This window comes from Eleutherodactylus coqui, chromosome 6 (assembly GCF_035609145.1).
Source record: "Eleutherodactylus coqui strain aEleCoq1 chromosome 6, aEleCoq1.hap1, whole genome shotgun sequence".
NCBI lineage: Eukaryota > Metazoa > Chordata > Amphibia > Anura > Eleutherodactylidae > Eleutherodactylus > Eleutherodactylus coqui.
This window is the reverse complement of record NC_089842.1, coordinates 80,045,988-80,118,076: the sequence shown is the minus strand read 5'-3', so window position 1 is coordinate 80,118,076 and position 72,089 is coordinate 80,045,988. Positions and strand designations below refer to the sequence as shown.

Below are 72,089 nucleotides of genomic sequence, written 5' to 3'. Positions count from 1 at the left end.
AAAATTGTCAAAATATTGCCTGCCTGCTTTGTCAGCTTGGTGCTGCTGCAGTGCTGGAGTTATAGCTTTGACCTTCATGGGATTTTGATCCTGGTACCACCACACGGCAAGGTAGCAGTGCTAACAACTGGCTCACCTACACCACCACCACTTCCACTGTTGTTCAAGGAGGACACATTAGAGAACCCGATTTTTACTCCCTTTTGATTTTAATGAAAGTTGGAATTGGGAAAATTTAGAAGGAGGGTAGACGGAAAAGAGCTAGATTGGGAAATGTGATAGGCCTCCCTCGTTTAAAGGGAACTTATCATATCCGTTATGGTGCACCTCTGCTATGGGCTGCATAAAGTAGTGACAGCAATGCTGATTTCAGCAGCCTGTAAATTATGGGATAAAGTGCAGGTTTTTTAAGAATTTACAGATTGTTTCTGCAGTATATGAGAGGAGTCACAGTGGAATACCTAGAAAATATCAATCAGGGCAGCTGGTGAGTTTAGCAGCATTTCATGAATAAGCTGGACTCATCTCTCGCTGGGAGCTGCTGAAACAAGCGGTAACTGCTTAAAAAACGCCTGCACTTTGTCCCTTAGGGGCAGACCAGTGAAATCGGGCCACAGTAAGAGCAACATAAAGTACATGACAGGTTTCCCTAACGCCCCTTGCTACAAAATGCACGTATGTGAAGCCCATGGTTTCCCATGGGTTCTTTCAGGCTACAAAACATCGCTCATGTGAAAGAACCAATTGGAAACCATGGGCTTCACAGAAGTGTTTTGTAGCGAGATTTTCTAGCCTGTGTGAAAGAGGCCTTAAAAACTTTGGTTATTCGGAATTGATACGATTGTCTGGGGTAGCACATTCCAGAGAAATGGTGCAGCTTAGAAGAAGTCATGAAAAAGGGGGTGCAAAGTTCAAATTATGGGGAGTGTTAACGGGGTTTTCTCACAACCAAAAAATTGCTTTGAAACCCCTCTGACCTTCTTGGTTACTGCTGATCTGTAACTAATGCAGCACTAGACACGGCAGTGAACTTCTATAGCCAGTGATTGGCTGCAGCAGCCACATGTCCTGGTCTGCAGCAACCAAGAAGGAAATAGTGGTTTTGAAACAATTTTAAGTTGCAGGAAAACTCCTTTAGGCTACATACTATGAACACCATCCTTTTGAATGGAGTCATACCCTTTTGCATGAAAAACGCTTCCCATCCGCAGGTAAAACACACATTGACAAGCGTGATATCGGGCCGAGTTTGAATCGTGTAAATGTAGCCTTAAGTTTACATCTTTATTCTCTCTGAACAATATGTTTAAATGGGTATTCTTGGTACGGACATCAAAAGGCATAGTTAATAGATATTTGATAGATGCTGGTCTCACCTATGAGACCGATATATAGGTGGAGGTACACCCGCCCACCCATGAGATCCCTGCCACCATATAAGATAAAAATGAGAGGTAGCCGCCTCTTTAGGGTTCGTTCAGAGAAGCGCTGTCCGCGCATTAGATACGCACATAGGACGCGCTTCTAGAGAAACCAATGGGTTCCTATAAAAGCGTTCTCGTGAACGATTGTTAGACACGCTGAATTAGCGTATCTAATAAAAATAGGATATGCGAATGCGAACTCACGTCAGCTCCATGGTGCACGCAAAAATAGGACCTGTCTACACTCCTATGGGAGCTGGAAAGCACGCAGCACACACCTTAGATCATGTGAACGGGCTACTTTCAAGTAGCTGGAATTAGCCCATTCACACGATCTTTAGAGCAGTATAGCCGTGATCCTTGCACACGGCTATACTGTGAGGCACAGCACTCATGTTAACGAGCCGTTAGGAGTTACAGAAACAGCCATACTACGTGTTCAGCATCAGGGGATCCCATTCACTACATAGTTTCCTGTCCCAGAGAGGAGAACCCCATCTATCAGACAATAATTGAATATTCTGTAGATATACCATACAGGTCCATGTTGGGAATGTCCATTTAGATGTAAAATACTGGCACCATTGCTTGCATTTATAACAGAAGCCATGACGCTGAGCCGCATCCAAACCTCAGAGCCCACTGACTTGCAATATGTTAGATCAGTATTTCATTCAGATTTCCATGATTTTGATAGAAAGAATAGTGCTGCATGCCGTGTGATTCCTGCCATCAGAAATGACAACACTACAACTGTGAGTTCTCCAGAATGACTGCATCTTCGCAAAAAAACAGCACTACAGGGGGTGCCTGCGACTACTTCTTGCTGCCCACGGACAGAGCAGTGTAGATCTGGCGATGGGTTCAGGTAAAGATAGATATGATATAGATCAGAGGTCCACAACCTTCTGTACCTGGTGAGCCACATTCAGCTTTGACTGATGATCATGAGCCGTGTTGAGTCAAATATCTTAACACATTAAGGGCACGCTGCGGAATCTGGCGCAGATCTGTACCAAAAACCGCATCAAAATCCACATGATTTGGTGTGGATTTTAACACAGTTTATGTGGATTCACAGTAATTATCACTCTTTCAATTGGAGGGGAATTCTGCTGCAGGTCTGCACTAAAATGGTGCAGATTTTATATTTTTGGGTGCAGAAATTAACATGGATTTTGGTGCATATATTTCACTGCAGCAAAATCCGCACCAATTCCGCTACGTGTGGCCATACCCAAAATGTAGAGAAACACAAAGTCATGACATTTCAATTTGCAGGTAAATATTTCAGTTTGATATATAATACACAGTTATTACACCACCAGTGTAATATTACAGCAGTGAATATATATATATATATATATATATATATATATATATAATATGGTCATAACCCAGGACTCCTATAGCGAGCCATATAGCAGGGGGTTGCGAGCTACTGGTTGGAGGCCACAGATTAGATAGATAGATAGATAGATAGATAGATAGATAGATAGGATAGATAGATAGATAGGATAGATACCCTGTTTCCCTGAAAATAAGACATACCCTGAAAATAAGACATAGCATGATTTTCCAGAATTGTTGAGGATGCAAAATGATTTTTCAAGCTTTTTGAGGATGCTTGAAATATAAGCCCTACTCCAAAATTAAGCCCTGCTAACAGTCAATTTAAATAGTGTCCAGGCAGCTATACATGTAAAAAAGTTAAACCTTTTTGAACAAAAATTAATATAAGACACTGTCTTATTTTCGGGGAAACACAGTAGATACACATAACAGAGTAATAATTCACTGTTACAAAAAAAAAAATTGTTATATTTTCTGGTCAAACTTTTTGTGTTTCCTACAGAGTTTTGTGCGCCGATTCCACATTTGTGCTCAGATTTTGACTGTCAGGAACAGATTTACAGACAATAACCTTTACAGTAGAACAGAGAAGTGTAGATATAATCCCAATTAATTATGTTTTATAGATGTACGTATAAACCATAAATCCTGAATAAGGTAACATACAGTTATAAGCAAGATGGAAGATCACCAGCTGGCAGATGGATAAGAAGAAGTTCCAGAAAATGTGTGACATTAAATGCAATGTTTGTAGAAGTTCCGTATTTCTTTTATGTATCAGCCGGCATCGCAGGCATCCACTTTCCTTCATACCGTTTTTATACAGTTTTTCATACAGTTACAGAACTGAAAGCTGAGCTGTGATTGGTGGCTACGGGTAACAAGAACAGTTTGAGGCTGGATTCACACGACAGTATATACCTGTGTATATACCCTGGGCCATGTAAATAAACACATTGGATTCAATGCATTCTATCAGACAGCCGGCATATATACGCAGGTAAATAGCTGTCGTGTGAATCCAGCCTTACTGTAAGGATCCTTCATACAAGCGTATTTGCAAGATTTGCATGTGCAACATTTAGAGAATAGAACAAATTGATTTCAATGTTTTTTTCCTCATTTCCCGACTTTGTGCGCGCAAAAAAATAGAACGTGCTCTATTGTTGAGCACATCTGTGCACCAAAAGTCCCCAAAGGAGTCTATGGGGGATGCGCAAGTCTGCATGCAATACAGCGCAAAACCTCATTAAGGTAAATAGCCTTTCAAATCAGAGCAGTAGGGTGTCACGTGTGCATATGAACAGACACCGTGTGTGCAAATAAGTACAGTACAACGTGTAGACGCCCACAAAAGCGCCTCGTTCATAGCGCAAATACGTTGCACTGAAGTATGCCCATATGAAGGAGTCCTTCGTTCTGATAAATGAGGCCGATGGTTTTAATGGTCAAAATCCTGCAAGAAAACCATACAATCCTGAATATTCTACTTTCTTATGACGTCTGGAACTTCATTATCTTGCCTGACAGACAATTTTGGTTGCCGTATTTGGATTCAGCATCCTGAATATTGCTAAGAACGCCGATTATTGCACAGGACAATATATATAGGGGCATAATTATCAAACAAGGAAAACCAAACATTGCAGATTACACCAAAGCACAATTCCCTTCTTAGGGCTTATTCACACACGGGCGTGATTCATGTCCAACGCACTTTACCTGGACCTAGAACAGTCCCATGCACACAGGCAGCTTTTCTCACAGACTGATGATCCATGTGAAAAAAACTGCATCATGCTCTATTCTGGTACCCTTTACAGATCCGTGAAAAATCAGGCCGCCCGTTAGCCGTCCAATGTTTCTTAACGTCCGATCATTGCACATCCAACACGAGCACAACCATGTGTGCTTATCAGCCTTCTAGGGAAGAAGACGTCAGCATATAGAAGCGTATTGTACAGCGCTTTGAAGTGCTTTTCTTTAAAAGAAGAATGAAATTACGAATTTTTAAGAAAAATCTGAAAAAAATGAAACGAACGGATCCTTAGCTGCTCACAATCTTCCAGCCAAGAACTTTTTGAAAACAAAAATGTGGATTCGAAGAGCTACATAGAAAAACATAAAACTAAATTAAAAGTCTCCACCAAGTTTTGTAACTTTTTTTGGCACTATCGTATCAAATAAATGAGTCTGGCCTTTATTTCCCATTTCTCCACTTGTATAGGATAAAAGATGCAGAGAACATATGAATATTTTTGCACTGCATTCCTACTTCTATTTTCCTCATCTCCCTGTTACAGAGGGAATCGCTGAGAGTTTCCTAATGCAGTAAGTCAGGTGACCACAGGAGGGTCCGTAGGAGAGAAGGCTAAGCCCCTTACCTGTTTGAGACGTCCTTAGAAGAGGTGAGCAGATAGAGGTTCTCACTCCAACGCAGAGCAACGTTGAAAGGAATCAGACTAGGCTGCAGTCCAAAAAACTCATGATGCTCCCAACCGTTGTGCATGGTTTCTGTTGACGCAGGTAAAATCTTTTTAACGAAGGATACCTCCCTCTCCGGGCCGATAGAAAGGGGTCAATAGATCACCCCCCTGCTCCCTCCACCCTGGGAGCTTGTTGGGTTCCTGTAAAAGGTATGTGCTTAGCTGGCACTTTGGCACCATGAATGGATATGATGAGGGTGACAGTTTTTTCCAGAGAACCAGGCCCCACGAAACAATGACAGCCAGGGTTAACCCCTTTATGGCTGACAGATGCTTTTTTGTGTCAGGGTGGGCACGTGACTGGTGAGCTGTACCCTGGGATTGAACTTCATGTGTCACATGTGCGGCCGGAGGGCAACGTGGGAGAATGTGCTATAGGACGGTCATAGCTGATCCTGAAGGCTACACATATAGCGGCCTGGGTCTTATCACAGCATTTCTGCCAGAACCTCTAACCTGTTTGGCCTAAGCATGTACTTATACATTCATCTACACATCCACCTACTGTATATCTAGGCAAATCCACCAATAGTTCCACATCTTCATCTAATTTATGGTCTATCCATCTCAGATCTCTATGTAACTGCAGCTCGGTCTATTGGCATACGAATCCCTAATTCATCTCAGTTACCTACCTAAGGCCAGGCTTACACAGAACCGGTTATAACTGTGAGGCCGGCCGGCGACCCTGCGTACATGAATTTTCCTGTATTGTGGATGACTGCGGCAGCTCACAGGGTCGGACAGCCTCCATTGACTTCAATGGAGTCCATCCGCGTGGAGTCGGCAGCAAAATAAAGCATGCTGCGATTTTTCCTTTGCTTGCGGAATATGCAATGCCTATCCGCGATTGTGAGCGAAAAAGCGATTTTACATGCCTTTCAATGCATGTGTTTTGCTGTGGATACTCTCCATAGATGCCGATCGCAGAATCCGCAATAGGAATCCGCCCATGTGAGACCAGCCTAAGGGCGATTGTCACGCACACGTTACGCCCAATTGTGGTATGGACGAAACTCACATGAGAAAATAACACATTATTTTAAATGTCTGAGCAATTTTTCTCTGACCGACGATCCGAGATTCTTGTTTAAGAAGCGCCCATTATTTTCTATGGGATGCAATTATCATGCGAGCACAATGCGATTTTTCTATTTTTGCTATTGAAAAAAACATGCGATTTTTACGCGCGTGAAATACGAGCATGAAAAATAAATAAATAAATCACAATTGATGTGATGTGTTTTTCTCATGAAACTCACAATTACAGGCAAAAATCACAGATGAGATTGACTGTGGATACATCCTAAATCAGAGATTCTTTCTTGAAGGGATTGTCTGGTGCGGTGTCACTGCTCGCTCTCCTGGCATTAACACACAACCTGAGTGCCATGATTTCATGAATGTGACAGTGTAGCCTTTGATTGGCTGCAGCGGTCACCTGATTTCCAGTGACGTCAGCTGCCACAGCAGACACCAGGACCATGGCAGGACTGGCGCGCTGGATCCCAGTGCCGGAGGAGGGGTAAGTACTGCTCGGTTTATTATTTTACTACAGGCAGCACTATTAAAGGGATGTTGTTCAGTAACCTGACAACCCCTTTAATCTCTAAGATGCTACCTCCATCAAATGCTTTCATGCATAGACCAAAACAGGGAAAATTAGCATATCAGCTGTGACTCCTGAGCCCCTTATGGTCACAATTGGCTACAATGATCACATAGTAAGTAGAGTTGGGACCCCACCGCCTACATCAGATGGTCGGCCGGTCCTGTTAAAATGGAAGAGCTTGGCTAACTTTCATCTAATGTGCATGGCCGCCTTAAAGAGGGTTTCCCACCAATAAAGGACAGGGGATAATGTATGATGGCTGCAGGCCCGAGATTTGTATGCCCGAAATCCTCTAAGAGAACGGAGCAGTGGTGCGTATGTATGACCACAGCTCCATTCACTTCTATGGGACAGAGGGAGATTTGGGGCATGTAGATCTTGGAATCACTGGGGTCCCACTGGCCGGACCCATAGCAATCATACATTTATTCCCTATCCTGTGGATCAATACAATTGGTGGGAAAAGAATGTTTTGTGTGTAATGAACAGTAACTCAAGATACACGAGGAGTTAACAAGTGCTGATTTATTTTTCATACAAAAACTCTGGAAGCATTAAACTTTCATACAATCCAACAGAAGTAAAATCTGTTATATAAACTAGTTGGCTTACATTATCCAATAGGGCTCCACTGAATTGTTGTAACCGTTCTTAAAGGACTTTACATATACAAGAACTTTCTTGAAATATTCAGTCATGGGAGAACAAACACATCCAGCCAATGTCAAGTTATGGCAGGTAAGACTTAAAGGAGCTCTCCAAGGAACCTTTTATCATTTCCTCACTGTCTAATGGCTATAAAGTGCAGTTAGTGCACTTACTGATTGTTTTATGCATTAAATGGTCGCTGCATTCCGGTCCTCCATTGTTCCACGTGACCCGCTGTGACTAGCCAAACCCTACAGCCGACCAAAAGTCACGTTCTCTGTTCATCCTATGAGACTCACATTGAGGTTCTCACAGGAATAAGCAGAGAAAGTGACTTCCGGTTCGCTGTATGATTAGACTAGTCACACTGGAGGTCACGAGGGGAAATGGGGAACTGCAAGTCAGCAGCCATGTCATGAATTAAACAATTGATAAGTACATGAACTGCCCCACCAGGCACTTTATAGCCATTGCACAATAAGGAACTGATACCAAAAATGTCACCAGAGTACAATCTTCCCAAAACGGGAAATAACATTAGTGAGGGTCAGTATTATCAAAAATGTTACCACATAAGGCTTTGCACGTATTATTTTCAAGGGCTAAAGCCCCTTCAGTTTGATCATAGGGCTCCAATTCCCTGTTAAATGCTATATACTCTCATAAGTCAGTTTCTCAGTAGAATTTCTGCAGATATTGCTGCAAATCATGTCATGAAGTATAAAGAAATAGAAGATTTTGTAAAAAAAAATCCCAATGTCAAAATATTTGACAAACTTGACTTGACCAGGCCTCCAACTGTTATCTACACCACGTGAGCAAGCAAGAATATGTTCATCTCCCATGTTGGCTTCAGTGTCTATTCGGAAACATTTCAGGGTATTCCGGGATTTCTATACTGATCACCTATCCCTAGGATAGTTCATTAATATCACATCAGTGGGGCTTCGACTGCAAATCTTGCCAATCATTCAAGTGAATGGGACTGAGCTTGGACTACCATATTGGGTCATGCACGATGTATGTAGCTGTGCTATTTTGGTGCACTGCAGCTCCTGCATACAGTTTATCAGCAGTAGTGCTGGAAGTTGGACCCTACTGATCTGATATTAATGATCTAGACTACAATGAGCCTTTAATAGAATACCCCTTTAGGGCCATGTTCACATCTGTGATTGGGGATTCAGTCTTCCTGCTCCGTTATGGAAGCAGAAAAGGGGAATCTGCTGCCGGACCCGTTCTGTGACAGGGCTAAACCTTGCCGAAAGGACCCCAATGACTATAATGAGGTTAGTTCTGTTTCCGTTCGGTCGTCCGGCATTTCACCAGACGAAGAAGTCCTGAATGCAAGACCTTTTTGTCTGCCATTTCATGCCGGATCCGTGATGGAAGCTTCGAGCATAGCTTAAGATGAATGGATATGGCCTCATATTACTTTCCTTCAAGCTTCCATAAGTAAAGCTCCTGTAAAAATGGTCTGACATCGTAAAATGGTTCTAAACTTAGACCAAAGCTCTGAGCCGGCATTAAACATGCAAAAATGACAGAACTGAAAACGTGAAAATATAAATGTGAACAACTTCTGTCTTTAAGGTCGGTCGGTCTTATTGTGTACAAAACACGGACCTTTATCAGGACACACATCCTTTTACACGGATCTACAAGAAGGGCAAGCAAATGAAGAAGTCAATCAGGCTTGATATAAAATATCCATTTAAGACACCATATATCCTTTAAGAATCAACCTGATTTTCTATATATTCAAATGATTTGCTGTGCATTAAGGTAGGCTTTGGCAAATTAACAAGACTGTCAGTAGTGTTAACTATACAAAACTATGGACATCCCTAGATAGGAGCCAGGAAAAATTTCCTAAACACACCGTGATCCATCATTAGTTTCACAGTGAAAATGAACTTTTATTCCAGTGCGTGCCGCGTCCGCAAGTGCTGTGAAGGAGGTCCTACACTGTGAAGTGCTGTCATATCTCTGCATTAGGCAGCTCCGCAGCCCCTGCTCTACTGTAACTGACAGCTGCAGCAGTCCTTAGGGCCGTGAAACAGCTCAGTGCAAACTGACGACAGCACTTCAGAGCACTTGTGGGAGCCGCGTACACTGGAAGAAAAGTTCATTTTCACAGTGATGCTAATTCTGACAGTATCGACACAGGTACATTAAAACCTCTCCACAGCTCCTATCTAGCGCTATCAGCAATTTTGCATGATCAAAGCTGCTGCTGACAGACTCCCTTTACTGCTATGGGCATTAAAGCTACTAAGAACATTGTAATACTTCAATCCTTCTTCACTATATTGACATCTTTAAAAGATCTTAAGGTTACATCCAGTAGACCAGACATGGATGAAACTAAATAATGTAGATCTACTTCTTTTCTTTTGGACGGTTTATAACTAGAGCCCTCAAACCTGGCGAAACGAAGAGGCTGGAATTAGAATATTTATACAAGACACCCTATAAACAATTAGAAATAAACTCGTCCCATCATCCAAGGATTAACATAAAGACAGAGAAATGTTTCCTTAAACATTGGCAATTGTGTCATGAAGGTTTGAAGACAAGGACCTTGTTTCAAGAAAGGGGTGTCAATGTCCAGTGAGGGATACCTAAGTCAACCAAGTTTAGCAAGCGGGTGTATATAACAAGCTTAGAATTTGACAAATGTCCAACTATAGTCGTCTGCTCACAAGGCTAAAGAGTATAAACATTAAGCCTTACAATACTGATACAAAAGCCAGGAAATAAAAGATCTTTTTGAGAAAAAAAAACATTATGCTGTTTACAGCAAGGCAACATCTATGGCCATTACAACTGGTAATCAGATATGTGGAATAAGCAGCTTTACTTCAAACTAAACTGCTTTGTGTTCTTTGGAAGACGACTCAACAGCAAAAGTGCACAAATCATCCATCAACCATATATTATTCCACCCGGTTACTCCTACTCTAGTGGTCTACAACTTTGGCAGTTAAACTTTGCAAAAAGATGGATGTATCAGGCCTAAGCTAAAGCGAACCGCTAGGGTGAAACCTACGATTAAGGTTCATAAGGTGTACAATAATAGTCATGAGAACTGCATGTAGACAGACTTTACACCAAGTGTAACATCTCACGATGCTGTGCGAGGCATAACTTTACTGGCATGGTGTTCTCTTCTCTTCTAGGAAACCTAAAACTTTTCAAAACCTTTTTTTTCTTTGAAATGTCTCACAATTTCTGCACTCCACCACTCAATACTTTACTTTCAGCTTGCTGAGACACTGTATGAACCTACAAATATGACAGCTGCTGACACTTGAGATTCCCGCCTTGCTCATCAGTCTCTGTTAGCAATTACATTTTTTATGAAAAATGTATTTCACAATATTGTAAAAAAAACTATTTAAAATTTTACATTTAAATATAACCAAAACTAAAACATCAAACTGGAAATTTGCCTGTTTTTTTTTTTTTTTAAAAACCCAACAACTAAAGCTCGTCAAAACAGCAGCCAGCGTACTGGCCTTCTGCGTCAACCTCCACCAACATATCCCTAGTTGTCCTCTGTTTCTACAGATACAATAAAGCTGAAGACTTCTTCGATTTCACCCTCCTCGCCAACTTCCACTGGTTTCTCTGCAGAGCTATCATCACTCGCACCCAGAGCGGGGTCTTTGTCTTTGACCTGAGGTTTGATTTCCATCGTTTTCAAGTTTCCTTTGTCAGAACTGGAATCCAATTCTCCTTCCTCCTTTTCATGAACAAGGTTTGGAGAAAACCCCTTGGCCCCTACATCCTCATTATCATTTAGAGAATTATCTGACGGTTTACGGGTTTGAGGAGAATCACATATTTTTACTGAAAGATGCGATGAAAAGTTTGAACTCTGGTTAGAAGTCTTAGCGGCTGCAGGTTCTCCTGCATAGTCCATCTCCCAATCTTCATCTTTGGCATCTGATTGATCAGCTTTAGCAATTATTTTTTCTTCTTCGTTTGACTTAAACCTGTTCTGAGAAGTTGCTGCCTTAGACCAAGGCGGAGAAAAACTTTGCCTGTTTCTTTGCTGCCAACTATCTCGGTTTTCTCCCTCTTTCCCCCTACTATCTTGCCAACGACCACGTTTAAAAGAGTTGCCTCTATCTTGGCATTTATCAGGGCTATCCTGAAATCTTCTTCGTCCACCAGAATCCATATTCCATGATCTGTCCCCAAATCGTCTTTCTTGACCAGTGGAGTTACCTTGCCAGGATCGCCCACCAAAGTCTCCTCTGCCTCTTCCGCCTCCCCTGTTAAAGCTGTTTTGTGGTCTACCAGGCCAGCTGTCTTCACTCTGCTTATCTCCAAACCTTACGAAACCACGCTGTGGTGATGAACTTGGTTTTTCAGAACCAGACGTGAATGGGTTACTTTTATTATTTCCAACCACATCGTTACTTTTCTGGGGCAAGGTGTTACTGCTTGACTGAAAACTCCCACTGTTGTTTTGCACTGAAGGTGTTGTGCTCAATACGCTACTACTGAGGAGTATGCCACCTTGGGGTTGAACACTGGAAAAGAAAGCCTGATTTTGGTTGGGTGTAGTTCCACCCATATATGGGTTAAAATTCGGCATTGGATATTGGAATGCTTGAGCACCTTGTTGGGTATCACAAGACATTAGACCCGGCTGATATGTGGGAAACTGATTCATAGGGGGCATATTGTAAGAAGGTGAATTCATGTATGTACCATATGGATAACCCATTTGCGTGTATGGGAAAGCTGGGTACATAGGTGGGTACGAAGGCATTTGTGAAGGCATTTTCTGGGCTCCCAAAACTGCATTGTTAAGCAAATAGGACAAGGCATCTAAGCGTATTGGAACTGAGATTCCACAGATGGATGAGGATGTTGATGATCCAGATCGTCCCACCAGAGACTGAAGATCCAGCGCCCCACTAGTAGAAGAGGACTGTCCGTGTCTGTCCAAGGAGAGAGAAGATCGATGGGAGGTTGGCATGATGGTGGATCTAGATTGGGAATGTTGTACTTTCTTCTCCATTGCCTTTGCACTCCCTCCTGGTGAAATCACAGAAATATCCACACTGCTTATTTCTTTCATGATGCCATCATGGGGTGAAGATAGTGATTCTCCCAGTGATGACCTGCAAGGAAAATAAAAAAATACTAAATCTGGGGAATTTTACCACCATTATACTTACTTTGTGCTACGGATTACGCTCTATTTACATCCAAATCTGTGTGTACACAGTGACTCCACCAGCAGAATAGAGAGCACAGCTCTGAAGGATAACACAGAGTGTAACGCCGGATTATTACAGAGTAAGGCCGGCTTCAGACAGGAGTATGTGCGCACGAAAAACACAGTAAGCAGAACCCATTGATTTCAACGGGTTTATTCATATTTCTGCATTTGCGTGCATATGGTTGCACAGCAGAGAAAAAACCTCAAAGCAATAGAATATGCTCTATCTTTCCAAATTTCTCCATAGAAGTCAATGGTGGGTGCGCAATACGCAAGGAGATGCGCAAAACACTGCGTAATTGCGCTGCAAAAAGAACACATTTGGAACTAATTAGCCATTTCAATTGGTGCGTTTGTTTGCTGCATGCAAATAAGCATGCCCTGCGGGCATAAAAAGTACAGTAGAATGCACCAATGCATGCGCAAAAACAGCCTCGCCAAGTGAGCAAATCGTTACACTGAGGCACGAGTTATTGCACTCACGCTTGTGTGAAGGGGCCCTATTACATAGGCCGATATCACGGTTAAAGGGAACCATCCACCTCCCAACAGCACCATGAACTAACGTATGGTGCTAATAGGAGAGGCGACAGAGAACTGTTCACTGTTGAAGTCTGTGCGGATTTTTGGACCAAGTGCGGTCTTCACCAGTGGAGAGCATTAAAAAACCAAACCCTTGGCTCCCCGTCACCTCCCCAAACAACACTATATCTTAGTTTACAGTGCTGTTTAGAGGCGGCATGTTCCCTTTAAACCAGCCAATCATTGAGATTGGCATGTAAATAGGCTTTTATACAGGGCGATAAGGGGGACAAATGATTGCACAAATGTTATTTATTTGGGGGCTGGAGGGGTTCCACATTAAGGTAGGGTAACAGCAGGCTCTCTTATTACCGGACTCTTTATTTAATGCACCCCTCCATTTTCATAGCATTTGCTGGGCAACGCAGCAGGCACTGAAATTGGAGTTCAGTGCAGCGGTGACATGCTGGCAGGCTGGATCGTTGCAGTTTTGTCATACCATAATAGGGGATGCAAGTAGGCTCCCCTCCAAGGTTTATTTTCTAGGAATAAGATACTCATGACCCTTCCTCAGGACAGATCATCCATATCAGATTGGCGTAGGATTGCCCATCAATCAGCTGTTTGGAGTAGCCACAGAGCACCACTTTACTGCCGTACATTTCATAGTGGCTGTGTCTGGTATAGCAGCTTAATCTCATTCACTTGAAAGGGACTGAGGTGGTCCAAGGCCATGCGATTCATCACCATGATGTCATAGAACTGAGAACAGGCTACAGGGCTCACTTGAGTGCCATGGCCTCTATAAGCAGCTCACTCCCACAAAACGGATACTGATGACCAATACTGAGGACAGTTCATCAACAATTTAGTTCATAGACCTTCCTCACACAGACGTTTGCGGAAACGCAAAGTTTTTCAATGCTGCCTTTTCAGCAGCGCTGGCACGCATTTTACTAGTGTTTTGTACATACACAGCTGAAAACGCAGCCAAGGAAGCTGAAAAAAAAATTAAAACATTACTGACCTAGCAGACGCCGTCGAGTCCCTGCTGCTGCTATCCAGAGATCTGTGCAGCCTTCCCAGCACTTGTTATCCCCAACAGACCATATTTTGCTGGTAATGTGGGTTGAAGACCACGCCTCCAGCAAGAGATTGCTATGATTGGCTGAGCCATTCAATAAATGGCTCTGATTGGTCAAGCGCCTCAGCCAATCAGAACAATCTCTTGCTGGAGGCGGGTGCCTTAAACCCATGTTACCAGCAAAAGATGATCTGTCGGGAATTACAAGTGGCCGACAGCCTGCACAGAGCCCCAGAGATCAGCGGCAGGGACCAGACGGTAGGTATTGGTTTTTTTTCTCAGGTAGTGTAGCTTGGACGTTTAGTGCTGCCAAAAACGCGGTCAAAGCGCAGCTTTTTTTAACGCTTGTGTGAGCAGCCACATTGAAGCGAATGGGAGTGTTGTACAGCGTTTACACCCGTGTGAGGGAGGCCTTAGGCTACACAAATGTGATTTAGTTCTACAAAACATGTGATTAGCCGATGAAAGAGTGTTTACCTGCTCACTGGCTAATCACTGCCTTTCAAGTGCTGGTGAACCTCTTAAGAATGCAACTTTTTTGATTTTTGGTTTCTGCTATCAAGGATCAAAAATCATAACTTGCTACTATTTAACTCCTTAGGGACATGGCCTATTTTGGTCCAAAGGTTGCAACGATTTTAGGGGGGATTTCCATCTCCACTTTTCAAAAGCCATACCTTTTTTATGCATTTCAAAATACCATTTTGGGGTACATAGGGAGTTTTTGGTCACTTTTATTGAGTTTTTGAGAGGCAAAATGAACAAAATAAGCATTTTGCCTGTTTTTTAGGGTTCTTTTTTTTTTTTTAAACACTAAATTATACATTTTCACGTTTACATTTTTTAAATAATTCTGTAGGGGACTTGTACCATAATGCCGGGTTCACACAGGGCATAAATCCAATTGCAATCTCGTGGAATGACCACACGGAAATACCGCGAGATTTCAGTGGCAGAAATGCAGCTTCAAAACTTGCGCCGTTCGGGTTTTGAAGTGGCTTTGCCGCCTGCATTCCGCTGCAGCCGTCTCTCCCTATAAGGAGGAGTGAGACCGCAATGGAGACCGCGGTTTCAGACGGACTTACCGCAGTGGATTGGCCGTCCCGTGTGGACGAGATTTCTGAGAAATCTCGTCCACATGGCTGGCTAATCCCGAGATTAGCGGCCGCGGGCGGATTTGCCGCGGCGAAGTTCCGCGCTGCAAAACCGCGGCAAATCCGCCCTGTGTGAACCCAGGCTAATTCTGCCCCGTGTGAACCCAGCATAAGCCTTATCCCTTACAATAGCAAAATACGCCATGGCAGCGGGAGGCCAGCTATCAGTCACAGCTGGCTCCCGCTGTGGGATTGTGCAGGCTCGCTTCTGGGTATAAGTTGTTGTCCTGTTACGTTAAGTACCCCCCAGCCAGGGTGTAAACTTACAATCTGTAGCATTAAGGAGTTAATGTAACATATATTGTACTGAAAAGCTTTAAAGAATTTTTAAGTGGAGAGAAATGGAAAAAAAAATTCAGTTTCGCCATTTTTGTGATGGCATTGTTTTGACAACTATCGCATACGACAGTCTTTCACCCCTAGTAGTGGTACAAGGGACAATGACAGCTCAGCGATATGTTCAGGACATCCTGCGACCACATGTGTTCCTCTCATGTCTGCTTCCAAAAGGCATTTAATGCTCAGCCGCACACATAAGGGGGTCACAGGAATGTCCCCACTACATTGTCACACTTCCTTGGGTGCCCGGTCACCAGATTTATCACCAATAAAAGATGTGTGGGACCATCTGGGACTGCAACTTTGGCAGTTTACGGTTTTGTGTGATCTAGAGGCTCAGTTACAGCAAACGTGGACCATATACTGTAGGATACCATACAGAACTTGTATATCTCTATTCCCACTCATACCACACCTTGTATCCAAGCTATAGGCGGCCCAACCAAGTCCTAGAGCCTCCATGCCTGCCGGTATCACATCTTGTATCCAAGCTATAGGTGGTACAACAGGGTACTAGAGCCCCCGTGCCTACCCATATCACATCTTATATCCAAGCTAGAGGCGGTACAACAGGGTACTAGAGCCTCCATGCCCGCCCGTATCACATCTTGTATCCAAGCTATAGGTAGTACAACAGGGAACCGGAGCCTCCATGCCTGCCCGTATCACATCTTGCATTCAAGCTAGAGGCGGTACAACAGGGTACAAGAGCCTCCATGCCCGCCCGTATCACATCTTGTATCCAAGCTAGAGGTGATACAACAGGGTACTAGAGCCCCCATCAAAGGGTCAGTTTTCTGTAATAAACTCTCTTTTTGCCTCTGACACATATCTGATATTACCAAACAGAATAGCACGGTATGCTGCACTATTTTCATTATTTTGGTGGGTGGTATGATGGAATCCCAACGGACCCTTGTTATCATAGGAGTTTGTTGGCCCCATTCATGGCCTGAATCTGGCACTGACATTATTTTCGTTCCTCAACTTCTAAGACAATGTCAAACACTGAAAACATACAACACGCATGTGAACGAGCCATAGGTAATGCAATGTATGTACTCAGGGACAACAGTGTATAAAAAATTAATGCTGCTGTTTAGCAATTGCTACTCCTCAAAAATCCCGAAAATTAATGCTAGGGCTTATTTTGGGGGCAGGCCTTATTTTCAGGGTACCGGGTTATTTCAGAAAATGGTATGGCTTATTTTCTGTTTTATTCTACAACTTTGCTATAAACTAAACGATAATCATTCCACGTAGGAAGGGCCCTACAAAAATATGGAATTAAAATTTGGGAAAAAATTTAAACCTAAAAAAATATTATAAATTAAACCTTTTTCCATTTTTACCGTATATACCGGCGTATAAGGCGACGGGGCGTATAAGACGACCCCCCAACTGTCACCTTATACGCCGGTATACAGTGGAGAAAAAAAAATAAATTCATTACTCACCTCCCACGGCGTTCTGTCACGCTCCGGCAGGATGTCGCTCGCTCCGGGAGGCTGTCGCTCGCTCCTCGTCCCCGGCGCAGCATAGCTTTCTGAATGCGGGGCTTGAAATCCCCGCTTCCAGAAAGCTAATACACACGCCGGCAGCCATGACATCATTGAATGGCTGTGATTGGCTAAAGCACACGTGGCTTCAGCCAATCACACTATTCAATGACATCATTGAATGGGTGTGATTGCTAACACGTGCGCCTTCAGCCAATCACAGCCATTCAATGCTGTCATGGCTGCCGGCGTGTGTATTAGCTTTCTGGAAGCGGGGATTTCAAGCCCCGCATTCGGAAAGCTATGCTGCGCCGGGGACGAGGAGCGAGCGACATCCTGCCGGAGCGAGCGACATCCTGCCGGAGCGCGACAGAACGCCGTGGGAGGTGAGTAATAAATTTTTTTTTTTACACTTTTTTTTTTTTTTGTATTACCGGCGCATAAGACGACCCCCGACTGCAGAGCAGATTTTTCGGGGTTCAAAAGTCGTCTTATACGCCGGTATATACGGTACATCAAAACAATCGAAACAATAAACATAACTGCTATGGCCTTGTCAGAAAAAGTAGCTAAATATTGCGTTATTTGGCCGGGCTCACACGAACGTAAGATTACAGCGATGTACACGCGTGTGATACAAGGTTATTTGCAGGCGAATACATTCTCCTAAGCGGTTTTGCTCACATTTGTGTGCATGCACTGCGTTCTACGCGAGCGCAAAAAAGAATGCAGCATGTTCTGTCTGGGCACGTAATTAACGCAGCTGTGAAGCCACAGAGCAGGAACTTTAACCCCTTAATGGCATGACCTATTTTGGGCATAAGGACGCAACAATTTTGGGGAGATTTACATATCCACTTTTCAAAAGCCATAACTTTTTTATTTTTCGTCGACGCGGCCGTATGAGGGCTTGTTTCTTGCGTAGCAAATGGTACTTTTTATTGGTGCCATTTTGGGTACATAGACTATATTGTAAAGCTTATTTTTTTTTTTTTTTTTTATGATAGAAGGGAGAGAAAACACATCAATTGTGCCATTATTTGGGGAGGTGGGTGTGGGGTGTCTAACAGCATTAATCATGCAGCATAAATGACATAATACGTTTTTTCTGCGGGTCAGTATGATTACGACGATACCAAAATTCTTTTTTTTTTAGGTTTTTCCATTTTTCTGCAATAAAAACCCTTTTTGGAAATTATTTATTTTTCTAAATCGCTGCATTCAAAGTCCTATACCTTATTTATTTTTCCATGAACAGAGCCCTGTGAGGGCTTGTGTTTTGCGTGACGAGATAATAGTTTTTATGGGTGACATTTTGGGGTACAAACGGCTTTTTTGATCACTTTTATTGCGTTTTTTTCGGGAGGTAAAATGAGCAAAATAAGCATTCTGTCTCAGTTTTCTAGTTTTTTTTAACGCTTTTCACCATGCAGGATTAAAAAAAATGTTCAATTTGTTGTTCACCTCGTTACGGATACAAGAATACCAAATATGATGTCTCTCTGTGAGCCCTTTAAATGCCGCGATCTACGTAGGCCGCCTGCAAACGGATGGGCCGGATTCTTGCAGTGGGCCCCGGCCCGAGCCCCTGCAGGGACCAGTGCGGCGCTCATCTCTCCCGCGGCTCCGGCTCTCTGATGTGCCGTCTGCCGGCCAGCCGTTGCATGCGCAGAGCGGAGCGAGCGGCCGGGGAGTGCGAGCCCTGCGAAGAAATAGGACATGCCGCGGTTTGTTGCGCGAGATTTCGCACGGCCGTCTGCATAGGATTGCGTTTATTAACGCAATCCTATACAGGCTTACAGGAATTTACCCCCGTGTGCAGGCGCCCTTAGAATGGTGCGCCCCAAAAAACGAGGGTAATGTGATTTTTCACGGCACTATTAACGCCACAACGGCAGAATGCTCTGGAAAAAATGGTACAACTGCATTTCTTTACCATTTCACAGACCGCTGCTTCACCGCACCGGCATTTGACAGGTGACATCACAGGGCCAGACCAGGTGACATCACAGGGCCAGACCAGGTGACATCACAGGGCCAGACCAGGTGACATTCATGTCAGCCCTTCTATTGGCTACAGCCTTCACATGGGTAAACAACCCACATGACCGCCGCCACCGAAGTAACTGGAACATCGGAGTGGCAGCGCGGTAACGGCTGTGTTTTTTAAAATATATTACGTATCCCCCACTGCCACCCCTGTGATCAGCACTCAGAACCCCCCTTAGGGTATATTCTCATGTAGTGGAAATGCTGTGGATTTTCCAGCCAGTTTTCTCCTTCTCAGCTCTGCAGAGCCATATAATATATTGCAGTGCTATATGATGTATTGCAGTGCCATATAATATATTGCAGTGCTACAGGATGTACTGCAGCGCTATATAATGTAGTTCGCTGCTATATAATGTACCGCAGTGCTATATGTATTTCAGTGCTACACGATTTACCGCAGCGCTCCACAGTGTACCGCAGCTCTATAGTTTACCGCAGCGCTCTACAGTGTACCGCAGCGCTCCACAGTGTACCGCAGCTCCATAGTGTACCGCAGCGCTCTACAGTGTACCGCAGCGCTCTACAATGTACCGCAGCGCTCTATAGTGTACCGCAGCGCTCTATAATGTACCGCAGCTCTATAGTGTACCGCAGCGCTCTATAATGTACCGCAGCGCTCCATAATGTACCGCAGCGCTCTATATTGTACCGCAGTACTCTCGCATCGGAAATTTATTTCAGATTTTCTGGGAAGGAAAATTCTGCTGCAAAATCCGCCATCCTTTGCGCTGTTAGCGCCCGCTTCACCCAGCGGCCTCTGACGACTGCAGCAGCTGCTTCTACATCACCTGACCAGCAGCGCTGCGCCCACTAGAGGCCACGATGGCACGGACAGCACAAAGAATTGCAAGGCGAGAGCTGCGGATTTAGTCTAAATCCGTAACCCTGGTGCAGATTCTTGACTTTTTCTTGTGGGAATTTTGCAAATTTTGCCACAGAATGTTTCACCATCCGCAGCAAACTGCACCGTGTGAGCGGAGAACACAGCACGCGGCTCTGAGGAGGCGGGCTGGGAGGCCGCACACCAAGATGGCGGACCCGCCCGCCCGGGGCGCGCACACACCCTCCCCCACAGGTATACAACGGAGAGGGCCTGTCTGTAACACTATACACGCGGCCCGCCGCCAGCTAATGGCCGGCACCGCTGCCCACCTTTCCCGCGCTTCTCCATGGTTCTCCATGCTGTCCGCCGCTCTCAGTACCGCGCCCGGCTCTTCACAGATCACTGCGCGGGACGCAGAGCGTAGGTGCGGCCGAGGAAGAGCACGAGTATCCCTCCGCTGCAGAGCCTGTGTATCCCTCCGCGGAGGAGCCTCTCATCCGGTATAATCATTTAGTTCCTTGTATAGAAGGGGAGAGACTGTGACATTCAGGGGGCATTGTATAAAACTGCTTACTTTAAGGTTAGCGTCACCCTGGTAGTCCGCAGAGAATGGAACCCATTCATTCCAATGGCTTCATTCACATCTCTGTGTATTGGGCGCGCGTTTTGGTTGAGCGACAAAAATAAATAAATTTAAAAAAATAGAGCCCGTTATATTTTCAATGTTTTTACACACCGAGGGTCCCCATGGAAGTCAGTTTGTGTGCAGGGAAAAACCACTTATCCCCATAGTGACGTACCTATTTTTTAGCCTAAACCACAAAGCGAATTTCATCATTACGTTGCTACATTTATTTATTTATTTATTTTTTTGGGGGGGGGGGGTGATGGAAACCTAACCACTAGAGATAAGCGAACGTACTCGTTACGAGTACTTACGCACCCGAGTACCGCCATTTTCGAGTACTGCAGTACTCGCGCGTAAAGATTCGGGGGGCGCCGGGGGGCGGGGAGAGGCGCGGCGGTGCGGGGGGGAGCAGCGGGGAACAGGGGGGAGCCCTCTCTCTCTCCCTTTCCCCCCCACTCCTCACTGCTACCCCCCGTGCCGCCACGGCGCCCCCCGAATTTTTTCGCCCGAGTACGGAAGAACTCGGAAATCGCGGTATTCGGGCGAAAAAGGGGCGTGGCCAAGCACGTTCGCTCATCTCTACTGTGGGGGGTCTGGAACGCAGACCGAAATGCGAATGTTGCCTGTATCCAAATTAAGAGGAAATATTATATAGAGTACTCATAGTTGAGAACCATAATGACCCACTATACACAGACTTAGTAAATCAGAATGAATTCTGTTTATTGTTGTACATTGCTAGTTTATATGCAAGTTGTAAAGAAGGCGTTTCCAATACCTAGTTTCATTCTACTTTTGCTGACCAAACCCTCATTCCAACAGATTACAATAGGGCTGTAAATCAAAAGCCTTTTAAACAAAAGGTATCAACAAAGCTGTTTGAACTATACATAAAACAATTACATGTGATAATAAAGGTTGTCTCCTGGCTGTCTGAGTACCTACTTAATCAGAAGATCCATCAACAATTTGCACATCAAAAGAGGGCACATTGTTTCTAGTTTTCACATAGACAAAACTGGTTCGGCCACCTACTCGGGAGTCAGCACAGAGTTGGTATTCAGTAAGATAACTGAATAACATCTAATTAATCATACATTTAGTATTTTAAAATCAATATTCAAATAAACGCTTGAATATACCTTTTTACATATGATTCTATATCCAAATTCTACTAGCAACTTCCGGAATGTTTTACATATAATACATAACATTATATAACCAAATAACTAATGTCACATTTATTACACTGTTTCCTTATCTTTCTTATGTTAGGTTATTGATTAATATTGATTGACCCCTATCACTACTAACCACCCCAGAAATTCCACCATTGTTTTTGTGTTTTGTTTTTATGGTGTTCACCATTTGGTAAAAATAAGATGACTTTTTGAAAGTCTTTTTTTTTTGGTATTTTATCCACTAACCCCCTTAAGGATGCAGCCATTATTTTTTCATTGGCGGTTTTTCCTTCTCACCTTTGAGGATAAAAAACAAAATTAAAAATAGAATTTAATGCACCCTATATTGTACTAAAAAACTTTGAAAAAAAATTCTAAATGGAGTGAAATAGAAAAAAAAAACTAAATTCCGCCATCTTTGGGGGGAGGGGGTGGGGTGCCTTGTTTCTACGGTCTACACACTGCAGAATGATAACTTTATTCTGTGGGTCGGTACGATTACTGCGATATCAAATTTATAGAGGTTTTTTTTCCTCTGCTACTTTGAAAATATAAAAATTCTTTGGAAAAAATATAAAATTATTTTCGGCGCCATCTTCTGACAACTTTATTTCCCGTGGACACAGTTGTGCGCAGGCTCATGTTTTGCGGGCCGTCCTGTAGTTTTGCGGGCTGTCCTGTAGTTTTGCGGCCGTCCTGTAGTTTTGCGGGCCGTCCTGTAGTTTTGCGGGCCGTCCTGTAGTTTTTCGGGCCGTCCTGTAGTTTTGCGGGCCGTCCTGTAGTTTTGCGGGCCGTCCTGTAGTTTTGCGAGCCTTCCTGTAGTTTTGCGGGCCGTCCTGTAGTTTTGCGGGCCGTCCTGTAGTTTTGCGGCCGTCCTGTAGTTTTGCGGCCGTCCTGTAGTTTTGCGGGCCGTCCTGTAGTTTTGCGGCCATCCTGTAGTTTTGCGGCCGTCCTGTAGTTTTGCGGGCCGTCCTGTAGTTTTGCGGGCCGTCCTGTAGTTTTGCGGACCGTCCTGTAGTTTTGCGGCCGTCCTGTAGTTTTGCGGGCCGTCCTGTAGTTTTGCGGCCGTCCTGTAGTTTTGCGGGCCGTTCTGTAGTTTTGCGGGCCTTCCTGTAGTTTTGCGGCCCTTCCTGTAGTTTTGCGGGCCTTCCTGTAGTTTTGCGGCCCTTCCTGTAGTTTTGCGGCCGTCCTGTAGTTTTGCGGCCGTCCTGTAGTTTTGCGGCCGTCCTGTAGTTTTGCGGGCCGTCCTGTAGTTTTGCGGGCCGTGCTGTAGTTTTGCGGCCGTCCTGTAGTTTTGCGGGCCGTCCTGTAGTTTTGCGGGCCGTCCTGTAGTTTTGCGGGCCGTCCTGTAGTTTTGCGGGCCGTCCTGTAGTTTTGCGGGCCGTCCTGTTGTTTTGCGGCCGTCCTGTAGTTTCTATTGGTACCATTTCGGAGTACATACAACGTTTTGATTGCTTTTTATCACATTTTGTCTTTGGGACCAGGTGACCAAAATAGCGCAATTCAGGAGTTGTCTATTTTTTCGGATAATATTCACCGTGCGCAGTAAATAATGCGTTACTGCGGTAGATCTGACTTTTATGGACGCAGCGATACCAAATATGTTTTGCGGATTTTTATTTAGATTTTTTTATTATAAATACGGCAAAAGGTTTCTTTTTAACTTTGAATACCTTTTCCAATTCTAAGTCAGTCGGTCTCCGCCTTGTGATCTTGTCTTCCAGGGACTCCTCTGGGGTGATACGGTCCCGGACGGCTTTGTTGGTGATGCTAGCTGTCCATGGGGATTCGTAGAGGTTTTCTCCAACACCACAACTCAAAAGCGTCAATGTTTCTTCTGTCTGCTGTCCTCAATTTCCACGTCAGAAACTGCAGGTTACAGTTAGGCCTCATGTCCACGGGGACAGATCCGCAGCGGGTGTCCCGCACTCGTGATCCGCACCCTATAGGGATGCATTGGACACCTGCAGGTAATTAAATACCTGCGGATGTCATTTTTCCTTGAGGCGCGGATTGCAGCAAGCTCCATTGTAGTGCAGGTCTTCCGCAGGCTTCTATTGAAACCTATGGAAGCCGTCCGCATCCGCGGCACACCCGCAGCTGAATTCCTGCTCTCCAGGGCGGGAGACCAGGAGTTAAAAAAAAAAAAAAAAAAAGTGCCGAGCACATCCGCCGGGCCGCAGAAAGAAGATCCGTCCGCGACGGAGGACAGATCTGCAGCGTCCAGACAGGTAAGTAAATTCTTCTTTTTAGGCCTCATGTCCGTGGGATTCTGCATGAAGAATCGCGGCGGTCCTGATTTTCCCCGTGGACATGAGGCCTTACAGCACCATCACAGCAAAAAGTCAATGAAATTGCGTATGTATAGCGTTTATTACACGTCCATAGAGAACAATAGGGCTCTATCGCGTTCAGTATGCGATAAAATAGGGCAGGCTGCGTTCTTTTTTCATGTGCGTATTATACGAAATGTGGAAATATGGATCAATGAAAATGGATATACTGTCATTGGATCCATTCACCGTGTATTGTGCGCGCGTACATCATGTGAGCCTGCCCTACATTTTAGTGATTGGTACTGCCATGCGGACGCTATAGCTATGACTCTTATGCCTGGCACTGTTTTGTTGGTAAGGCCGCTTTCACACGGGTGACAAAATCGCACAATTTTCTTTCGATGCGACAGCGCTACAAATCACATGTATGTGAAGCCCGTGCTTTCCAATGGCTTCCTTCACATTTGCGATGTTCTGTAGGCTACTACATTGCGAGAAAAAAAATTGTGGCATGCTGAATATTACTGCAATTTGCTATGTATTGTAGCCCAGGTTTCCCTGTGGAGCCTTGCTATGTGTTGCATCGCACGAAAATGCAATATTTATTTATTTATTATTTTTGTGCGGTGCGATGCAACTTCTACAGTAGGAAATCCTACTGTAAAAGTCCTAAAATAAAGCCTACCAGTCAGGAAGGGCTGACTGTGATTGGTTCTCGAACGCTGCGGCTTAGCTCATCAATGTGATGGCTGGGATTGGGTCATCGAGCGCTGTCTCTGATTGGCTGAGCTTCAGCACTCAAGAACCAATCAGAGCCAGTGCTTCCTGGAGGCGGGGATTTTGAACGCCTGACCAGGATGTACTGGTGGAGAACTACAAGCAAGTCTGCCGGAGCTGCTGAGGAGATGCGCGGCAGAGCCGACAGCGCCTGTTAGGTGATGTATTCCGTTTTTGCTTTTTTTACTGTAGCCAGGGCTTATTTTCAGGGTAGGCCTGAGATTTCAAGCCTCCCACCCGAAAATCCTTGCAAAAGAGGGCTGCAACGTCGCGTGACGTTATAGCGACACAAAATCGGCGCGCGAAAGCCCAGCAATATCGCACAGAACACAGATGCAATATCGCTGCGATGTTCTCATAGCGATATCGCTGTCGCCCGTGTGAAAGGTGGCTGGTCCTGAAGCGCACCATCAGAGTGGCATTGTGAGGTGTCGGTAAAGTAATCGGTAGCTGTGGCTGAGATGGCTTACAGTGTTCTGCGTTGTGCCCTCTGCCTGATGTTCCTCCTGGTGATTACACAAGCACAAGCGGAGACTCATTTCGGGTTTTATGAATACAATAATCACATATTACATGTCGCATCGTTCTGCGCCGCATTTCCTTCATTTGTACAATTTACATATATACATATTGCATATAGCTGGGCAGTCTGCCTTCCTCCAACTCTCAGGCACAACAGCACACAGTATCTTATGCCATCTGTGCACCAATAACCAGGCTGTCCCTTCGTCTTTCATTGATGATAAAGTTGGATTTCATACTGTCTGATACATTGGTTTCTCAGGAGATAAGCGGTGCACAAGTGATCTGACAGCTGCTTATCTCCCATCCCTTGTAAGATGCCGGTCTGACTGAGCTGAACAGATCCTGCTAGGTCTGATAATTCACTATTGAAACATGTTAGTATTTGTTTTCCAAGTTCTCTCTATCTGTTTTCACCGATGTGCATCATGTTGTCCTCTTGCAGCTCTTCGGCCTGCAGTTCCCATTATGACCCCGTGACGCAGAAAGGTTCCTGATGCTTTGCAACACATAGGACGGAAGATTGAAGTGCAAATGCAGTCAGATCATACAAGAAACAGAGGTGAATTGAGGGTAAAAAGAAGGAATAAAGTAACAAATATAGCAAAATAAGTTAATTTATGGGGATTTCTAAATAAGTGGAAAGAAAGCTTTTCCCCGGAGTGCTTCTTTAATTAAGTGAGGAAAGTCACCTGTGTTGCTTGTACAGCTGGCTTATCTCTTCTGCGCTGAGACAAAGTTGTCATTTTCAATGACAGAAAGCAGAGTTACTATCCTCTATACACGCTGCTCAATAAATGAAGGGAACAATTAAGCATCACATTATAACCCCAAGTCACCTAAACCTCAGGGATGCCAATCTGCCCACTCAGGGCACTATCACATGAGTGCTGGCACTTGTGTTTTCCCGACAGTTGCACAGGTGCCGCCCGGCAATTGTTGGGAAAATACGAGTGCTAGTGGCTGCCGCTATCACTATGTAATAGCATCTTTGGGAATCATAAGTGATTATGTACCTATTTCACCTGTTTTGGTGCAAATGGCAGTTACAAGAGGAGCACTGGAGAGGCAACAGCAAGGCAACCCCCAAAAGAGAATGGTTTTCCAGGTGGACACAGACAATTACTTCTTGACTGATTCTTCTCTAGTATTGCCAGTGTCCTTGTCACTGCTGGTAGCATGAGGCGGTACCTGATGCCAAGTCAGTTTGTACAGGTAGTCCTGCTCCCCCAGGATGGCACGTCCACACGTGCCATCGCAAGAAGGTTTGCTGTGTCTCCCGGCACAGTCTGAGGAGCATGGAACAGATACCAGGACATGGGCCGTTACATGAGAAGAGCTGGACTGGGCCGTAGAAGGCATCAACCCAACATGAGGGGTTGGGAGGAGGAGTGCTGCCAGAACCCTACATAATGACCTCCAGTGGGCTACTGTCTGCAGATTTCTGAAACAGACTCCATGAGGGTGGCATGAGCGCCCGACGTCCTGTAGTAGAACCTGTGCTTACAGCCCAGTACCATGCAGCTGGACACCGGAAGTGACAGGTCCACCATTGGCACCACATTCCGTTCACAGATGAGAGCCGGTTCACACTGATCATATCTTTCATTCATCGAGATCCAGTGTGTGATTTAAGTGTTCTCTTAGAAGGAACGTCTCCTTCTTGGGGATTGGTGTCCTGCATTCTAAAACTGCATGTTATCCATTTTGGCCCGTAATGCCATGAAATATAATTTATTTTATCACAAGGCAATGACAGTACTATACAAGGTATCCACCGAAATAACTAGCCTGGGGCAAGTTTATTTCACTGATTGCCTTAATTCATTTGTGGCATTTTTTAAATTCGCACCAATGAATGAATGCACTGTTAGGCTAATTTGTCTTAACCTGTTTTCCTTCGGTTATTCTGGCACTGAAGCAACCAAAACCGCATACATACCCTCGTGCAATACTGGAAAGATCCCTTTTTGCCCCTAGATAGTGTGGGAGTGCTGTACTGGAAGTGGTCACCAGGGGGCGTGGTGGGCAGTCTCTAAGGAAATATTTGGCAGGGAAAGGGCGAGTTTCACCAGCTTATCAGCAGACACGGGTGTGGGTGTGTCTGCACTACTGAAAAAACTCTGAGCTGCTGAACTCAAGCGTCCCTCAGAAGTCTACTAGGCTGGGTCCACACGGGGTGGATTTGCCGTGGCATTGCCTTGTCGATCTTCCGCATGGAAATTCTGCGGCATTTGCAGTAGCAGCAAATTGCATGAGATTTTGAAAATCTCGTCCATAAGTTACGAAAATGTCATCTCGATGACTTGGTGAATCCTGCTCAAAAATATGCAATAAAACCGGCGTCAAAATGAGTGACAGCCGTTGTGGAGTCTTAGACTAATGATGCATACTAATGCAAGCACAAGACATGGTGCAGCCAACTTGGTTTGTCCACCACCGGAGGGTCGCTTTACGTTAGCAGGCAGGTATATTACATATAATACTGTTTTCAACAAGCAGTAAGAATGGCTGGTCTATTATATACAGAGGTATATACAATGTGCATATCGCTTCACAGGGCAGCAGTTCATCAGAATGTGCATTGTTTAGGATCATCGAGAGCTTCCAGTTGCTACCTTCTGTTTACAGATGGCTGAAGGAGCAGGAGGATCTCCCTTTCCAGCTCTTCTGCTCTTTGCTTAAGGGCGGGAGGCTTTTCTTTCGGGTCTTCCCTCCTGAGCTCTGACAATACATTATGCAAAGCATCAACATTTTTAACTGACTCCATTTGCTGTGCATTTTCCTTCAGTTCCTGCACCCAGTCCAGATATGCCTGCAGGAGCCCCATGTCCCCCATGAAGCTACTGAGAATCTTCAGGCCAGGCAAATGTCGCTGGAGCTCTACCAAAACATCCTTCCCTCTGTCACTCAGCTTGTTACCTACAATCCTAAGGTGGAAACAACAGTAAATTACCTAGTCAGATCCATATTTCTGTCCATAGGGGGCAGTATTATAGTAGTTCTATTCTTGTACATAGGGAGCAGTATTATAGTAGTTATATTCTTGTACATAGGGGGCAGTATTATAGTAGTTATATTCTTGTACATAGGGGGCAGTATTCTAGTAGTTATATTCTTGTACATAGGGAGCAGTATTATAGTAGTTATATTCTTGTACATAGGAAGCAGTATTATAGTAGTTATATTCTTGTACATAGGGGGCAGTATTATAGTAGTTATACTCTTGTACATAAGAGACAGTATTATAGTAGTTATATTCTTGTACATAGGAGCAGTATTATAGTAGTTATATTCTTGTACATAGAGGACAGTATTATAGTAGTTATATTCTTGTACATAGGGGCAGTATTATAGTAGTTATATTCTTGTACATAGGGGGCACTATTATAGTAGTTATATTCTTGTACATAGGGGCAGTATTATAGTAGTTATATTCTTGTACATAGGGGGCACTATTATAGTAGTTATATTCTTGTATATTGGAGGCAGTATTATAGTAGTTATATTCTTGTACATGGGGGGCAGTATTATAGTAGTTATATTCTTGTACATAGAAGGCAGTATTATAGTAGTTATATTCTTGTACATAGGGAGCAGTATTATAGTAGTTATATTCTTGTACATAGGAGGTAGTATTATAGTAGTTATATTCTTGTACATAGAAAGCAGTATTATAGTAGTTATATTCTTGTACATAGGGAGCAGTATTATAGTAGTTATATTCTTGTACATAGGGGGCAGTAGTATAGTAGTTATATTCTTGTACATAGGGAGCAGTATTATAGTAGTTATATTCTTGTACATAGGAGGCAGTATTATAGTAGTTATATTCTTGTACATAGGAGGCAGTATTATAGTAGTTATATTCTTGTACATGGGAGGCAGTATTATAGTAGTTATATTCTGGTATATAGGAGGCAGTATTATAGTAGTTATATTCTTGGTCATAGGAGCAGTATTATAGTAATTATATTCTTGTACATAGGAGGCAGTGTTATAGCAGGTGTATTCTTGTACATAGGGGGCAGTATTATAGTAGTTATATTCTTGTACATAGGAGCAGTATTATAGTAGTTATATTCTTGTACATAGTAGACAGTACTATAGTAGTTATATTCTTGTACATAGGGGGCAGTATTATAGTAGTTATATTCTTGTACATAGGCAGTATTATCGTAGTAATATTCTTGTACATAGCAGTATTATAGTAGTTATATTATTGTACATAGGAGGCAGTATTAGAGTAATTATATTCTTGTACATAGGAGGCAGTATTACAGTAGTTATATTATTGTACATAGGGAGCAGTATTATAGTAGTTATATTCTTGTACATAGGAGGCAGTATTATAGTAGTTATATTCTTGTACATAGGAGGCAGTGTTATAGCAGGTGTATTCTTGTACATAGGGGGCAGTATTATAGTAGTTATATTCTTGTACATAGGGGTCAGTATTATAGTAGTTATATTCTTGTACATAGTAGACAGTACCATAGTAGTTATATTCTTGTACATAGGGGGCAGTATTATAGTAGTTATATTCTTGTACATAGGAGGCAGTATTACAGTAGTTATATTATTGTACATAGGGAGCAGTATTATAGTAGTTATATTCTTGTACATAGAAAGCAGTATTATAGTAGTTATTTTCTTGTACATAGGGAGCAGTATTATAGTAGTTATATTCTTGTACATAGGGGGCAGTAGTATAGTAGTTATATTCTTGTACATAGGGAGCAGTATTATAGTAGTTATATTCTTGTACATAGGAGGCAGTATTATAGTAGTTATATTCTTGTACATAGGAGGCAGTATTATAGTAGTTATATTCTTGTACATGGGAGGCAGTATTATAGTAGTTATATTCTGGTATATAGGAGGCAGTATTATAGTAGTTATATTCTTGGTCATAGGAGCAGTATTATAGTAATTATATTCTTGTACATAGGAGGCAGTGTTATAGCAGGTGTATTCTTGTACATAGGGGGCAGTATTATAGTAGTTATATTCTTGTACATAGGAGCAGTATTATAGTAGTTATATTCTTGTACATAGTAGACAGTACTATAGTAGTTATATTCTTGTACATAGGGGGCAGTATTATAGTAGTTATATTCTTGGACATAGGCAGTATTATCGTAGTAATATTCTTGTACATAGCAGGCAGTATTATAGTAGTTATATTATTGTACATAGGAGGCAGTATTAGAGTAATTATATTCTTGTACATAGGAGGCAGTATTACAGTAGTTATATTATTGTACATAGGGAGCAGTATTATAGTAGTTATATTCTTGTACATAGGAGGCAGTATTATAGTAGTTATATTCTTGTACATAGGAGGCAGTATTATAGTAGTTATATTCTTGTACATAGGAGGCAGTGTTATAGCAGGTGTATTCTTGTACATAGGGGGCAGTATTATAGTAGTTATATTCTTGTACATAGGGGTCAGTATTATAGTAGTTATATTCTTGTACATAGTAGACAGTACCATAGTAGTTATATTCTTGTACATAGGGGGCAGTATTATAGTAGTTATATTCTTGTACATAGGCAGTATTATCGTAGTAATATTCTTGTACATAGCAGGCAGTATTATAGTAGTTATATTATTGTACATAGGAGGCAGTATTACAGTAGTTATATTATTGTACATAGGGAGCAGTATTATAGTAGTTATATTCTTGTACACAGGGGCAGTATTATAGTAGTTATATTCTTGTACATAGGAGGCAGTATTACACTAGTTATATTATTGTACATAGGGGCAGTATTACAGTAGTTATATTCTTGTATATAGGGGGCAGTATTATAGTAGTTATATTCTTGTACATAGGGGTCAGTATTATAGTAGGTATATTCTTGTACACAGGGGGGCAGTATTATAGTAGTTATATTATTGTACATATGGGCAGTATTATAGTAGTTATATTCTTGTACATATGGGGGCAATATTACAGTTACATAGGGGGGCAGTATTACAGTAGTTATATTCTTGTACATAGGGGGGCAGTATTACAGTAGTTATATTCTTGTACATAGGGGGGCAGTATTACAGTAGTTATATTCTTGTACACAGTGGGCAGTATTATAGCATAGAGGATTGATTATGGTTTTTATATGATTGTCCCTAGGGGCATTCTTATGATTGTTATATTCTTGTATACAGTTTTACTTACGTTAACAGTCGTAGAGTCTTGTTGTTTTTGAGGCAGGGGATTAAATTGTTCAAACCATTGTCAGTGATCTCATTGATGTCCACATATAGTTCTTCCAGAGTCTTGTTATATCTTAATGCTTCCCAAAGACATTGAATGCCTTCTGAACCAATGCTGTTGCCACACATGCTGAAGCGAGATGTAACCATTTAACACAATGGAAGTAATCATTAATTCGCCAGTTTTTTTGGTATGAAGTAGATGCAAATTTTACTAAAACATTTTTGACTATTTTCAATGTTCTGCCATCTAGACCACATAAAAGGTGAGCAGAGCTTATCTACCATGTCCCGGCAGATTTACTATAATTTACGCTGCAAATTGAAGAAAATTATAGTGGAAATTTACTCCAGCTGTGAGCCGGCATACATTTCTGTGTGTAGCGTACAGATGGAGTATCTGCCCCCCCAGGGCGCCTGAGTAAGACTGCTGCCTGCAGCGCCGAGCTCGATAAAACTGCTCTAATGGACCAATTCAGGAAGCTGTTTTAATTTTATATGAAGCTGCTATGCAGAAGAATATTTTATAAACCCTATAACATTATACTTACTCCTGTCGCATATACAACTGTCCCCACCACCATTATCACATAAGTGAACTGGTCACTTCCTGCCATAGTAGCTGGGGTAGATCTAGGTCTACATGTTACAGTAATGAATACTCACAGGAGACTTTTCACTTGACACGTTGGAGATCTGAGCACATCCGCCTCTATTGATGCCGCCTCTTTGCCCAAAGAGTTATAGCGCAGGCTGAAAACAAAGGAAAACTTTAATGGTGTTTAATAGTAATGATATTATATGACAAAATGTAGACACAACCCCGTACTGTGGAATGAGTGCATACACACCAATTGCAGTCAGTATTACAGGAGCTACTGTATATTCTTTCATATAGTGGGCAGTAATATAGTAGTTATACTCTGGTCGATAAGGGGCAGTATTATAGTAGTTATATCGCTTACAGCAGTTGTCATTTACCTTCCCAAACTTCTCCTGTCAGCTGTTGCAAAATGCTAATGTCAGAGAGGGTAAGATACAATTTTTTAAATTATTTTGATAATTATGTAATTAAAAATTTGATAAATGTACTTTGTCCATAGTTTTATTTTGGCTGAGTGTGCTCTTAGTGTAGAGAGGGGAGAAAGGAGGCTTATTTCCCCAAGAACAAAGGGAGGGGGCAAGTTGAGATTCATCTGTCCGATCGTTATCTTCTCCAACATCTGCTATTTGGAGAGAGTTGGGAAGCCCCACTGAATTAGCAGGTGTGGCCAATATACGCCTAATGTGTATGGCCACTCTTAAAGGGGTTGTCCCGCGCCGAAACGGGTTTTTTTTTTTCCAACAGCCCCCCTGTTCGGCGCGAGACAACCCCGATGCAGGGGTTAAAAATAAAAACCGCACAGCGCTTACCTGAATCCCCGCGCTCCGGTGACTTCTTACTTACCTGCTGAAGATGGCCGCCGGGATCTTCTCCCTCGGTGGACCGCAGGGCTTCTGTGCGGTCCATTGCCGATTCCAGCCTCCTGATTGGCTGGAATCGGCACGTGACGGGGTGGAGCTACAGGGAGCCGCTCTCCGGCACGAGCGGCCCCATTCAGAAAACAAGAAGACCGGACTGCGCAAGCGCGTCTAATCTGGCGATTAGACGCTGAAAATTAGACGGCACCATGGAGACGAGGACGCTAGCAACGGAACAGGTAAGTGAATAACTTCTGATAACTTCTGTATGGCTCATAATTAATGCACAATGTACATTACAAAGTGCATTAATATGGCCATACAGAAGTGTATAGACCCACTTGCTTTCGCGGGACAACCCCTTTAAGGCCCATTTAGACACAAAGATTATTGCTCAAAATTCGCTCAAAAGCCGTCTTTTGAGCGATAATCATTGTGTCTAACTGCACTGACATCGTGCAGTTTTCATTAAGCCGTCGCTCATCGTTGTCTTTCAGCGTGCTGAATGAAAACGATGAGCCTTATCAAGAATTCACAGCGGGATACAGCTGATACTATTGTTTCGGCTGTATCCATCTCCCTGAACACAGACTGGGTATGAAGAACACAGCTGTCCAGCTGTGTTCTTCATATCCCGCTCGGAGCGCTCGGCTGTATAACAGTCGGGCGCTCCGAGCAGAGAACAGCTGGATGCAGAAGACAAGCGGACCGTTAGTCATGCGGAGGTGTCATATTTCTATCACAATACTACAGCTTCGGGAGGGGTATTGTCTCTCCTTGAGGAAAGCACCTAGAAGGTGGATGAGGAGACTTATAAGGCCATGCATGATCCTCTGGGTAATATGCAAATAATGAAGATGGAACAATGCCTCTGCAGCGCCACCTATTGGATGGTAGCATTCCTTCAAATCAACCCTTTATACAGGTCTTAACAAAGACCCAATTTCATAGAATCATAGAATGGTAGAGTTGGAAGGGACCTCCAGGGTCATTGGGTCCAACCCCCTGCTCAATGCAGGATTTACTAAATCATCCCAGACAGATGTCTGTGCAGCCTTTGTTTGAACACTTCCATTGAAGGAGAACTCACCTCCTCCCGTGGTAACCTGTTCCACTCATTGATCACCTGATAGTCAGAAAGTTTTTTCTAATATCTAATCTGTGTTTCCTCCCTTTCAGTTTCATCCCATTGCTTCTAGTCTTTCCTTGTACAAATGAGAATAGGGCTGATCCCTCTGCACTGTGACAGCCCTTCAGATATTTGTAGACAGCTACTAAGTCTCCTCTCAGCCTTATTTTTTGCAAGCTAAACATTCCCAGATCCTTTAACCGTTCCTCATAGGACATGATTTGCAGACTGCTCACCATCCTGGTAACTCTTCTCTGAACTTGCTCCAGTTTGTCTGTCTTTTTTAAAGTGGGGTGCCCAGAACTGGACCCAATATTTCAGATGAGGTCTGACTTAGGAAGAGTAGAGGGGGATAATGACCTTACGTGATCTAGACTCTGTGCTTGTCTTAATACATCCCAGAATTGTGTTTGCCTTTTTTCAATTCAAAATCTTTGTTAAGATCTGTATAAAGGGTTGTACATTGATTTGAAGGAATGCTGCCATCCAACAGGTGGCGCTGCAGAGGCATTATTCTATCTTCCCTATTTGAATACTACAGCTTTTGATGTTACCTATTGGAAAAATTAATGGATGATCCCTGAGGAAGGAAAATTTGATGTCTGAGAGACGTCGGTGGGGATTTTGTTCATTCTGCTTTCTGAATGTGTGGTAACATCATCTGCTTACTGGAATACTTTCCCATTTAGACAGGTGTAGCTACTGGATGGGGCTACATGCTGCGAAGTTACCATAGACTTCATCTGAATCTGGATCAGACTACTCACAACCTTTACAGAAAAACATAATATGTGGATATAACCTTTCTCTCCTGAGGACAACCATGGCCAGCCATCTATATGACAACGGTGAGTGTCCATGAAATATGAGTTTGTCCTTTACCTTAATTTCTCGGTATATCGCAAGCAAGTACTGTAGCTATCTGTGGTTATATACACTCCCCTATATATACTATGTTCATTTGGTTAGTCTTAAGGCAGATAGCCGCTGATATCAACAGCAAGTGTCAGTGTATTGGAATATTAGTTTTTGTGTAGCATTTTTCCTGATACTAAGTAGAGAAAAATGGACACATATTCAATACTCACTATAACGTTTGGCATCGATGGAGAAGTGGCTGCAGTTGTCGTAGTCCTTTAATTCCAATGTTTGTGTAGCCAAGGTTTAGAGTCTTCAGTCTACAAGTAGAGTGCTGTAAGATGTAGCTTAGAGTAGCACAGTCTGCAGGGTTCAGGATCACCTTGAACAGGTCAACCTCATCAATTTCATGTGCTACAACTTTCACCACCTCTTCTTGCCTCAGTTCCCTCAAACAGTGGAGAAGGTTGAGGAGCCTCTGATTCACTTCGTATGCAATTTTTCCTTTAAACCAATTGCTTACAGGAACCAGAATATCAAGGCTTAGAGAGTCCACTAAACCACATAGTTTTCCTTCTATCCTTAACGAGATAATGCCCATGACAAAGCGGGAGAACATTTGTAGATTTTCCCATTGCCCTGCATTCATAAGTTCAATAGTGGTGGATAGGAGCTCACTTTGGACTGGCTCTTTAGGAGAAATCCCAAAACACCAAAGGTCGAGGCATTGTAGTAGCTCCTCTGCAGAAGAACTTAGAGAAACAACACAATAGAGGGCTGCAAAGAATTCCTGAACAGTCATATGGAAGAAAGCAAACATCTCTGTGCTACTTTGCCCATCAACATTGACAAAGATTTGGTGTATGAAGCTGTCTGGTAGTTGAGTAGGGTCCAATCCAAATCTTCGTAGGTCATCAGAAGTGAATAGGATTTTGCTTTCCAGCAAAGAGAAGTAAGCTATTTTCCCAAGTTGACATAGACTGTCTTTCATGCTGGATAGAACAGCTGGATTGCATAGGACAATTGGTTCTTTACTAGCAATCTTTGGAGAATTGTCTCTGAGATGCATAATTGTGCACAGATAACACCTGTAGACCTCAGTCATTGTTTTTGGTGGCTTATTGAGGCATGGATCGTCTGGTTTGTCTTGGAAAAAGGGACCTAAAGCTGTACAAATGATAAAACAGTACAGTGGGATGAAGGATAAGCCTGACAAAGTATCATTGCTTATAATATAATGAAACACTTCTTCAGATATAGTCTTTTGCCTGAAGAACCTGGAACAGAATTCTTTGACTTGGCTTTCTTCAAAGCCAAGGATGATCACTTTACGGTCAAAAGTATCAAGAGGAAGCGATGGTCTGGGTCTGCTGCTCACCACAATATATGCCCCTTGTAACAAAGACCCATTCAAAAGACTGGAAACCAAATCCCTTATTGGCGCTGGATCCTTGCAGCTGTGCACCTTGGTTTGTCGATTTAAAGGGTGTTTGAATTCATCCAAACCATCTAGTAGCACCAGCAACCTCTCTGGACTGCGGTCTAAAGCTTCCGCTATATTCTGCAAGTGAGCATGCTTCTGTTTTATGAGCTCTACAAGGCTAATGGGAACATCCAATAGATTTAACTCTCGGAAAGCAAAACTAACAGCACATGAGATATTCGTGAAGGCTTTCCCAATGGCCCATTCATGCATAATTCTTTGCATTGTATAGGTCTTCCCAATTCCAGCTATTCCGGTCATCAACACAATCTTTGGTTCCTGAGAACTTGGTTCTATACGGGTGAAGATATCATTGAGTTTGATTTTCTGATGCTTGTTGTGCTCATAGATGCGGGCTCGTCGATTGGCCAGGCCAAGATACTCATGCTGTCCTTGTAACCCTGCTGGATATTCATCTGTGATAAAAAGTTCAGTATATCGGATTTCCAGCATCTCACACCAGGAATGAGAAGTATCCAGTTTTCCTTGGATCTTGACATTTTGTTTCAGTTGGGACTGCTTGTGATTTTTCAAAGTATCTGAAAAAAGTGAGAATTTGTCCAGGATTAGAAAAACATGGTTGCTTTCTTCCAAAAATAGCACTATACCAGTCCATAGGTTGTGTCTGATATTGCAGCTCATCTCCATTGAGATGAATTGCAATACCATATACAACCTGTTTACAGGTGTGGCACTGTTTTAGAAAGAAAGCAACCATGTTTCTATAACTTTGGCCAATCTATTTAAACATGACTTGACCAGTACAGAAGTAAGTGAGTCACGAGTAACAAACTAGTGGATATAAAAGTTATAAGTTAGTTCACCCAGTTATCTCCAGATTATTTTAAACATACAACAGGTTGCCATTGGAAACAGACAGCAAGTTAAAGGGGTTGTCCCGCGCCGAAACGGGTTTTTTTTTTTTTTAAACCCCCCCCCCCCCCCCCCATTCGGCGCGAGACAACCCCGATGCAGGGGTTAAAAAAACCACCCGCACAGCGCTTACCTGAATCCCGGCGGTCCGGCATCTTCATACTCACCTGCTGAAGATGGCCGCCGGGATCCTCTGTCTTCATGGACCGCAGGGCTTCTGTGCGGTCCATTGCCGATTCCAGCCTCCTGATTGGCTGGAATCGGCACGTGACGGGGCGGAGCTACACGGAGCCCCATTCAGAAAAGAAGAAGACCCGGACTGCGCAAGCGCGGCTAATTTGGCCATCGGAGGGCGAAAATTAGTCGGCACCATGGAGACGAGGACGCCAGCAACGGAGCAGGTAAGTATAAAACTTTTTATAACTTCTGCATGGCTCATAATTAATGCACAATGTACATTGCAAAGTGCATTATTATGGCCATGCAGAAGTGTATAGACCCACTTGCTGCCTCGGGACAACCCCTTTAACTCCACAAACGGTCAGATCAGATAGCTGAACTGCATAACTGTCATCTGACTTCCCACAATGCACTGGTCTCTGATAAAATAATAGTAATTCAAAATTTTGCTGGTTTCAGGACTGTCATTATAATTAAGCCTAGACATAAATAACTCAATATGTATCTAAAACATTGGTATCATTAGCAGACATTTACTTAAATCAACAAGGGAATGTACTAGAACCCATACCTAGAATGGCTGCTCCCAAGGGGGTTTACCTGGTTTAGACAAACCCTTTTCATTTGCTTACTAGGACATTAAACAAGAAGTCCACGCACAACTGTCATACTATCACAAAGACACATAATAGATAACTGGACCATGTAAGCACAGACCACCACCAAATGCCAGTACATAGTGACTGTGGCTTCTATAGAGATCCTTAAATGGGTTGTCCAATTTAAACTTTTGATAGGTTACATCATTAGTAGTAGATCAATGCAGGTTAGTCACATAGGATCCCCATCATTTAGCTGTTACCCGGGATGGTGTTCCCGTGCACTGAGCTGATTTCTGCTAGAAGCAAACAACTCAGTTCCCACTGCAGTGGCCAGGTTTGGTATTACAGGCAGAGTTCCCATTGAAGTGAATGGGTGTAATTCCAAGCCTGGCCACTGCAGTGAGAATAGAGCTGTGTGCTTCCTGCAGAAAGAGTCTCAGTGCATGAGTGCACTGGCCCACACAACAGCTCATCAGCAGTGATCTCAGGTGACCTACTTCTGCTGATCTAATATTGATGGCCTAACCCAAGGAAAGGCTATCAATGGTTTACAATTTGACAACTCCTTTAAACATTGTGGCACCATTGGAAAGCTCAGAAAATATGACAGTGATTGAAAACTCTCAATAGTACCAAAAGTGTTCCATCTAAAAAGTGGTTATGCTTCACTAAACTAGTGTCAGACTCTTGTAACCATGAAGACGCATAGGTCTGCATAGTCGCTGTATACATCCCTTTTTTAAAAGGGTTGCAGAGTTTCAGCTCAAAGATGGCAATGGCCGCTGCTTAGCAACCAGTACACCCTGAAGCCGGTGACTATATCTTGCAAAAATTGGCATACTCAAAAGCTGGCCATATACATTACCATTAGACCAACCTTAGTGAGATGTACACTACAATAATCATTAAAACATCTTTGAACATTTGCTGCCGTTCCCTATGGCTCCAGTACATCTATCATAACAATGTAATTTGCCAATTAACCCTTTGCAATCCTATTTTGGATTCAGGGTTTCCTAGGGGTTTTTCTCTTTCTGCCATTATACAATGGCGCCATCTACTGGCTAGAGCCAGTACTGTGGTATTAGACATGCTGGAAAGGCCCCCGACAACAGAGCAGCCAGTAATATACAGTAAGAATACCCTGCTGGACGTCTTCCAACATCAGAAACTGTACAGCCTTCAATCAGAATGTCTTTAGACGTCAGACAGTGGAGTGGAAAGTTAATCCTGATGAAAAGTCCTCCATCATTTTGTGTATACAGCTCTTTATGCACCTTTTTCTTGATGATCTAAAGGCGCTGAAATACCCTTGTACTGTATTTTCTAAAGACCCAGAGCTGTTCTCTATTCACTACTGGGGTCTCTAAACCAAAATTGACTCGTTTTCTAATATAATGTAGAATAATTACATAATCTGTGAAAGTAAATCTGAGGACAATCTGGTTAGGCAATCTGTGTTTAAGAAGAGTCAACATACCTTGCATCTGTTGATGATCACGCGCCGCACTGGATGATTGGTCTAAAGTAAGATGGGACAGTTACTGTTAATAGATCAACTAAAGAGCATCTCGAAAGTCATGACTTGAGCTGGCCATGGATATTACATTTTAGGCACCAGATTCCAATAGGATTAGAGATCTAATCTTAAGGCCATTTACACAGGACGAGTATCGGGCAAACGATGCCCAGCACTCGTCCCTGTGTCTCCTTGCTCCTGCACAGGAGCTAGCAGAGCAGGCTGGTTCACAGAGTGGCAGCAGGGGGCGGGGCAGTGCAGGAGATTTCTCTCCTCTTGCTTCCCCACGCTCCCTCCGTTGAGATAACACAGCGGCCGTTGGCTACTGAACAGCGGCTGTTTAAACTGCACGATAAGCTTCATTGCTGATCGTTTATGCAGCATGAAAGATGAGTGATAAAGCTCATCACTCATCGCCGATCAGTAGCGAACGGACGCTGTGTTATGTGAATGGAGGGGGCGGAGGAGCAAAAGGAGAGAAATCTCCTGCACTGCCCCAGCCCCTGCTGGCCACTCCGTGTGCAAGCCAGTCCTGTTAGCTCGGAGCGTGGAGACACAGAGACATGTGTCGGGCCTCGTTGCCCGATACTCGTCCTGTGTAAATGGGCCGTAACCCTTTACCCATGTCTGGTGGTAACATGGATTGTACGAGTTGGGTTTTACATGTCCAGTCTTCTAATTGCCCAAATGGGTAAGCGGCACCAAATATATCTAGTAGTTGATATTCCTCTTCCCCTCTCAGCTCCATAAATATAACAATCCTGGCTAAGTCATTTTATTAAGCTTAATTTGACAAATGTAGAATATTTTTTAGGCACACATCTGTTAACCCTTTCCGAACCGCATCACGTTAATATATGGTGTTTCAAGTTGGTTGCACTGAGTCTTCAATCGCTGGCAACTGCCACAGTCAGAACTAGGATCAATCCCAGCAGTTAATCATATAGATGCTGTAGTCAAAACTGACCTCGCATTTAAACAGTCAGCCAGAAGGTGGAGGACCTCCTTTTACACCCCATCACCGCCTCCTCCCTTCCCCCCATAATGCAGTTACGGGGTGCCGATGAGCTAACATGGCAGGCCAGAGCCTAGTGAGGGCTCCCAGGGCTGCTGTGCATAGATGCCTATCTATCTCTGCCTGTGAGCCTGTGGCCGGGCTTAGTGGGTAACACTGAAAATCACTGCATATTGAGTGCAGTTATGTTTCAAGGAAAAACTTTCCTCATGTGACTGAATCCATTCAAGAGAATAGATTTCATATTCGTGCAAGAATATTGCTCGCGTGAATAAACCCTTAACTGCAGATTTTGATGTGGAATTGCTGGTAGGATTCGGCTATTTTCAATTCTACACTAAAATCCGCATATTAGCAGTGCAGACTTTGGGGCTGCATATTCCGCAGGAGGGCATATGCTGCAACGCTGTTGGGGAATATTCCTTTCTGTGTGAAGGGTTCCTAAAAGGAATGGAAGTGACACCTGTTTGGGCAAAACAAAAATTGCAGTCAGAGCAGTTGCTACTTTTTGACATTACTTGTGGGGACCTGCTTTGCTGTTTCATTTAGGGTCACTCCGACGAAAACAAGTTTTTTTCATCCCTGTGCCCCTCACCAATTGCCTGTCACTCTTTGGAGGTCTCCTCTGTGTATTGCAGTTACTTAACTGCACAGCAGCCCCCTATCTTGATAGTGAGATTTTTTACTTTCAGTTTCACATCAATCACATGATGCATCAGCACAACATTAGCTGAGGCTATACCGTTTCCACCTACTGGGGGGTCGGTTAGATTATCATTACCTTCTATATTCCCATGAATAAGCTACAGACCATAAATTTACAGTCAGGATGATGAGCTGTGATCTCCTCTATTGTAACTGTGCGACAGGAGCTGTATGATCATCATCAGTAACCCTGATATGAGTGTCTTTGTCCCCCTATCAGCAGTTTCTGCGGTAGATCCATGTAACAGCATTATGCAGATTGAAAAATTGACTAGAAACTAAATGCCAAGTCAATCTGAGCTGGGTGGAATTGAGATCATAATCTGAGGAGAAATTTCAGACAGAGAAATAATTAACCAAGATAACACTAGCTCACTTATATATACTGGGGGAATACCTAGATAATATATTTAAAAAAACACGTGTGGCTCTTTATTCTATTTGTTCCACTTTTATCTAATAAGTTTTTTTTTGTATAATGAAAAGATACAGAATTTTCCAATATACTTTCTGTATCAATTCCTTATTGTTTTCAAGATCTCTGCTTGCTGTTAGTAGAAACTTTCATTATTTACTTCCAGGGCATACAAATCCATCTCCCTCATGTGATAAACCAGTCTTTCTCAAACTTCAGTCCTCGAAGCCCTTGAACAGGTCAGGATTTTAGGATTTCCATTGTATTGCTCAGGTGATGTAGTTGTCACTGCCCCAGAAGTTGCCACAGGTGTTCCTTCTATAGGATATCCTCAAATCATGATCTGCTGGGGGGTCCTGCGGACCGCAGTTTGGAAAGCACTGTGATAGACTCATAGGTGTAAGGCTAGTTAAAGATACAGCTCTGATAACTTTACTGCAATTCTAATAAGCTATACACCTGTGTGTCCCTCACATGGCTGGGACAGAATTGTATCCCTTGGGAATAAATAGCAAAGGTGCCAATTGAATGACATCAAGCAGAGATATTGAAAACTGAAGTATTTAATTAAAAGATAAATAAATAAAAAAAATATGTATATGTGCAAGGGCTTATTCAGACGACCATATATCAGCCGGGTATTTACGCCGGCCGATATATGGCATCCCTCTCTGCAGGGGGGAGGAGAATGGAAGTGCCAGGAGCAGTGCACTGAGCTTCCGCCTCCTCTCCGCCCCTCTGCACTATTTGCAATGAGAGAAGGTGGGGCGGAGCTAGGTTTCGAGACTTAGCTCTGCCCCATCCAGACTCCTCCCATTGCAAATAGTGCGAAGGGGCGGAGAGGGGGCGGGAGCTCAGTGAACTGCTCCTGGCTCTTCCAGCCTCCTCCCCCCGCAGAGAGGGACGCCGTATATCAGCCGGCGTGAATATCCAGCTGATATACAGTCGTCTCAATAAGCCCTAAGGTAAAGTCCTCTGTTACAAGCACTGAGTCATGACTGTCTCCTTTTCTAGGAAGACCGTTTTTGTGGGCTGGTTTGCCATTGCATTCCCCAGTCATCTTTTTACTCCCCCAGCAAGCTGGGTACTCATTTTACCAACCTCGGAAGGATGGAAGCTGAGTGAACCTTGAACCGGCTACCTAAACTACACGGGGATTGAACCCGCAACCTTCAGGTCGTGAGCAAGAGCTTAGGACCCCATTTCTGCTGCCTTAAGGCCAGGCCTCATGTACATGGCATAATTAGAATTTTAAAAAAACACGCGGGTCTCCTGTGTGTGCGATGCATGCCCATAGGGAATCATTGGGCACCCACAGGTAATTAAATACATGCGGATGTCCTTTTCCCCTCGACATGCGGAGCACACACGCATGAAAATAATCATAGCATGCTCCATTTTTGTGCGGTTTTCCTGCACAGATGGCTCCCGTGGCTTCCATTGAAGCCAATACAAAAGTTCTCCGGATCCGCGGTACGGACGCAGCTGTGACTACGTCCGGGCCGCGGAACCGCAGGAAAGCAAGGGTTTAAAAAAAAAAAAGTAGGCATGGCGCATGCGCGCGAGCACATCTGCCGGGCAGCAGAAACAAGATCCGTCCACGACGGAGAAGAGACCCGCAGCGTACGGACAGGTAAGTATAATCTATTTCTTGGCCTCATGTCTGCGGGCCAGGAGGGACTTGCTGCGGGATCCTGCACGAGGAATCCGTGCGGCCTGAATTTCCCCGTGGACATGAGGCCTAACACTCTCTGCCACTATATATGCTTTAAGTTACATGGGATTATAAATCATATTTCAATAAGACATGTAGAGACCGACTTTAATTAAAAATAATTTGACACAGATGCTGCCGGGGAGAAGTGAACATCTGCCTGAGTAATCAGGTTCCATTGGTCAGGAGTTTGAGCCACTCAGTTGCTGTTACCAGCTGGCCCTCCAAAACCACCCAGAGTAGGGCAAGAGGTGAAGTAAACACAAATTTGGCAGAAAAACTCTCAGCCAGGAGGGGTAAAAAGGGCAGCTCAGTACTAAGGATTAGCATCCTGTATATTTTGTATGGCGTTTCCATACTTCTGTCCACCCCATATATATTTATATGCAATATGTATCTATTGGAAAATTGTGCAATTGTTCATTATATGAAAAATACCATTTATTTGAGAAAGTAATGTATGCAATGTTAAATACTCTTGTATAAAAAGAAACCTGAAGTCTGCCATACAGCATAATAAGGGAAGTAATACTGAAGTCACCCTGAAAAATGGTAGAACTTTTTGTTATACAAAGGACGCAACTATTTGCTTAAACCGGAATACACCTTTAACTCCTGATGCAGATAGCACTCGCATCTCTCAGCACATATTTATTACCCAGCACATATTTACTTGCAGGATAACACATATGCGATAAAGAGGTCTTACGTCAGCTGAATATAGAAACGGGGCTCACTGGGTGATAGATGGGCGGCTTCTCAGAACCTTCCACAACGATGAGACCTTTGAATTATCACTTAATTACTTTCTAAGATACATCACACATATTTCTGATAATAGATCTTGTGATTTTGCCAATTTAATATCAACCACACGAAGACAAACTATACGGAAAAACTATGCAACTTTTAATCTGCTGACCGTGCCATGCTGCCAATGTAGGCAGACAATGCAACTGCTACATTGGCTATGGGACGGGGGGCGCAGGGCTTCTGTCCCACTGCTGACACACCTACCCCTTCCCTAAAAGTCTGGTCAGCAGCACAAATCCCGATGCTGCTTGGCTCAGTGCAGAGGCCAACTCCTCCCCCTGTCTCCAGCAGTGCTATACTGAGAGCAGGAGAGAGGGGGAGGAGTAAGCCTCAGTACTAAGCCCAGCTGCCCAGACTTTTGGGAAAAGTGGAGGGTGAGACACACAGCAGGCACCAAAGGTTTCAGGTGCCACAGAGGGGGCACCAAAAGTCTCAGGTGCTACAGAGGAAGCACTGTAAGGTTTACAGACCTTGACTATATGTTTAAATGTACATGAGTGCTCTTGCCACATGTTACTGCTTGTCCTGTATTGTTGAAGCCATGGTTTACGTGCATCTATGCATTTAATGTTGGGTTGGATGTGCAGACCTTGAGTTTTTTATTGCATTTGTGGAGCAATGGCTATCACCACTGTACGACACTCTTTTCACCCAACTAAAAACGCAAAGTTAAGCGCTGAAAAAAATGCCCGTGTGAAGGAGAACTTAGTGTTAAGACCCGACTGTAAGCATGGTCACCTGGACGTGGTGGATGGGCTCACGTCTTTTGATCATGTGGTAAGAAACTTGCATCTTTATTCAAATGTTCAAGGGAACCTGTCATGTCCCCACAGCAGCGTAAACTAAGTTATGGTGCTGTTCGGAAACGTGACAGGGAGCCGGGTGATGTATTTTTTATACTCACCTGCTGCCATAATCCAGCACTGTTGCCCTCCAAAGATTGCTGCGTGATCTGATTATTTTCAGAGTAACGTGTGTGCACTCCTACCATAAGCTTATATGTCTCACTCTGGAGAATTTGCAGCCAATGGCAATGTGTTTTTGGTTTTTTGGCTGCACAAAATTTTGGCACATATAGTCATATTTCAAGCCACGACTCTTCCTGAAAAGCCACACTTCTTCCCTGCTTGTCATTGGAGGTGCTCATTCGTCGGGGCACAAAAAGTAGCTAAAACACTTAGGTGTGGTGCAGGACTCGTACTCCAGTATTTGGGAAGCAGATTGACCTGGAGTTTGGGCAGATTTAGTTTAGTAAATTTCCCTAGTGTGTATATAACCTTTTAGTCATCAGTGTGCAATATACAGATAAGCAGTGACTTGCCTCCTTTCTCCAGGTTGTACTGTTTTCCACGTTTGACTTTACTTTTAAACCTAGACCAGGGTGTCTCTTTCTGCGGTTTTTCAAGATCTGTAATGACAGAGATTCAGATGAGAGACCTCATTTCTTTTGAAGATCAGATTTTTTTTTAATGCTTAGTCATTCAAAGTCACTTAGTCCCTGAAGATGACAATATTATTCTGATGCCCTATTACTCTTGAGATAGTGGGCATAGTAAACAACCTCTCAGCTGAGCACCCTGCCTAACCTAGCCTGGAAGTCTATTCCCATTCTCCGGGAGAGGGAGTTTAAGGAGTTCTTTTATGGCTATTATTCTGCTCCGAAAGGTGTTGAAGCTTTTGTTATAGACTAACTGCAAACTGACAGTAAACTGTGTGCCTTTGGTTTTACTGACATTGTTCTGGACTTGTCTGTTTATTTCTGCACCACTATGCATTCATTTAAAAGGCACTGGCGTCACACTGAACTTACACTAACTACAGATTGCCTCAACAAGGGCCCTATTGCAATCCACCAGCTGGACGAGCCACCATTTCTGGGCAGAGTAGCAACCACCGTGACAAAATCAGAATTGGCGCAGCCACTTGAGCTACCTCCCTGCCAACTTCTGCATGCTGCTGATGTGCCAATTATAAAACAAGTTTTCTAATGTCTGTCATATTCGACTATTTAAGCCCTCAAAGAATCAATGCCCCCTCGCACATGCTTCTTATATTATATCTTCATTTCCCTCCAAGATCTGTGTCCATCTCTTAGCACCCCAAATTGGTGTGCAGGGCTAAAAATAATGACAGTGCGGTCTTGCTTCTCGGGGCTAAACTGGGACCCCCAGAAGAGACATTTAGGTGGAATTCCCTTTTAGCATGAACCCGTGATGAGTGTCAGACATTGAGCCAGAAGATATGAATCCATCTTCCTGACACCTTTAAAACAGGGCAGTTTTGGCTCCTAATCCCTTTTATCTTTGTTAATCATCTGAGGGGGTTCTGTTGAAGAGAGGGGCATGTGTTGTAAGCTCTTTTCCTATCTTGGACATTTTTGCAGACCATTTAGTGGCCCAAATGGGTCCACTAGTGTAGAGTACAGGTTAAAATTTAGCAAAACTAATGACTAGTTCCCTTGTAAAAAGTTCTCCTCATTGTGTAATAAGAGATGGAGAAAAGGTTGACTGCATTGTCATATGGATATAAACTTACCAATGGCATTAGTCGGCTGCTTGTAGTAATTAGGAAATGTGTTTCTTAGCCAGACACTGAGCTCTGGACAGTAATATTCTTGGACCTGCTGGAGAACATGGAGAAACGTCCTACAGCTGCTCTCATTCTTCAGCATGACTTCCAGAAGAGAGATGACCTGGTTGCTCTCCGGTCTACTCTCCAGCAAGCTAAAATAGCTCTCCTGGGATAAGGCCCCGGCATCGTAAAGCCATCTCAGCAGTACAGTTGGATTCTTCTCCAGCCACTTTACCAATGATGGTTTACAAGGTTGGAGTTGAGAGAGACAATTTGTGTTGTTCATTGACATCTAGAACCGCAAGAGAAGATGAATAGATAAGATCAGCTGGACAAATATGGAAAAGGATATGACCATCTATAGTTTTATGACTCCCTGTAGGCTAAGACTGCACAGCAACTGCATTGAGTTTAATGGCAGTGCAGTGTCGCAGTGCTTCACTGCAATTTTTGGTCATGCAATCCCCTTTGCAGCCAGAGTCACCATGTAGCCTTAGCCATACTCCCTTATGTTCTTCCATGGTAATGTAATGTACCAAAATGCTACACATACATGTAACATCCATGTTCACTGCAGTTTTTTAAAGCTCCCATACGCTTTCACAGATGATTTTGGTCCATACCTGCTAGGTGCCAGTCGTTTCTGACAGCTAATACCTGCCTGCAACAGCTAGGTCTTTTTGCGGCTATTAACAGTATATATTCTGTTGTCGAAGTTGACAGTCTGTCTAAGCAGCCAGCTGGAGGAGGGAGACCCTTTGCACCCCATCGGCCCCTCGGGGTACCGATGGGTTCACATGGTAGCCTAGTGAAGCAATCAAGTGATTGAAAGTTCCAATCCTGTATGGGGACTTTAAAAAAAGCTAAAATAAATTTTATAACATCTTTTTTTTAAATATTAAAGTTCAAACCCCCCTTTTCCCAATTCTTATATGAATAAAAAAATAACATGATTGGTATTACGGTATGTGCTACTACAACAAGAAGGCAGCAAAGTAGCACTAACAATCTTTAAGAAAAAATAGTTGGACAGATAGACTCATTGCCATAGCGAGTAAAACTAACCGTAAACGGGTTTGCAAGACCGCTCATCTAGTCACAGCACAACTCAAATCATTTTCATATCTGCCTGAGATGTAACTGCATGCCGAGTTTTGCAGCAAAACGACAACTTCTTTTAAGGGGCTTCGCTTTACTGTCGCCGAGGGTCTTGAACGACTATTCTTGAACATGCATTTCTTGTTATTTTCCGCTTGACACGCCATTGTTATTAGTAGGAGGGGTTAGGCGCTTACTGTGTGAATGGGCGTTTACTTGATGTTTATACTTAGTCCGATCTTAAAGTTGGATTTCTACCGAGTTGAAGTTGATTATCTTGCGGTCAAAGTCTTGAAATTGAGTTTATTTTATTATTTAACTAATTATTAATAAAGACGGTCATGGCCAATTTTTATCCGCCCAAGTCCAGTATTCCCGTGTTCTATTTAATAATATAAGGTAGGTGTTTCTCATTAGTTATTTAGCCTTTATGATTTCTATCCTCATCGGTGATGCCGCAGATCATGCATGGTGGGTGGCGTGTAGACTATCATTAACACTCCTCAAGAGAAAGTAATTACAAGACATAAGGTCCAGGGAATGTGGAGGCCAAGAAAGGTCGCTATCGTCACAACCTGCACAGCCAATCCATCTGTTTGGTAGTCTATTGAGCTCACATCTGACTTCATTGTGAGAATGGGTGGGGGGTTCTCCATCCTATTGGCCAATAAAACCTGGGATTCCAGCTGCGGCCATATCTGTAGCATTGAGGAACGAAATCCCCGTGATTGTTTCCTCCTAGAAAAAGAAGGGGCCGTACGCTTTTCTACAGGTTATAGCACAAAACACATTCACCTTGGGGGAGTCGGACATATGCTCCACGTCGACAGGTGAGTTCCCCCCACCTGATTCTGACATTACGTTTGGTAACTGTGCCCGAAAGGTGGAAGGCGGCTTCATCACTAAACACTGAAGACTCCATGAGATCATCGCTTTGCATTACAGCTTGCATGCCCGCGCAGAAACAACATTGTTGCACTTTATAATCCGGTTTAAGGGTCGGTAACAATTGCAATCAGTAGGAAAAACATTGCAACGTTTGCGCAGAATCGTAAACCCAAATGTGAGTTATGAGAGTTTCACATCGGGAAGAACATTTGTAATAACCTGTATTTACAGGAGCATATAGGAGGAATATCAGCGATAGCGAGACCATAACAGGTAAGAAACCTACCGTGTCCAAGCATCAGAGGTCCATTCACTAAGCCAGAGCTGTGTCTCTGCTGATTATAATAATATAAAATAATAATGAACCCTTTACCCTGCGGATTAATAATTAACCCTCCAGAGATAAAACGCAGCCGCACCCACTCCAACTTTAACCTTCTTAATCACAGAAATACTAAGATTATTTCCATGACGGTCCGATTGCAGTGTGACTGAAGAAATGCACATATCTGTATGGATATTCTTACTTGTCTGCGCAAATGGACAAGATCCTCCCAACGCCTGACAGCCAGAAAGCCTCCTGCAAAGGTTGTGGGGAGCCACCACTAGGGGGAGCTCCATGCATGTGCACTTCTAGCTTTGGATCCCGAAAAAAGACTCCGACTCCCAGAAGTGAAGTAAAAACAATGAAACTTTTTATTGAGAATCCATAAACCATCACAGCAATATTATCACAAATTATACAGGGTATGATTAACTCCTTAGGGACCAGCGTGTCTTGGTCCTAAAGGGACAGACACCACTTTTTAGGGATTTTACCCATGTGGTGGTTTTACTGTTCTATTTTTTTCCTAAGCTACCAAAATTATTTTTGCAGCGTTTCTTGGACATATAGGGCTATTTTTTGTATCTTTTTTCACACTTTTTTGCAGTTTTTTTATTTTTATTGAGGGTAAAAAGCGAAAAAAAATAGATGTTTTTAAATTTATTGGTTGTGTTTTTTTAATTAGTATATTTACACTAAAATAAAGTATGGGAACGGGTTCCTCATTGTGTTTTGCACATTTTTAAAATATAATTAAATACACATTAATACGTATAGTTTTGGATTACAGGGTGCATACGGTGACGGCTTTGGTTGACGTCGGCTTTGGGTTATTGTCTTTATACATATATATATATATATATATATATATATATATTTATTTTATTCTGTAAATTTTGTAACTATTTTTTTTACTATCTATGTTCGCCATGATGTCATATAAGACCTCTGGGTGACATTCACATGGTCTTCTTATTTTTTATTTCACACTTTTCCACTGTAGCTGGAGCATCCGTAAGAGCCCCAGTTACAGGGGAAATATCCCCTGTAGTGACAGTAGTCACTGGCAGAGGTGATCAGGGTCTGCAAGGACCCTGCAGCTCTGTTGTAACAGGGGGCACTCAGTGGTCACATGATCGCCAGGTCATGCAGTAGAAAAAACCCTTCATTGAACACTATGTACCCGGGAAAGGAGGAGGCTGAAACGATTAAACGCTTCTCCCTTCGCCTCTGTGTCTGACAGCCAAGGACCCAACCTGCTCCTGCTTGTTTGCAGTAACAGAGGCTTTAATCCCATGCCATAGTTTTATTATTGGCGGGGATTAAAGCCCCGGACCAAGCGCAGTGTACTTACTGTACTTGTCCTTAAGGGGTTAATAACAAAAATACCTGGAAACATCATAAACATCACTTGCTCCACTATACAAAACCAAACAGTCATACCTAGAATCACAGCCCGTCAGAGGAAGTATCGCCGTGGACACAGTAAACAGAACACGCACTACGTCTCAATTGACACACTGATACATTATGTAAAGTGGAAAGGCTGTTATGATGGCAATGTGTATACACGCAGGCCCTATACCCAAACGCTACACTAATCATCCACATAGTGGTAACAATGTCATCATTCATTATGCAGAATATTCTCAATGACATGTATACTTGCATACACCATAAACCACATGTATTATACTTGCTACACTATAGAAAACATGCATGGCATGGATAAACTAGAATGAATCCATAATGCCATTTTTTTGCATTTTTTTATGTATGATGAATAGAAACAAGCAAACTTTTTGAAACGTTTGTTTGGTTTGTCGAATCTCAGTTTGAAGAAGGACTTCACCAATTCCCTTGAAGTGGTGGCGGATTGCTTTGCAGTGCTGGGGTCCTAGGTTTAAATGGAACCTGTCCTGCCTTTTGAGCCCTTTAAACTGTGTTATAGGACTCAACAATCAGGGAGCGGGGTGTCCAGGGAGCGGTGTTATATCCTCACCTGGCACCTCATACCTGCGCAGTGTCATCCGAAGTCCGCACGCATGAGCAGTGTGACTCTTCAGTCCGCTCTGTGCACACGCACTCCACATGCACACAGAGTGGAGTGAAAAACATGACGCTGCCGGTGCACACGGACTGCATTGAGTTTATATGTCCTCCCTGTGTTTCATAATATTCACATTATAGATAGCACATCCATTATTAGGTCTCATTCAGACGGCCGTGTATTACACAGGCGATGCACATCCGCATGATATGCGGTGAACAGAGTAATAAAAGTAAATAGACTTTCACTGATCCATTCGCATTCACCGCGTATCATACAGCCTATGCAGCGCTGTTTATATGTGATACATTGCATAGGGACAGCAATACATACACCACCCCGCTATGAGACAGAGCAGGGAATAAAAAAAAACAAAAAAACAGTCACATTGCAATGAAATGAGCCTGCACAAAACGTTCCGGGACCGATGCAGTGGTTTACGCATAGAGTCGTGCAAACGAGCCCCTATGTAGTGCTTGGCTAGGTTTGAACCCAAGGCCACTCTCACACAGCGTCGGTAAAACGCTGCGATTTTGATTGCGGTGTGTTACTGCGATTTGTATCAGCGTTTTTGAACTGCGTTCTACGGTGCTTTTGTAACGCACCCCATTATTGTGATGGGTGATTAGGTGCATTAAAAAGTGTGAAAATGCGCCAAAATAGAGCAAATAGCTTGAAAATTGCGACATTAGAAAACGCCACTTTCAAGCACAGGCCTGAAAGGCTTCATTGAAATCAATGGGAGTGTTTTACTGCAGCAAAAAACGCATGTATGAGAGTGGTCTAAGACCCCAATACTGTAAGGCTACAGTTGTATCCACTGAGCCACCAACAATGTAAATGTCATTATTATGAAACACAAGGGAGAACATACAAACTCCATGCAGATATTGTCAGAATGGAACCTAGCACCGCAGCACTACCAAATCCTAATCTGATATAGTTCTCAGGGGCGCCCCAAACCTTTATGCTGCCTGAGGCGAAGTGTGAAATGGCGCCCCCCACCCACCACCCCCTTCACTTGCAAAAAACTAAGCACTGATTTTTCAGACATTGAAGGCATCAATACACAAGATATCCAAAACATGTTTGAACCATTGAGATCTGTCTGATGTGGCAACCTGCCGGTGCCCCTCTGAGGTCCTGCGGCCGCTCACATCTCCTCATGGTAGGGGCGCCCCCATAATTCTTTTAAATTATTTTTTGGGGGTTTTATAATAAACAGAGAATAAAAAAAAAGTTGCCCTATTTGTTGCGTTAGAATACAATTTCTGTACGGCGACATACATATTTAATAGTATAGTAATGGGACTAATAGTTGCTAGGTTAATGCCGTGCGTCACTTGAGGACTAGATATCAGCTGTGAACCAGAAACTAGAAGCTTACAGTAATTGTACCACTTGAAGGCTTTTATCGTATGGCGAAAGGAGGGGGTTAAGACATGGAGATATTTGGAAGGTACCCATCAATTGTCTTTGTATCCTGCTATCTCTGCAGACATCAAAGGACAATATTCTCTACACATTGAGACAAAGCAGCAGGAAGCGCAATGAAGCAGCATTGGCTCCCGTTTCAAACTTAATCCATGGATGGCAGTATTATCATACCATGATTAAGAGCGGCATGTGCGCTTGAAACGCGTCGGGTTACCACTTAGTTGTTTGCTATGAAGTTTTGTTTGGCTTTCTGGATTATCAATTAAGAGTTTTATCATTTTACGTCATTGCTGGGAGCCGGATTCCTCTTTTCTGTTCATGTAGGGACTCGAGAGGCTGTCGGTGCTTTGGTGTCCGCAGCATCAGGTGAGCTGGTTTCTTGCTTTCTTTGTATTTCTACTTTTCCTATTAATTTTAATTGGGGTTTATTCATCTGTGTGCATTGAGCTCCAATTTAAAGGGGTTGCATCAAATATACATATGATAGGTGACAAAAGTCTGGGGGGCTCTCACTGCTACGACCCCCACAGAGCCTTAGAATAGCGATACTGTGACCCTCTCTCCTCCTGACTGCACCCCCACACAGCGAGGAGGAGATTGAATGGAGTGTGTCACCGATGGCGGTGTAGCAACCCAGGATTCAGGATACAATGCAGGAAGGGGATGGAGTAACCAGCATGTACAATATTTATTTAAGTGAACAATAGAATGAGAATGATTACACAATTGTGCTGTTACCTTGGAGCACCTAGGTGTAATCTACGGCTGATTGCAATGTAGGAATAACACTTTGCTAATAATGGTACAAATCACGTAGTATAATACACAGTTTCTCTTAAGGCCCAATGTTCACGGGCTGATTTGATTTGCGGAATACGTATGGGGCACCCATGCGGGAGATACGCAAATCAAACCGTCAATCCTGGTATGCAGGCAGGTAGGAACTATTAGGGGTTGATCCAGGGAACAGTCTGATTGCCATTAGGGAGTCGGGAAGGAATTTTTCCCCCAAAAGGGCTAATTGGCTTCTGGCCTTGGGGTTTTTTGCCTTCCTCTGGATCAACACAGGAGGATAGACAGGCTGGACTAGATGGACATTGTCTTCATTCGGCCTTACGAACTATGTTACTATGTTACTATGTTATAGGGATGCATGGGCGTCGGCAAATTAATTAAATAATGTGGATTTGATTTGCGGACCTTCTGGTCTGGAAAGCAAATTGCAGCATGCTCCATTTCTGTGTGGATCCCGCACTTACAGCTCCCATTGAAGTAAATGGAAACTGTCCGAACCGTGGCACACTTGCAGCTGACACTGCAGACATGCCGCAGATCTGCGAGTAAGCAGGCGTTCAAAAAAAAGTGTACTTCGCTTGCATGCGGCTTACCCGCACGCATCCGCAGTTCAGAAGAAAGAAGATCTGGACAGGTAAAAAAATGTCCTCGGTCGCGGGCAGGGTCGGCTCCCACGGGGGCGGAATCCTACCCGCCCGTGGACATGAGGCCTTAGGCTGGGTTCCCACGGGACGGAAATCCTGAGGAAATCTCGCAGTTTGGCCGCACCGAAAAACTGCAAGATTTCCGTGGGATAAGCGCTGCTTCAAAACACAGGGCAGTTTGCCACAGGTTCGGAGCGGTTCGGCCGCCGGCATCCTGTTGCGGCTTTCTCTTTCCATAGAGAGGAGGACAGCGCCGCAGCATCGGCTCAGCGCGGCTTTGCCACGACTGATTTGCCACCCCGTGTGGACAAGATTATTGCAAAATCTCATCCACATGGCTGGCTAATCCTGGAATTAGAAGCCGTGGGCAGATTTGCCGCACAAAATTTTCGCGGCAAATCTGTTTTGTGTGAACCCAGCCTTAGAGTTGAACATTAATGACTATCAACAGTCTATTAGAAAGGCAGGTTACAGAATACACTTGTGATGTCTCTTTATATAAGACTTGTTTGCTACCCCAGGCTAGCCTTACTTACGGTTCCTTGCATGGAAGTTGGTACTTCGGTACACGTGGCAATGTTTGTATGGCATACACAGTGTAGCAAAAATGACATGATGACTTTATTCTGTGGATCAGTATGAATACGACGAGCCGAGGGGAGGTTAATGAGCAACGTTGCAGGGGCCGCCACTTTCCTGCAGATGGCACTCCTGCATTCCGTTGAGGTTAATGTGTTTTGGAAGAGCGGTCAGGAATGATGGGCCCAGTTATTGCCACAAGGTTTTGGGATCTACAATAAGTGCATTTTAGGCCGGCTTCAGGTGATAAAATCGAGCGAATGTGGTCATCACATGAGCGATGTCTTCCTGCATGGCACCGCGATGCGGGAAACAAATTGCAGCATGTCGTATCGTAATTCATACTCTCACATCGCAGCGCCCATTGTTTGAAAGCAATGGGAGAAACTCGACGATCCAGTGCCGCGGCTGTGACAGCTGCCACGAAGTGATGCACATGAAAACACCTCACATCCTTTGGTATTTCACATGGTGGGGGGCGGGATTCACGGCTCCATATTGCGCCAGCTCGTGTGACGTTAGCCTTAGGCCTCCTGCAGATGGGCGGATTTCCATTGCGAAATCTGGAGCGGGATTCCGCCTCTGTATTTTGCAGCAAATCCAGCCCATAGCATGCTATGATAATACAATTGCAATTTCCCGCTCGCGGGGAAAAAAATCACAGCTTGCTGCAATTTTGTGCGGGCTACGCGCGGATGGCTTCTATTGAAGTCTATGGAAGCCATCCTTCCTTCGGCCATTCTGCAATCATCATTGCAGAATGGTCGCAGGAGCCGCGTCCTCACCATAGCGACCGTGTGGCATTCTCTGTACTGCGCATGTGCTCCGGCCGGCACTTCCGCAGCAGAGGAGAAGACAGTGGAGAGGTACGTAAGAGGCACCGGGACAAACTCCGCTGCGGGAATCCTGCATGCAGGGTCCAACCTGCCCAAAGTGCAGGCGGCCTTATAGTACATAGCTGTGTGCTGAAATCTACCCCTCAGGCCAAGGCTATAATATGCATACCCCCTATCCAGTGACCAGCAGATTTAGATTTCTCTTTTGTTCGTTCACTTCGAAATTTGTTATTTGACAAAAACCTAATAACACTTCTATTTTTGAAAGTATTCTTATTTTGCAGCATTTTTTCCACACCTTTGTTTTAGGTCTAAGGGAATATATATATATATATATATATATATATATATATATATATATATATATATATATATATATTGCATGAATAGTTATGTAATAATAGCTATTATTACATAATAGTTAATGTATGACACTATTTTTGGGATCAGTGCTGCACCCTAGTGGACACATTTTAATTCATGAGAATTATAAGAATATGAATACTCCATAGATTCTTGCAGTAAACTGGTTATTGCAGTAGAAGTTCATCATTCTCAAAGGCCCTTATTTTACATAACAGAACAGCAATGCTGTAAATAAGCTATTGTCCAACAGGCCCCCAATGCAAACTCTCAGGGGCCCCAGCAATGTGATCAGGACATCCTTATGTCATACTACTGAACTGGAGGTGTTTCGTTCCAACTAAAATCCTTTGTGGACTGATCCTATCTGCAAACATCGGGTGAGTGAACCTTTATTGACACATTTCATGGAGCCTGGATTGTTGCGTTGGCACATGATGCTTCACCGCAGCCAAAAAAGCCTTATTACAGACCTCGTCTGCAGAGAACTACTGTGCTGCACATTTCTTCATTGGACTACAACTCTCAGCATGCCCTTCTGGTGGTGGAAAGTTAGGGGGGGGGGGGCTTATAATTACATAGGGTGTTGGGAGTTTGCAATAGGAAAACAAACTGGTTCATGTGGAACTACAAATACCAGCAGAGTGGGTGGGATTACAGTGTGGTCATTGGAGAGTGCTTGTAGTGATAAGTTGGCTCTGTGCTCAAGTATTATCTGCACTTTGTTGCTAGACGGATGTAAGTTTTTATAACACGTGAGACGTTGGTCCCAGATCCACACTTATCATATATGCTCAGTATTATTCATAGCACCCCACAATTCAATACAATTCTGAACTGCAAAGTGAAGCAGTTGTGGATCAAGCCGCATATATAGCGGGGTGCAGCGTGTCACTTCAAGAGCTCCAAAAATCACCATGATGTGAGAAAACCCACACAAACATAATATAAAAAAGGTAAAGTCCCCTAGTGCAAGCACAGAGTAGTGACCAACTCCTTGGGCGATGCCTTCTAGGCAGACTGTTTTGCCATTGCCTTCCCCCATCATCTTTACCCCCCAGAAAGCTGGGTACACATTTTACCGACCTCCAAAAGGATGAGTCAACCTTCAGCTGGCTTACCTGAAGCATGCAAGGATTGAACCTGCAACCTTCAGGTCATGAGTGAGAGCTGAGGATTGCATTCTGCTGCCTTAAGACTCTGCACCACACAAGGCTACAAATAATATATACAGAATATATGAGTTCATGACATGCAGCCATGTGTATGGAAGTAGTCTGACTGTGGAGTTATGTCTACTGTCTCCCATCCTGAGTGGAGTCTTAGGCAGGTGGAGGAAGAGCTGTCCCTGCTGCCAGGTTTAGCACAAATCCTAATGTAATGACAGTAGTCAGTGAATGGATACATGACTTGCATGCAGAAGGGTTTGGGGTGTACAGTCTGGGGCTTAACTCCTTATGACTGCCCAATGCTGTAGATACTACGCCCATCAGTCACAGATTTTCTTTTAGACAGCTTTCATTAGAGTGTGGTGTTGGGATACTTTTCCGTGGCCCACCCGGTAGATGCTATGGGGATGATGAGTGAGTGCGAGGTATAGCGTGTAGTTACATAATGCTAGTACTACAGTAAGGACTGACACTCTATTCTGAGGTGTAGAGGAAGCGATGATGGTTTAGAGCAGGTGTTGCTGTTCAGATTTTGATACGACAGGCATCCACTTCTATACATTTGTGGTACAAAGTAACAGATTTATAAGAAATGTCACCTTTATTATCTGTGTAAAAATATAATGAAACCAAACAATATATACACACACATATACAGTATATAAATAGAGATTAATGTAGAGCATCAGGATCGCCTGGAGGCGCAGTATGTGAAACCGTCTTAACCCCCTACATGCCATAACAGTCTGATATTCCTTTTTAGGCATCTCTAGTTTACAAAGCATGTTGTTCTAAAGAGGTAACGGATGTAGCAGAGGTAAATATGTTATATATGTTTCATCACTTGGTGCTGCTGGGTAGCAGATAACACAATGTGATATCTGGCAAATAATAAACTTGGCTCTACTATGTCTTTACAAACAAAAAGTTGTCTTAAGGATGCCAGGATTTCTTTTCGTCTTGTCTTGAGGGTCCCAGTCACTTCTGATCTACGTCAGGCAGCAGTAGCCGCACTTTTTCTTCTGGCAGCAGCCGCAGCAGTACGTGCAGACGGACAGCACAGTGTGGCGCCTACTGCGGGTAAAAATCCCCTGAAAGTAGAAAAAAAGTTAATAAGAGGAGTGAGGGCTCCTGCACACTGGACAGAGCGATATCGAGATGTGATTGACGCCCGGATATCGCTCTCGCAATCCTTCTGGAAGCCCTGGATGCAAGGCATTTCTGCAGGGAAACAGCCTCCCATCCTGCAGGGCTGCAGGACATGATTGCGATTCTCTGCCACTGGGGACTCTCCACGACACGGATTTTAGGGAGGGAGGGTTGAAATATAAGCCCTACCCTAAAAATAGTCCATAAAAATAAGAATACATCACCTGGCAGGTCCTCGGCACTCTTCTTTTGCTCCTCTTCTGTCCGGTGATTGAAAATTTCCACCTCCTGAAGCACTGCCTCTGATTGGCTGAGCGCTGTGACCAATCAGACCCAGAGCTGAGCTGTCAATCAATGCTGAGCGCTAACTCTGATTGGTCACAGCGCCCAGCCAATCAGAGGCAGCACTTTCAATCCCCAGCCAGGATAGGAGCAGGAGAAGAGTGTCGGGGACCTACCAGAAGACGCGCCGGAGATGACAATGCTTCTAAGGTGATGTATTCTTTTTTATTTTATTTTTTATATAGTTATGGACTATTTTCGGGAGGGGGATGGGGTTATATTTCAAGCCTCTTCCCCTGAAAATCCTCATCACGGAGAATCCCCTGCAGGGGGTCGCGATCCTCAACACTGATTTCAATGGGGCGGCCCCATTGGAAACAATGGGCGAGATTGCAAAAAGAATGGACATGGAGCCATTGGAAGCCACTAGCTTCAGAATTTTGCGATTTCTCGCAGCGCTGGGAAATCATGCGATTCCCTCGCCAGTGTGAAGGCACCCTGAATGATAGAAGCAAGACACATGAAATCTTTTGGTGACTAGTAGTTACTACAGTGCTATAAGGGACTCACCTGTACTGCGGACTCCTCTGTCTGCGGCAGGGCCAGACCATCAGCGGGATTCATTATCTCATTCTGAAATAGCAGAGAGAAGAGAGAAATTTAAAAATATTTAGATGCAGCATATCTGAGTTTGTCATCAGGTGCTCGATAATATCGCAATGTGTTACCTGTGGTTTGACCGGTTTTAGAAAGGGTTGAACACACATTCCAGTACCTTAACTTATTGAAACAGCTCAATGCATAATTGGAGCAACTCCAACAAGGAAAATGAGCAGTTTTGTTCTACTACATCTGTCAAAATGCAGTATGCCAGTATATAGTACATGTATATTGACAAAAGTATTGGGACCCCCACAAATCTTGTGCTGTCAGGCGAAGGGGATATGCAAATCATATGTCTGAGAGTATTCAACGGGGTCTGGTGGTGGGATGTCACCTGAGCAACCAATCACTCCAGGACATTGCAGCACATTTGGACCTTCCAAAGTCTACTGTTGGCCATGGTATTCAGGAATGGAGAACATCTGGTGTGTGTGCAGTGCAGCCATGTTTGGGGAGACCATGAAACATAGATAATGAAGCCTTCTATGAGCTGTGAAGGCATCACACGCATCATCTATCGAAACCCTCGCTCAGCAGGTCTCACAGGCCATTAGAATATTAATTAGCACCAGAACCATCCGTAGGGAACTGCATGGGTAGGGTTAGCATGGATGATTGACTGCACAAAACATCACAGCAGTGAATGATGGTGCTTGGAGCGTTGGACTGTACATGAGTGGAAACCAGTGTTGCGGACAGCTGAATCACAGTACACCATCTTCCGATCGGATCGCCGCACTTAGGTGTGGCGATTGTCTAGAGCGCATTTCTACGTGACTACATCGTCCCAACAGTGAGGTTTGGAGGAGGTTCTGTTATGGTGTTTCTGCTGGGAAGGATGCCAGTGGGTAGAAACATTCTGGACAATGTGGCATCACCTATCCCATGGCAATACTTTGGTATAGCTCCATGTCTCTACCAACATGACCGAGCACCATGTCATGCAACATGTAGTGTTGAGGAGCACAATGTCTGCAAAGCTCATTGACTAGTCATCTCCCACATCAGTATCTGAAGGTATCTGAATGGAGGCAAATCCCTCCACATAGCTATCACACTTTGGTGGAAAGCAGCCTAGGAGGGTTACTGCATAAGGAAAAAAGGAGCTTACCAGCATCACACAATTGAATCCAAATTGGATAGGACTGTGAATATGCAGCAGCCACCAGTGAGCCTGAACCTCAGTTCCAAGCTTTGACAAGCTTGACAAAGACCCAGAAGGGTCGAAATGTAGCTGCTGTGTACTTTGGGCATGGAAGAATAAAAATGATGCACTAAATTGCACCTACTTATGCTGCCACTCGATTTTTTTCTAGGAGGGTTACTGCAGTCATTATGATCAAAGGCAACCCAAACCCATATTGAAAAATGTGAATAGACTTTAATTCCATCACCTTCTATGTGTGTTCCTATACTTTTGTCAACATTTTGTATATGTGCGCTGCTCTCTGGCACTGTTTGTGGCATACAAGGTGTACTGTGCCATTCTGGACAATGAAACAATTTATAATGGATCTTACTATAAAATATGCTAATAGATTCCATGGATGCTATGATTGTATTTAGAGACTCTGTCAGCTACTTTGGGCCCTAGAATCTAAATTTATGGGCTAATGTAGTTGACTCGCAGAGTCCGGGGATGTAAGTTTTATACTTACCTTTCCCATCATTGCCCCGCTGTCATCGCTCAAAGTGTCTTCTGCAGTGCATTGAGCGGTGTGCCATGTAGTCCTCCCGTTCAAAGTTTAGATCGGGTGGACTACTTAGCCCGCCACCCAATGCACTGCAGCGGCAGCTTTCAGGGCTGACAGTGGGGAAATGATGGAAATGGTAAGTATAAAACTTATGGTACATCCCTGGACTCAGCAGATCAGCTACTTTAGCCCATAAACTTAGCTTATAGAGCCCAAAGTAGCTGACAGTCTCTTTAAAGGACAGCTCCACTTTAAAACTGCTATGTAAAAGTATAGAGACTGTCTTAGAACAATTTACTGGCATATTGATTTTTTGAGTAATGTTTCCATCTGTCATTGGACATATAGGGTAAATCTTAAAGGGGTAGCTCCACTTAAAGGGCTGCTCCACTTTTGGATTACTGTTCATAATCATATGCAGGCAGGTGTAAATAACGAACCACTAATATACTGTCACTAGTTATAAAGCTCCCTTTGGGTGCTGGAGCTTTCTAAAAAGGAGTTAAATTCCCAAACTTTGCTTTTGACTAGAGGTGCCCTTACACATTAGGGTGAAGTTGATGAGCATGGACAATATCAACCAAAACGGTCATTTATCAGGTGAGATTTAATAGTGACTGATTGTTTCAAGTGAGAGATAACAGAGCCTCAATGCCTGGAAAGAAGTTGGCTATGTTTGACTTTTTTGTCCAACAGTCAGATGAAAGAATGTTCTACCAAAAAATTTTTTAGTCCATCGCCCGGTGTTACTTGAACACATTTGGCCAGTCTGAACAACTGTGATGGCCAATATGGATTAAGATGTGTATGGCTGTGTCTGTGTCATTCATTTAACCTACCTTAAAAGTGTCCGTGCACATTAGATAGAAGTAGGTTGATGGTTGAAGACTAGAGATGAGCGAGCATACTCGATAATGCAAACTACTCGAGCGAGTTGTGCCTTATTCGAGTACCTGCCCGCTTGTCTCTAAAGATTCGGGTGCTGTCAGGGGGCGTGGAGCGGCGGGGGAGAGCGGAGAGGAACGGAGGGGAGATCTCTCTCTCCCTCTCTCCCCCCCCACTCCTCCCTGCTCACCGCCGTAAGCCACCTCTCACCCGCGCCGGCAGCCGAACCTATAGAGACGAGCGGGCAGGTACTCGAATAAGGCACTACTCGCTCGAGTAGTTTGCCTTGTCGAGTATGCTCGCTCATCTCTATTGAAGACATGTTGATCGAACATTTATTACACTGATGCAGCCGTACACATTTTAGTCCATACTGGATGTTACCCTTATTACAACTGGCCCTATATGTTCACTGGCACAGGCGAAGGATGAGCAATCTTTCCTTGTAGCACATTCTATCACAGATCACTAGCAGTCAAGTACTGATCATACAATCGGGTAAAAATTGTACATATGGATACGTCATTTTCAGACAATGACGCTCTATCGTCGGCCAAAATGAACAATCGTTTTGGTTGAAATCGTCCTTTTATATCGACTTTAGGCTAATTTGTATGGTCACATTAACAGTCTATTCTGCAGACAGTTCATTAGTGCAGTACAAAATGACATAAATTGAACTACAATATGTGTAGTCAGACTGTGGGGGACAGTCACATGATTTTTTTTATTCCAAGTGCTTATGTGATATATTTTAACACATTACTGTAGCTAATATGAGCTTTACAGGTAATCAAAGTATATTAGTGAATTATTACTTAGGTCAGTCTCTATTTTTAAGCAATGTAATCCGAAAGTGGAACTGCCCTTTAAATGGAGCTGCCCTTTAAGTGAAGCTGATATTTAGCTCTAGTGACCAACAGACAGATTATTGGTAATTATAGGGTGTTAAGACTTAGATTTAAGGTGGAATGCAGTATTTTAGCTGACTTACCCCTCTTATAGCGGCACTGAGACTCTGCTTGCAGAGCAAGGACAGGATGAGGATCAGGCAGAGGGTGAGGGACTTCATGTTCTCTGTACCGGGGAGATGATGGCTCTGTGTGTTCAGCAGGTAGGATCAGTCTCTGATGCTGCTCCACCTGTAGGGACAGCGCTGTATTTATGGGCATTGTCCAGCCGGGAGGTCGCCCCAGAGGTCACACCTCTGATAATCCCTGGCGCCTTCTATTTGCTTGTTTATTTCTTTACTGGAAAAGAACATTTCCAAATTCTCACCTGTTTTCTGGGCATTTTACATTTCCTTTACGGTTAATGGAGGTGAAAGATTGGGAAATTTTAGGGGCTGAGGTTATGATTATTGCATAGTCGTAATAAGGAAGGGGTCAGCACAGTCCTGCTGCAACTTCTGGAAATGACGCATCAGAAATACAAATATATAACAGTAACATAATAGAATTTATAGGCTTTGTCAATTAAACTACCTTCCTTTACATCCTAACCAGCTGCACAGTAATGGGGTATTTCTATGCCTGTGTAATGGTAGGACCAATGAATATTTTACTAAAATCAATGAATTTATAAAAAGATGGGTTGGAGAGTTTTGTCCCTACTTTTTTATCTCTGTTAGACGTTTTCTTTTTTTCAAGGGGTATACCTATTTTAGCTAATTGTGGTCATGATAAAATATACCTCTGTACAAGGCGGGATTACAGAAACAACCAGTCCATTTTACAGAAACAGAGTAACACAGCGAGTTTTGCTGTTTCTGGAACTTGATAGCTGCAGAAATAGCATCGCTTGCTGGGCTACACTTTTTCCGTAAATCTTGTTCACTTTCACATAAAACAGCCCTGCTTGGCTCTTTCCGTAATCCAAAAAAACCCTGGCCAACCCATACAGATGGGATGGGGGGCAATTCTAAAGTCAGATACAGGTAGCAGAGATGGAATAGGCCATGAATAGTACATCAGCAAGGGCCCATCACCAGAGACACCTGCTGATTATATGTTCTCTAGGCCATTGTATTCGTGCTCTGAGCTGATTTCTGTAGGAAGCAGATAGCTCTGTTCCCACTGCAGTGGCCTAGCTTAATATTGCAGGTTAAGTTCCCATTCATTACAATGGAAACTTGGCCTGCAATACCAAGCCTCACCACAGCAGTGGGAACAGAGCTCTTTGCTTCCTGCAGAAATCAGCTCAGGTCATAAACTTACTAGCCTGGCGAATAGTTGATTGGCAGGGGTACCGAATGGTTGATCCATACTGACCCTATCCTGAGGATAGACCATCAATAGTTCATATCTGGAGAACCCCTTTAACCCTTTCCAATCCAATTTATATTCTGGTTTTCCTAGGGGGCTTACTCTTTTTCTGCTGTTATAGAATGGCGCTATCTGCTGGCTAAAGCTAGTACTGCATAAGGTGACACGTTGGATAGGCTCCGACAGCAGAGAGGCTGGCAATATGCAGTAAGAGAAGCCGGACAGGCGTCTTCCAACATCGGAGCTGTACAGCCTTAAATCATAATGTCTTTAGACGTCAGACAGTGGATTGGAGAGGGTTAAAGCCCATTCCCTCTTGCAGTTTCCACCTCATAGTCAGAAAGAGGTCTGATCCTAATGTACTGATTTTTCATTTCCCAGTACTGTAGGGTATGTGGATGTCCAGTACACTGTGCACTTAGTGTCCAGTACCCAGGACTGCACAACACTTACCTCCTTCCTCCTCATTATCTAATATGAGAGCTAGCTTATTGTGTTTACTAGATTGACACGATGTTCGCTACGCGAACATAAAATGGGTTTGTTCACATTTGCGATTCTAGTATTATAGTACCGTAGTTATATTCTTGTACATAGGGGGCAGTATTATAGTAGTTATATTCTTGTACATAGGGGGCAGTATTATAGTAGCTATCTACTCTTGTACATAGGAGGCAGTATTATAGTAGTTATATTCTTGTACATAGGGGCAGTAATATAGTAGTTATATTCTTGTACATAGGAGGCAGTATTATAGTAGTTATATTCTTGTACATAGGAGGCAGTATTATAGTAGTTATATTCTTGTACATAGGGACAGTATTATAGTAGTTATATTCTTGTACATAGGGGGCAGTATTATAGTAGTTATATCCTTGTACATACGGGACAGTATTATAGTAGTTATATTCTTGTACATAGAGGGCAGTATTATAATAGTTATATTCTTGTACATAGGGGCAGTATTATAGTAGTTATATTCTTGTACATAGGGGGCAGTATTATAATAGTTATATTCTTGTACATAGGAGGCAGTATTATAATAGTCATATTCTTGTACATAGGGGGCAGTATTATAGTAGTTATATTCTTGTACATAGGAGGCAGTATAATAGTAGTTATATTCCTGTACATAGGAGGCAGTATTATAGTAGTTATATTCTTGTACATAGGAGGCAGTATTATAGTAGTTATATTCTTGTACACAGGGGGGCAGTAGTATAGTAGTTATATTCTTGCATATAGGAGGCAGTATTATAGTAGTTATATTCTTGTACATAGGGGGCAGTATTCTAGTAGTTATATTCTTGTACATAGGAGGCAGTATTATAGTAGTTATATTCTTGTACATAGGGAGCAGTATTATAGTAGTTATATTCTTGCACATAGGGGGCAGTAATATATTAGTTATATTCTTGTACATAGGGGGTAGTAATATAGTAGTTATATTCTTTTACATAGGAGCAGTATTGTAGTAGTTATATTCTTGTACATAGGGGGCAGTATTATAGTAGCTATATTCTTGTACTTAGGGGCAGTATTATAGTAGTTATATTCTTGTACATAGGGGACAGTATTATAGTAGTTATATTCTTGTACATAGGGGGCAGTATTATAATAGTTATATTCTTGTACATAGGGGGCAGTATTATAGTAGTTATATTCTTGTACATAGGGGCAGTATTATAGTAGTTATATTCTTGTACATAGGGGACAGTATTATAGTAGTTATATTCTTGTACATAGGAGGCAGTATTATAGTAGTTATATTCTTGTACACAGGGGGGCAGTAGTATAGTAGTTATATTCTTGCATATAGGAGGCAGTATTATAGTAGTTATATTCTTGTACATAGGGGGCAGTATTATAGTAGTTATATTCTTGTACATAGGGGCAGTATTATAGTAGTTATATTCTTGTACATAGGAGGCAGTATTATAGTAGTTATATTCTTGTACATAGGGGACAGTATTATAGTTGTTATATTCTTGTACATAGGGGGCAGTATTATAATAGTTATATTCTTGTACATATGGGGCAGTATTATAGTAGTTATATTCTTGTACATAGGGGACAGTATTATAATAGTTATATTCTTGTACATAGGAGGCAGTATTATAATAGTTATATTCTTGTACATAGGGGGCAGTATTATAGTAGTTATATTCTTGTACATAGGGGGCAGTATTATAATAGTTATATTCTTGTACATAGGAGGCAGTATAATAATAGTTATATTCTTGTACATAGGGGGCAGTATTATAGTAGTTATATTCTTGTACATAGGGGGCAGTATTATAATAGTTATATTCTTGTACATAGGAGGCAGTATTATAATAGTTATATTCTTATACATAGGGGCAGTATTATAGTAGTTATATTCTTGTACATAGGGGGCAGTATTATAATAGTTATATTCTTGTACATAGGAGGCAGTATTATAGTAGTTATATTCCTGTACATAGGAGGCAGTATTATAGTAGTTATATTCTTGTACATAGGAGGCAGTATTGTAGTAGTTATATTCTTGTACATAGGAGGCAGTATTATAGTAGTTATATTCTTGTACACAGGGGGCAGTATTATAGTAGTTATATTCTTGCATATAGGAGGCAGTATTCTAGTAGTTATATTCTTGTACATAGGAGGCAGTATTATAGTAGTTATATTCTTGTACATAGGGAGCAGTATTATAGTAGTTATATTCTTGTACATAGGGGCAGTAATATATTAGTTATATTCTTTTACATAGGGGCAGTATTATAGTAGTTATATTCTTGTACATAGGGGGCAGTATTATAATAGTTATATTTTTGTACATAGGAGGCAGTATTATAATAGTTATATTCTTGTACATAGGGGCAGTATTATAGTAGTTATATTCTTGTACATAGGGGGCAGTATTATAGTAGTTATATTCTTGTACATATGGGCAGTATTATAGTAGTTATATTCTTGTACATAGGGGACAGTATTATAGTAGTTATATTCTTGTACATAGGGGGCAGTATTATAATAGTTATATTCTTGTACATAGGGGGCAGTATTATAATAGTTATATTTTTGTACATAGGAGGCAGTATTATAATAGTTATATTCTTGTACATAGGGGGCAGTATTATAGTAGTTATATTCTTGTACATATGGGCAGTATTATAGTAGTTATATTCTTGTACATAGGGGGCAGTATTATAGTAGTTATATTCTTGTACATAGGGGGCAGTATTTTAGTAGTTCTATTCTTGTACATAGGGATCAGTATTATAGTAGTTATATTCCTGTATATAGGAGGCAGTATTATAGTAGTTATATTCTTGTACATAGGGGGCAGTATTCTAGTAGTTATATTCTTGTACATAGTAGGCAGTATTATAGTAGTTCTATTCTTGTACATAGGGGGCAGTATTATAGTAGTTATATTCTTGTACATAGTAGGCAGTATTTTAGTAGTTCTATTCTTGTACATAGGGTGCAGTATTATAGTAGTTATATTCTTGTACATAGGGGGCAGTATTATAGCAGTTATATACTTGTACATAAGAGACAGTATTATATTAGCTATGTTACTGTACATAGGGGATAGTATTTTAATAGTTATATTCTTGTACAAAGGGTGGAGGAAGGGGGGGGGGGGCAAGGCATATTTAAATAGTTTGTCCTTTCCACACCATAGACAATGCATTGCAAATTCCACAGTATTTTCCTACTTTAATTGGGAGCAAACATTCTATTCTAAACTAAGGAAGTATCCTGTGTTGGAGAGATTGGGTGTCATCTGTATTTGTTCACCTTTAGGATGAGACTATAGTAACCGTTGTAACCATTGTTAGTTTCCTGTAATATAAGAATTTGGGGATGTTAATCCTGATGAGTGGACACTTTACTCCATTGTCTCAATATTTGTGTATGAGTTATACACCTCCTCCTGTGGCATCACAGCACACTCAGAATGCCACTGACTGTCTGTCTGCTGTCTCTAAGACTATGTCCTCTCTCTACTTAAAACTGAACCTCTCAAAGACTAACCTTCTCCCGTTTCCGCCCTCTACTAACCGACCTCATCCTGACATCTCCATCTCAGTGGCACCACCATAACTCCCAGCACGCCTGCTGTCTTGGGGTTATATTCGACTCTCCTTCACCACCTATATACAATCTATGTCTGAAACATATCACCTGCACCTCAAGAACATTGCAAAAATCCACCCTTTTCTCACCATGGACATACTAAAAATGCTGACCGTTGCCCTCATCCACTCTTTCCTTGATTATTACAACTCTCTGTGGACTCTCTCCTCTCCATTCCATCCTGAATGCAACAGCCAGGCTCATCTTCCTGTCCAGCCGCTATTCGGATGCCTCTGCCCTGTGCCGATCACTGAACTGGCTGCCTGTCAAATACAGAATTCAATTCAAACTCACTACTCATATCCACAAACCTCTCCGTTGCACTGCGCCGCCCTACATTGCTTCCCTCATCCCAATCCACCACCCAGCTCATGCCCTCCGCTAACAAATCAGATTAAGCGCCCCTTTAACTCAGACCTCTCATTCCCACCTCCAAGACTTCTCCAGAGCAGCACCGGTCCTCTGGAACACACTACCCCAAACTATCCGGGCAATCCCCGACACACAAAACTTCAGGCGTGCTCCAAAAACGTACCTCTTCAGGGAGGCATATCATATCTCCTAAACCAAACCCCTCTGTACTCTGCTTGATAACACGCTCCCTGACCTACTGACTGCAATCCCTGCTAGCTGTAATCAACTGCCCCCTGTAGTCATACTGATTCAGCCACCACACGGTTTAAGTCTGACTATTGTCTATGTGTATAGCATCCCTCACTCTCCATCTCGCCATACCGCGCACATCTCCAGCCCTTTACCTTCTGTATCACCCTACTATTTGTAGTATGTAAGCTCGTTGGAGCAGGACCCTCACCCCTACTGTCTCCATCAACTGATTACTATGTAACCATGGTTCTGTATCTGCTCTCTCTGTCTTGTAAGCGCTGCAGAATATGTTGGTGCTATATTAATAAAGATTATTATTATCAACTAAATGAATAGCCCACATTGCCTGTATAAGGTGTTGCCTAAACACCTTCTTTGGACACCAGGTGAGTGCGGGCTGTGTTTTACTTCTCTGGTACACTGTATATACTGTATCGGACCCTAATGAAGCTCCTGTCCGCTACATAGAAAATGATTTACATCTTCCAGCAGCTCTTCCTTACTCTTATATCTAAGAACTTGCTTTATCTGGATTAGTTATCTGCTAAAGGTTCCTTAATCTCATTTTGTATTATGTTTGGCTGATATTTTGAGGACTTTGGAACCACTTGACAGTTTTCCATAAAGAGTTAAGGCCCTTTTATACGGGATGATTATCGTTCTGGTTGTGCAGGCTCCTGCGCTCCCGCAGGGTTTTCAACGATAGTCGTTCCGTGTAAAAGCATGCAGAGACTGAATGACTGGATGAGAATCAGTCATTAAGCTGCATAAAATCCTGGAAGACCATCGTTCAGTGTAATCAGCAGCCGTTCAGTACTAAAGGACCGCTGCTTATAGTGAATGGAGAGGGGCGGCCCGAGACTTGTCCCATGTAAAAGAGCCTTGATGATTTCCGCATACACTATTTATACATAACATTTTTCACATGTAATGGTCGTCCTACGACCAATTAATATTGTGTTAATTATTAGTACAAGGATGTATGTTAAGGGACCTCTGTATTGAGTATTTATTATTGGAATGGGACTGGCTGATAGCTGATAAGAGTGGTTGATAACAGAGAACAATCGATTGCATTCAACTAAACAGTAAGGATCCTTTTTGAGGAGTGGATTCTTGTTTGAACGAGCGAGTGATGTCACCATTAACTTGTCCGCTGTCCTGCAGCCTGTTTAGTCTGACAGTTACATCATTCACTCGTTACAAGAATCGTTCAGTCTTTCACATTTGCTGTATAAATGAATGAGGAGTGAACGAGCGCTGATTAAACTGAACAATAAAGTGATGGTTTTTATGCTTGTATAAAAAGATCAATAAACAAAAATTGAGCGATTCTCGTTAGTCGTTCAGTCGTTGGCTGCATGTAGACCGAACAACTACACTGTGCAACACATTTTTTTTAAAGTTTTCGTAACAGAAAGTAATTGATAAGTTTCTGTAAAATAAAAAAAAACTGATTACACTGGTAAAACTGAATAATAGCGGCACGTCTCATTTTCAAGTTATTTAACTCCTTAGTGACCAAGCATTTTTTTTTGTTTTAAAAAATCGTAACTCCTTCATTTATCCATCGCTGTCGCTGTACGAGAGCTTGTTTTTCGCGAGACGAGTTGTATATTTCAATGGTACTATTTAGTGTACCATTTAATTTACTGAAAAACTTTTAAAAAGTCCTAAGTGGAGTAAATGAAAAAAACACACAAAATTCCACCATCTTTCAGTGCGTCTTGTTTCTACGGTCCATAAACTGCAACAAAAATGACCGGATAACTTTATTCTATGGGTCAGTACGATTACTACGATACCGAACTTATGTAGGTGTTTTTTTTTTTGCTGTACTACTTTTATTTTTTTTCAAAGACATTTAATTTTTTTTAAGTGGTTTCCTGCCGCCATCTACTGTGCGCAATAACGTTTTTATTTTTCCGTCCACATAATTGTACAAGGGCTCAATAAACATGTATTTTTGTTTTATGATTTTGATTCTTTTATTTAGTCTAACCAATGACCTGTAAAAACACAGTTCATTAACTACACCTTACTGGTGGATGATCTGCAGTGTTTATGCCACATGGAAACATACCCTATATGTTACATAAACCTACCCTTATAGTGTTTAGTCATCAAGCGGTGTGTAACGGCAATTGCGAAATAGCTGCACAATCACTTTTGTTATTATTTTTATTAGGCAAGGTTAATGGTGAGCTGACTGGATTAATTGTACAGGCATAGTTCCAAAAAATACAATACAACGGCAAGTGGATTATATTATTCCCCATAATTGGAAAACCTTACGTGGCAGAAAAACGGATATAATATTTGAATTCAGCGCACTAAAGTTACTGTAAGCCACCTATCTGCTTATCTGTTACAAAAATTGTGTTGCACGGTGTTATCATTGACTTTTGCTCGTTTCAGCGATTTTTTTTTAAGATATAATGACTCTGTATAAAAGCACCATAAATTGAGGTAAGATAGATTTAAATGAAAAAGTTCATACTTATCTCAAGATAGTTCTATAGACCTCACAGTATTTATTGTTAACACTCGTCCTTTAGGACAAGTTCACTCAGTACAGTTGTGCCTTCTTTCATTTATATTATATTGGGATCTAATTCACCCACAGTGGATGAGATGTGAGCTAGCACCATCTGCTGATGGGAAGTGGTACTGCAGGTCACATCCCTGTACTAATAAACATGTGTGAGGGCGATACCTGTTTAAAACTCTATCACCATTTAGGGGTGTGCCCAGGGTTATACCAGGTCCCCTGTGTTATTATATGTACACTAGATTGTTATGTGCATGCTGTATCTTTTATGTCATTGTATGCTAACACAAAAATATTTTCAGGGGCGTAGCTACAGGCTCATGGACCCTGATGCAAAAGATCAGCTTGGCCCCTCCCCCATTCCACATTACCATCCTACCATGAGTGAATAGCACCGCCATACAGTGTCTGCTTACCTGCACCATACTATGACTAAATTATACCAACATACTGGAACTGGATAATATCGGCATATCATAACTGGATAATACCACCATACT

At 42.8% G+C, this 72,089-nt stretch overlaps 2 protein-coding genes across 2 annotated transcripts; both read right to left on the bottom strand.

Annotated features, from left to right (window-relative positions):
- Positions 1-28,092: 28,092 nt before the first annotated feature.
- On the bottom strand, positions 28,093-47,475 carry LOC136633611 (NLR family CARD domain-containing protein 3-like). The gene is made up of 7 exons (XM_066609370.1): positions 47,148-47,475; positions 45,934-46,020; positions 39,912-39,953; positions 35,524-37,315; positions 32,512-32,598; positions 31,808-31,975; positions 28,093-28,552 (listed from the first exon to the last, which is right to left on the bottom strand). The coding sequence occupies exons 1-7, from the start codon at positions 47,473-47,475 to the stop codon at positions 28,237-28,239; spliced, it is 2,820 nt and encodes a 939-aa protein (XP_066465467.1). The 3' UTR covers positions 28,093-28,236.
- A 10,480-nt stretch (positions 47,476-57,955) lies between these two features.
- HAMP (hepcidin antimicrobial peptide) lies at positions 57,956-63,254 on the bottom strand. The gene is made up of 3 exons (XM_066605629.1): positions 63,035-63,254; positions 59,369-59,431; positions 57,956-58,458 (listed from the first exon to the last, which is right to left on the bottom strand). Exons 1-3 carry the CDS (start codon positions 63,110-63,112, stop codon positions 58,357-58,359), a joined length of 243 nt encoding a protein of 80 aa, XP_066461726.1. The 5' UTR covers positions 63,113-63,254; the 3' UTR covers positions 57,956-58,356.
- Between the last annotated feature and the right edge of the window lie 8,835 nt (positions 63,255-72,089).

Bases quoted from the DNA above. Each gene is read 5' to 3' on its own strand.
- LOC136633611 (XM_066609370.1), bottom strand. From the start codon at position 47,475: ATGTCAATGAACAACACAAATTGTCTCTCTCAACTCCAACCTTGTAAA. The intron at 37,316-39,911 runs GTATGTTGACTC...CACTTTTTTCAG, and splicing joins TGATCATCAACAGATGCAAG to ATACTTTGAAAAATCACAAG. The intron at 32,599-35,523 runs GTGAGTATTGAA...CTTTGTTTTCAG, and splicing joins CATCGATGCCAAACGTTATA to CCTGCGCTATAACTCTTTGG.
- HAMP (XM_066605629.1), bottom strand. From the start codon at position 63,112: ATGAAGTCCCTCACCCTCTGCCTGATCCTCATCCTGTCCTTGCTCTGC. The intron at 59,432-63,034 runs GTAAGTCAGCTA...CTGCTATTTCAG, and splicing joins TCAGTGCCGCTATAAGAGGG to AATGAGATAATGAATCCCGC. The intron at 58,459-59,368 runs GTGAGTCCCTTA...TTCTACTTTCAG, and splicing joins CAGAGGAGTCCGCAGTACAG to GGGATTTTTACCCGCAGTAG.